At 39.8% G+C, this 72,089-nt stretch overlaps 1 protein-coding gene and 1 pseudogene across 3 annotated transcripts; one reads left to right on the forward strand and one right to left on the reverse strand.

Moving 5' to 3' along the window:
* Positions 1–4,704: 4,704 nt before the first annotated feature.
* Positions 4,705–56,316, forward strand: POLD3 (DNA polymerase delta 3, accessory subunit). 3 transcript variants are annotated; one of them, XM_019449807.2, is made up of 12 exons: positions 4,712–4,881; positions 6,182–6,237; positions 16,278–16,380; positions 24,714–24,753; positions 25,993–26,125; positions 31,604–31,859; positions 33,172–33,244; positions 37,977–38,142; positions 40,734–40,840; positions 48,051–48,160; positions 49,314–49,389; positions 53,915–56,316. In XM_019449807.2, the coding sequence occupies exons 1-12, from the start codon at positions 4,822–4,824 to the stop codon at positions 54,115–54,117; spliced, it is 1,383 nt and encodes a 460-aa protein (XP_019305352.2). In that variant the 5' UTR covers positions 4,712–4,821; the 3' UTR covers positions 54,118–56,316. The 3 variants fall into 3 exon arrangements, with proteins under 3 accessions (XP_053756061.1, XP_019305352.2, XP_019305353.2); XM_053900086.1 differs by lacking the exons at positions 49,314–49,389; positions 53,915–56,316 and having other exon boundaries at positions 4,705–4,881; positions 48,051–48,575; XM_019449808.2 differs by lacking the exons at positions 4,712–4,881; positions 49,314–49,389; positions 53,915–56,316 and adding an exon at positions 5,188–5,614 and having other exon boundaries at positions 48,051–48,576.
* On the reverse strand, positions 23,711–24,482 carry LOC109267191 (GTP:AMP phosphotransferase AK3, mitochondrial-like; annotated as a pseudogene).
* Positions 56,317–72,089: the final 15,773 nt, after the last annotated feature.

Consider the following 72,089-nt stretch of genomic DNA (forward strand, 5'->3'; position numbering starts at 1 on the left):
TACACAGTATTGCCACGAATCTACACTATATATTTTGAATGCATTCAAATACTTTGTATTTTGCCATAGTGTCTTTTTAATTTTGTTATTCATTCTTCAGTATGTCCTTTTTAATGAATGTCCCTCTTTTATTTTTTGTGATCTTATCTTTTATGGAAAAACTGCTTTTGGCCAATTATGTGGCTAAAATGCTTACAACAAAAATGCTAACAGCGAAAATAGGGACACACACTCCTCCAAAGCACCCTTCCAGCCTCCAAAGGGATTGAGAAAGGAAAACAATATACAAAGTAATTGCAAGATGGGACCGGGGTGAGATCTTCCTGCTCTTTTTCTGTGTGACTGAGGCAACAAAGGTAGCAAAGTGAAACTGTTGGTGATTGAGTTGAGAAATAAACAGGCTGAGGTGTAAGTTTGGGTTGGGGATATGGTGGGGTGGCAGTGGGTATAAAACAGGGGAACCAGTGTCTGATTGCCCTCTTGGCTCACCCACTTTGTTTTGGTAACAGAGGGGTTTTACATTGATTTTTATAGAACTGATAAGGTGTGTTAGAACAGCATGTTATTTTACCCTTCCCTGGGCTCCTGCCTCACCAGCTGTCAAGAAGGTTGATGTGCCCTGGCCTTGATAGCTGTACATTCCACAAGACAGCCTGCACAAGGTACACATGTTCTCATAAAATACCTTTTATTATATTGGCTTGTTGTATGTGTTAATAACAGTGACAGCACTCTGATTTCCTATATATTTCACCTAAAGTGAAAGGAGGGATTACATGCTATCTAGTCCTGGATACCTAAATCCAGTTTTCTCCACATTTCTTCTGAGCTCCAGGCTGGGTTAGTTGCCTCTGCCAGGTTCCCATGGCACCCTGTGCTTTCCCCACATTGTATTGCTATTTACTCCCCACAGACTAAACTCTCAGAGAGGAAGACCATACTCTGTTTCCAGTAGTCACACAGGGCCTGGTAGACAGGAGGCCTTGAGTAATATTTGATGAATGAATGTATGAATGATCTAATGCTAATAGCATGGTATTGATAAGTTCTGGGTCCCTGGGATCTGGAACAACCCTTGGACAGTTATGTGGCCCCTAAATTATAGCTCTTAATCTTGTATTCCTTGGTTCTGACCTGTTCTTCTGCCTGGAATGCTATCTCCCAGAAATCTGCAGGAGCCCTGTAGCCCAGTTCTCTGGTGGGACTCCTGAGAAGCTCCCACAGGCCCCATTTCCTGGTCAGGGGCCTGGTGTCCCTCCCCTACTCTGAGTCTGGGGTCCTGCCTGCATATAGGTTGACCACTCCTTATTCTCTTCCCGATATTGATTGAGTCCAGTCTAGATTCACCATCCCATGCCTCGTCACAATCATTAGCCTCTCTGATGCTAATCATTTCTGGGATGAAAAGGAGGAAAAAGAAGGATTAGTCTTCTGTTTCTAATATCAACCTCTTTTGAAACATGAAGGCTGAAGAGTCTTGATCCTATGGCTCCCACTTCTGGTATCAGCTGACACTGCCATCCCCAAGTTTTGTCTGGCCTCATTTGTTTAGAAATACTTTGGTTGGTTGGTTGTTCAGATTCCTGGAGAACTGCTAATGTTTTTGACGTTTTTATTAAGCTTCATCTATAAGGAACAGGGACTGAATATTTTTTTTTTTTAAGAAGCAGCATTTAAGGTAGAAATGGTGGTACTTTTCCTTTTTGGAGGTTTGCCCGTTACATTTCAAATAGGGAAAATGTTACAGATGCCTAGAATAAGAAGATGAGTTAATTTTACATTGCTAAACGCCCCAGGCACAGAACCTGCCCAGTTGGGTCTGCAATTGACAAGGAGTGGTAGGGCTTGAGAGCTCCCCCTGCTGGCCTCCCAACTCCATTCTAAACTAGGTTTCCTTTTATTATCTTTTCACAAGAGCCATTACTAAAAATTAAATTATATAAATTACAACTAAATAAATAATAGTAAAAACAAAGACAATATATATTCGAATATCATCACTTCCTAATTACCTTACTGCCATATATGCTCTTGAGGTTGTTTGTTTATTCTATGTGTATTGAGGAAATAATGGTGTGATCTCATGATCTTGTGTGTCTCCACGTACTTTGCATTCAGTGACATCAATATCACTAGCTTGAAATCTGCCACGATGGGAGTATTCACACCACATAAGTTTTCAACTCAGGGCTATTTATTTATTTTTGAGAGAGAGAGACAGAGAGAGAGAGAGAGAGAGAGAGAGAGAGAGAGAGAGAGAGAGGCTGCATGTGTGCACACAAGCAGGAGAGGGGCAGAAGGAGAGAGAGAATCTCAGGCAGGTTGCATGCCCAGTGCAGAGCCCAATGGACAGTTCAATCTTACCACCATGAAATCATGACTTGAGCTGAAATTAAGAGTTGCGTGCTTAACTGACAGAGTCACCCAGGAGCCCCAAATCAGGGCTTTTTAAATTTGGTTGTTATACATTTATTAGTACACCAGTTTATTGCTCCTTCTTTTAAAGATCAGGAAACGGAGGGCTAGAGAAGTTAAGTTGATTTGCCTAAGTCCACGCAGCTAGGAAGTGGTTAAACTGGGATTCAAGCCCAGGATTTTGTTTGCTTGCTTTAAAGAAAAAAAATTTTTTTCACCAAAGCCTGCATGCATTCCATTCAGTCCCTCACCCCTGAGGTAGGATTGTTCAAACTGGATAGGCCTCCCAAGGCTAACTACTAATCTGGCTTCTAAAAGTCACACAACTCTTTTAACATTGATATATCTAGGGCCATGTTGTTTCAGGTATATTATCACCTGCTCCCTTAGGTGTGGGGGTAGTGGCAAGACTCTGGTCAATCATCTTACTTCCCATCCCTGTGGAACAATGACAAGAAGCTTGAATTCCAAACCTAGTACTACTACTCAATACTGTGACCTGGAAAATTCATCTCTCCTCTCTTAAACCTCAGCAATCTAATCTATAAAATATGGACAGACACAATTCATTTGCAGGGTTGCTATGGGGATTAAATGAAATCTCACTCTCATTACTATACACCAGGCATAGTATATAAGTATATAGTAATGTAATCCACTGTTCATTGATTTTATTGTGTGTAGGTATGGTGTGAGGGATATATATATACACACATATATATGTTTATATGTATATATATATATGTATATATATGTGTATATATATATGTATATATATATATGTGTGTATATATAACTGTGACTAAATAGAATTCTTTGATATTCTTTGATATTCTCATCTGCCCTTTCTCTCAGTCTCCCACAGCCAGTAGTCAAAAGCATCACCATTTACCTAAATATTTAGATTCCAAATCTAGGTACTTTCCTTCATTCCTGCCTTTCCCACACTCTATTCATCTACTCATCAGCAGGTTTTGCTGACTCTAAAAAGAAAACCCAAGTCATTCAGTTCTTTCAATTTCCCACTATCCTATTTTAAGCCCTTGCCATCCCTCACATATCTTTATGAGAATGTAAGCTACATGTGAACAGGCTCTGTGTATTGCTGACCCCAGCTGACCCCAGCACCCAGAACAGTGCCTGGCCCTTAGTAGGCTGTTGCTATGTCTTGAATCAGTACTTGTTGCAACAAAACTTTGAAGGGGATGCTATTATTATTTCTATATTATAGATGGGGTAAAAGGCTTGTAGTGGTTAAATAACTTACTTATTGGGGCGCCTGGGTGGCGCAGTCGGTTAAGCGTCCGACTTCAGCCAGGTCACGATCTCACGGTCCGTGAGTTCGAGCCCCGCGTCAGGCTCTGGGCTGATGGCTCAGAGCCTGGAGCCTGTTTCCGATTCTGTGTCTCCCTCTCTCTCTGTCCCTCCCCCGTTCATGCTCTGTCTCTCTCTGTCCCAAAAATAAATAAACGTTGAAAAAAAAAATTTAAATAACTTACTTAGGGTCACATGACAATTATCAACACCAGGATTCAAATCCAGGGTCTAACTCTAGAGCTTGCTCCATTTTCCACCATGCTGCCCTCTTGAACTACACTGGCTTATGTGGAAGTCAGTTATTAAGGGTTCTTTAGCTGATGTAAGGAGAAATTTTAGTTGAAATCTCCCAACCTGAAACCTTTTCCTGAGAATCAAGTTCATGTGCCCCTTCACATAGCCTTGTACGTGCAGCATGATTTGCCTTTTCCCAAGTCTCATCTCTCCTCATTGCCCTCTTCTCCCAACATTCCAGCTGCAACAAACTCTTTTTTTCTTCCCAGCAAATGTTCCTGCCTCTTTCTGAAACATTTCTCTTCCCATCCCTTCTTGAAAACTATCTCTAATTTCTCAATTTTGAGGGATTATAATCAGCAGTACTTTATCCCAGCTGGCATCATTCTACTAAAATTACTGGTTTATTTCTGTCTTTATCATTCACTCCTGTGTCCTCAGTGCCTAAGAAGTGCCTGGAATAGGTACTTGATAAGTATCTGTTGAATAAAGGTTTGAAAAGGCAAGGATTATTTTATCAATTTACAAAGTGGAAAGGCTGTGATTCCCAGAGGTGAGGTATTTTGCCCTGGGTTAGTCATTAAACTGCAGATGAGAGATTTGAAACCACAGCTCCAAGAACAGCCCTTCCACCTCACGCGCACGCTCTCAGCTCTACACTTCCGCCTGCTCCAACTTACTAGCTCCGCCTACTTGAGCCTGCGCCGTCTCGGAGACTAGTTTGACCCTCGGGCGGCCGCCGTAGCGCGTCGGATTCGTTGCTGTGGGAAACGACCCGGGACCTGGGAGGGTGGAAAGACGTTTCCCGCCGGCGGGAGCTGCGGTTGTGGCGGCGGGGCTCAGCGCCGCAGCACCATGGCGGACCAGCTTTATCTGGAAAATATAGACGAGTTCGTCACGGACCAGAACAAGATCGTGAGGAGCTAGGACTGGGGAATGTGGGCATGCGATTGGAGTCTTGGGCCAGGCCAGGGTTGCTGGGGGCCTTGACCCCTCTGCGCGTGGCCTGGTGGGGACTGGCGGAGGGGAGACAAGTCCCCACGCCTCGTGCCCCTGGGCGAGCGAGGACTCGCAGGGGAATTTCTCTGCCGCGCGCAAGTCCGCGTCCCTTGGGTGGGCGTGTTGGGGACTTTGCTAGGAGCCAGGGCTTAGAGGACAGGCGCGGAGGGAGGGGCACTGGTAGATAATAATTGTAAGGCGTTTCTTCACCTGTCTGATAAGGTGGCTGGCGTTTAAAGTCCCAAGTTTACTGTTGAGGAAATTGTGCCTTAATTGGGTTAGGTGACGAATTGTTTAGCCTTTCAACAGTCGATTTCCTCCTCTAGGAAATTTGGTATTAATACTTCATAGGGTTTGAGTAAAAGATCAAGTGAGCCGATGAATGTGAATGGACTTTGCAAACCGTGATAATTGAGTGCCTACTGTGAGCTTGGGATATACATGACTGCATTTGATCTTTACAGGACCCACCCAAAGGGCGGTGGAAGTAACCCTAAAAAAAGGAAGTTGAAGCAGACGAGCCAAATAACTGCTTGGTAGTTAGTAAGGGATAGGCAGTTTTCCAACCTACGTCTGTCTCTTTTGCTATTGCTTTCGTCTATGTCTTAATTATTGGAAACTCAGCATTTAGAATTGAAGACTTTGAGAGGTGAGGAGCATACAAGGAAGTGACAAATGACGGGAAGTTCGAGGAAGGGTGGAAGGAAAAACAAGGCTTAATGCCTGTAGTTTCCAGTCTAACCCCAGATACAGTATTCATCCACTTTTTTCATTCCTACCCCTACACCATCTGTGCCTGTTAACGTTTGTATGGCTGCAACTTTCCTTAGAAGTTTACGGTATACACTTCAAAGTAATCTAGCTCCTGGATGAGTTTTAGATATTTATCAGTGGCGGCCACACAAAAGGATGGAATGTGAATAAAGGGCACTAGTAAAACAGAATGTAAGGAAAATGAGAGCTTTTTCTTTGTATATTCAGCCCTTCTTTTTAGACTCTTGCATTAATTAGCCTGTGAAGCAAACTTTTTAATATTTGTAAGATAAATATCTCAGTCCTACCTGCCCAGATGGATCGTTCTTGCCAAAACTAGGGTGGCAGCTACTGTAATTTATAAGGCATAATCATCAAAGAGTAGGAATCTCTAGGAGCCCTTGTGACTGACTTGCACTCTGGAGTTATCTAATAAAATGTTAAAAAAAATTTCTTCTTGTAGGTGACATACAAATGGCTGAGCTATACACTAGGAGTTCATGTTAACCAGGCTAAACAGTAAGTCCAATTTACTAATTTTATTCACTTTGGAATTTTTTGTTTTGTTTGTTTTGCTTCACTTTTATTTTATTTAAAAAAATTTTTTTAATGTTTGTTTTTGAGAGAGAGAGCATTCATGCAAGTGAGCATGAGCGGGGGAGGGGCAGAGAGAGAAGGAGACACAGAACCCAAAAGCAGGCTCCAGACTCAGCTGTTAGCACAGAGCCTGACACGGAGCTCAAACTCATGAACCATGAGATCATGACCTGAGCCGAAGTCGGATGCCTAACCCGCCTAGCCGACTGAGCCACCCAGGTGCCCCTGTTTTGCTTTGTTTTTAGCTTTACAGTTAGCCTTGAGGTAATTTTTTCTTCCCCTGGAAAATGGGAAAGAGAACTATTTTTTATACTTTTTACTAATTTTGCCCATTATTTAGGAGATAGGTGGACTTACCTACTTATATACAAATGTGTGGTGATACATTTACTGGATTTATTTGTAGTCTTGGCTTCTGATGAACATCACTTTGTCATTTCAAATTTATTAAATGAGCTAGCCAATTCTGTTTATGTCTCAAATTTATATGCCTGTTATATCTTTGTTACATTTCACACGCGTTCCTTAGGCCCACATCTGGCTGTTACTGAAGTACTTTCACAATGAGGTCAACAGGTGTTTGATACAGGCTGTGTAACAATATAAGCCTGGGGAGAACTATTTAAGTGACAGTAAAAAGGGAGTGTTCAGGATGGCACAGGGCATTGTCCTTGAATTTTGCTGTATCACCTTTGCTTGCTGAAACTTGTAGTCCAACTTGAGGCCAAAAGGGAAAAGGCAAGGTTTTGAATTAACTTCAAAATTTCTTAACTTGAAAATGTTGTCTCTGTCCCAAGGGGACGAATTGGTGAACAGGCTGAGAAAACGTATATTGAATTAAATGCCCATTTAGTTCAGTTTATTCCTAAAGATGGTCTGATTTTTTTCCCCATTCTTTGAGTCATAGAAGCTTTCTTTGAGTTAGGGAATATTCCATGAGTCTTAGAAAATTCCTGATACATAGAATGGGTCAGTTTGGCTTTATGTGCGCTGCTGTTGGACAGATCTAGAATCTGGTTTTGACTGTGATTTTTATGCCTCCAGGACCTGAAACTCTTGGCCTAGGGATTGATTTGGATTGATTTTGACTCTCTGAGATTTCTGTTGCTAATGCTAGTCAGGCCCAAACCCAAGAGTTTCAGGTAACTTTGAGAATGGACATATATAAGAGTAATTGTTATGGCTACAGATGTTTATGAAATAACTATTACGATATAAGCCTGTTGGGGCTTAAAGGTGCATATTGAGAGCTGGGGATGAAATAAAGTTGCCTGCCATTTTATTGTAGTTACCTTGATGATCTGTAATTTTTATAGAATCAGCATACTGTTTAGCCCCTGTCTCTCAAACAACTTCATCCCATGCTACTGTCTACCTCACTTGTTCCTCAAATATGCTGGGCTCATTTCCACCTTTGGACATTTGCACCATTCCTTCTATCTGGAATGCTCTTCTCCCAGCTGTCCTCATCCTTCAAGTTGTAGCTCAAATGTCACATGTTACTTTTTGCAACAACCCTTTATAATGCTCTATTTCAGGTATCCCCACCCTTTCCTAACTTCCTGTCGTATCAATATGTTAGTTCTTTTCTTCAAAAGAAGAAAGAGATATAAAGAGATATGCTTTATTGAGATATAATTCACATACCATGTAATTCACCCATTGAAAATGTACAACTCGGTAGGTTTTAGTATATTCACAAAGTTATACAGCCATCACTATAATTAATTTTAAAACATTTTCATCACCCTAAAAAGAAACCCTGTATCCATTAGCAGTCACTTACCACTTTCTCTCCACTCCTTTCTCATCCCCCCACCCTCTTCTTCCCAGTATTAGGCAACCACTAATATACTCTCTGTCTATAGATTTACTTATTCTGGTAATTTCGTATGAATGGAATCCTGTAATATGTATTCTTGTGTGTCTGGTTTCTTTCACTTAGCACCATGTTTTCAAGGTTTGTCCCTGCATGTATCACTAGTTAAGTCCTTCTTAGGGCTGAATAATATTTCATTATATGGCAAGTTAGTTTCCTAAGGCTGACATAACAGAATGCTATGAACTAGGTGGCTTAAAACAACAGAAATTTCTCTTGCAGAAGCTAAAAGTCCAAAATTAAGGTGTCAGCAGATGCTCTCTCTGAAATCTTATGTAAAGAATCCTTCATTCCTTCCTAGATTCTGGCGGTTTGCTGGCAGTCTTTGGCATTCTTTAGCTTATAGCTCCATAACCCCAGTGTCTGCCTTTGTTGTCACATGGCATACTTCTTGTGTGTTTATGTCTTCACATGGCCATTGTATAAGGATACCAGTCATACTGAATTGGGAGCCCACCCTACTCCAGTATGACCTCATCTTAACTAATTACATCTGTAAAGATCCTCTTTCCAAAGAAGGTCACATTCTGAGGTACTGGTAGTTAGGACTTCAACATACCTTTTTTTGGGTGAGGGGGGACACAATTCAACCCATAATATTGAAAAAAATTTTTTTTTAATTTTTAGAGAGAATGAGCTTGAGAGCTGTGAAGAGGGGCAGAGGGAGAGAGAGAGAGATGGAGAGACAGAGACACTCTCAAGCAGGCTCCATGCTCAGTGCAGAGCCTGATGTGGGGACTTGATCCCACGACCCTAGGGTCACATGACCTGAGTCGAAATCAAGAGTCAGATTCTTAACCGACTGAGCCACCCAGGTGCCCCAACCCATAACATACTTAAATAATACATTTTATCTGTCATCGTCAATTGATGGACATTTGGGTTGTTTCCATATTTTGAGTATTATGAATAATGCTACTATGAACATTTGTGTACAGATTTTTGTGTGGACATGTGTATTCAGTTTTTTTGGATATATATACCTATTTCTGGGTCATGTGTAACATTTTGAGGAACTGACAAGCTGTTTTTTAAAGTGGCTACACTAATTTAAAATCCCACCAGCAAGGTATGGGAGTTCCCAATTTCTCCACATTCTTGCCAACTCTTTTTATCATTTGTCTTTTTTGTTTTAGCCATCCTAGGGTGTGTGAAGTGGCATTATCATGGTTTGATTTGCATTTCCATAATAACTAATAATGTTGATCATCTTCTCGCGTGCTTATTAGCCATTTGTGCATCTTCTTAGGAGAAAGATCCTTTCCCCATTTTTTCACTGGGTTGTTTTCTAATCTTTGAGTTATGAAGATTATTTTATATATTCTGGATACAAGACCCTGATCAGATATATGACTTGCAAAAATTTTCTCTCATTTTGTGGGCAGTCTTTGCACTTTTTTGATGGTACTTTTAGAAGCACAGAAGTTTTTGTTGTTGATGAAGCCCAATTTATTTTATCTTTTTAAAAATATTACTTTAAAGTTCTGTGCCCAACGTGGGCCTTGAACTCATGACCCCCCCCCCGCCCCCCCCTTAAGAAGTCCCATGTTCTACTGACTGAGCCAGCCAAACACCCTTTTTTTTTTTTTTTTTTATCTTTTATTGCTTGTGCTTTTTGCCCAACCCAAGGTCATGAAGATTTACTTCTATGTTGTATTCTAAGAGTTTTGTAATTTTAGCTCTTACATCAATAATTATCACATATTCAAGGTTTCTACATATGCTTGTTAACATATTAAAAATGCTTCAGTCCTCATAATACGAATACACTGTAGTTTTCAAATTAGGTGTTGGCTCAAGCTAATTTTAAATTCCTTTTTTTAAAAATGTTTATTTATTTATTTTGAGAGAGAGAATCCCAAGCAGCCTCCACGCTGTCAGCTTGGAGCCCAACGTGGGGCTCGATCTCATGAACTGTGAGGTCATGACCTGAGCCAAAATCAAGAGTCAAATGCTTAACCAGCTGAGCCACCCAGGTGCCCCAGCTCAAGCTAATTTTAAATGAAGCACTAAAATGTGTAAATAGGCACTTTTTCTTCCAGGAATCATTTTGTATATGGTGTAAGGAAAGGGTCTAATTTCATTTGTTTGCATGTGAATGTCCAGTTGATCCAGAATTTTACAATTCTTATTACTATCTGACATTTTCTAGGGTGCTCGCCCCAACTATCATATGAACTCCATGAAGGTAGAGAACTTGTTTACCACATTGATCACTTTTCCAATTACTATTGCTGTATAACAAATTATCCCAAAATTTAGCAGCTTGAAACAACCATTTTATTATGTTCATAGATTCTTTTGGCTTAGAATTTGGGCAGGACACAGAATGGTTTATCTCTGCTCCATCACATTTGGTGTTTCAGCTTGGAAGCCTCAGTGGTGGGGGCCTTATCATGTGTGGGCATCTTTATGCACGTGTGGCAGTTGATGTTGGCCATCTGCTGGGACTTCAGCTGGGGCTGTTGATCAGACATTGCATGTGTCTTTCTATGTGGGCTGGGCTTCCTCAGAGCATAGTGTCTCCAGGTGACTGGACTTCTTTTTTTTTTTTTAATTAAAAAAAATTTTTTTAATGTTCATTTTTGAGAGACAGACAGGGAAGGAGTGGAGTGGGGGACAGGGAGAGGGGGAGAGGAGAGAGAGAATGAGCAAGGAAGGAGCAGAGATAGAGGAGACACAGAATCCAAAGCAGGCTCCGGACTCTGAGCTGTCAGCACAGAGTCCGGTGCTAGGCGCAAACTCCCAAACCATGAGATCATGATGTGAGCTGAAGTCAGGCACTTAACGGATTGAGCCACCCAGGCATGCCCAGGTGGTTGGGCTTCTTACATAGCAGCTCAGGACTCCAAAAGCTAGTGTTCCAGCACAAGGCAAAAGCTGATTGCCTTTTCCAACTAACCTCAGAAGTCAGGCAGTGTCATGTGTGCTTTATTCTTTGCGTTAAAATGAATCACTAGCCCTCATATTCAAGGCATGGGGATGGACTCCGCCTCTCTATGGGAGGGTGTAGAAGAACATGTGGGGTGGGAGATGTTGTTGTAGCCATCTTTGGAAAATACAGGATGCCACAATCAGCGTCTGGCTCATAATATGTGCCAATAAATATTTGTTGAGTGAGTATTAAGCACTATGGTAGATATTTTCACATACATTTATCTCACATAATGTTGTCACAGTCCAATGTGATGGGTGTTATCAACCTCTTATAACAGTTGAAAAAATTGAGACTTAAGTGTCCTGTCATATTTTAAAATTTTATCTATAGGGGAAGCATTTTAAGTATTGGCGAGGGGCCCCTGTGTGGCTCAGTTGGTTAAGCATCTGACTGCCGCTCAGGTCATGATCTCACAGTTTGTGAGTTCTAGCCCTGCATTGGGCTTTTTGCTGACAGCTCAGAGCCCACTTTGGATCCTCTCTCTGGTCCCCCTCTATCTGCCGCTCCCCTGCTTGGTGTGTGTGCTCACTCTCTCTCTCAAAAATGAATAAAATATTTTTAAAAAGTATCATTTGTGGTACTAAGGGCAGTGACTAGGCGTGGATGTTATTGATTTGCTTGGATTTGTTAAAAAATTTTTTAGATGTTTATTCATCTCAGACAGAGCACGAGTGGGGGAGGGGCAGAGAGAGAGGAAGACACAGAAACGGAAGCAGGCTCCAGGCTCTGAGCCATCAGCACAGAGCCTACCTCAGGCCTGGAACCCACGAACTGTGAGATCATGACCTGAGCTGAAGTCGGATGCTTAACCTACTGAGTTGCCCAGGTGCCCCGGATTTCTTAAAGGAGTATTTTTTTCATTTCTTGTTAGCATTATTTTAGGCTGTGTCATAAAACCGTAAACCTAACAGATTAGCTCTTTCTCATCATTGATTTAAACAAGATAATTTCGGGGACACCTGCGTAGCTCAGTCGGTTGAGCATCTGATTCTTGATTTCAGCTCAAGTCATGATTGGCTCAGGGTTGTGGATTCAAGCCCTATGTTGGTGTCTGTGCTGAGCATGGAACCTGCTTAAGATTCTCTGTCTCTCAAATTAAAAAAAAACAAAACAACAAGATAATTTCAAGTTGTAAAAGTGCTGTAAAGAATAAAAATAGGTTTGAGGGGCAACTGGGTGGCTCAGTCAGTTAAGTGTCTAACTTCAGCTCAGGTCATAATCTCACAGTTCGTGGGTCCGAGCCCCGCATCGGGCTCTGTGCTGACAGCTCAGAGCCTGGACCCTGCTTTGGATTCTGTGTCTCCCTCTCGCTCTGCTCCTCCCCCACTCATGCTCTGTCTGTCTCTCTCAAAAATAAACATTGAAAAAAGTGGTTTTAAATTTAAAAAAAATAATTAAAATAGATTTGGGAAGGCATTATAGACTATATACTGTATTCATTCTAGGGAAAATTAAAATGGGAAAGTATAGTTAATCATGTGTAGGGAAGTGTATCGTTGATATTTAAGAATATTTTGCATATTTTGTCAGTAAAGGTAAAATGTTTGGTGTAATACAGTTAGATAAACATATCTTAGAGACTTAAAAGATACGCAGAAATTATTGTATTTGTAAAGATTTTATTTTTAAGTAATCTCTATATCCAACTTGGGGCTCAAACTTACAACCCCAAGATCAAGAGTCACATGCTCTAGTGACTGAGCCAGCCAGGTGCCCCTGGAAATTATTCTTTAATTTTTTTTAAAGTTTATTTCTTTTATTTTGAGAGAGAGACAGTGTGAGTGGGAGACAGGCAGAGAGAGAAGGGGAGAGAATCCATGCTGTCAGCACAGAGCCCAACTTGGGGCTCGATTTCACGAACTGTGAGATCTTGATCTGAGCCGACATCAAGAGTCAGACACTTGACTGACTGAGCCACCCAGGCACCCCTGAATAGGGCACATTTTTGTCCTCGGGGAGCTTATAGTCTAGTGGGGATGGCAGATATATAATGAAGTAGTTAGAATATAGTGTGATAAGTGCTCTAATAGGTATGGCATAGGTTCTGTTAGAACTTAGAAGGCAGGGATACCCTGCTAGCCTAGGTGGTATTAGGGAAGGCTTCATACAGGAGATGATAACTGAGCTGCTGTCTTTTTTTTTTTTTTTTTAATTTTTTTTTTTTTTAACGTTTATTTTTGAGACAGAGAGAGACAGAGCATGAACGGGGGAGGGTCAGAGAGAGGGAGACACAGAATCCGAAACAGGCTCCAGGCTCCGAGCTGTCAACACAGAGCCCGACGCGGGGCTCGAACTCACGGACCGCGAGATCATGACCTGAGCCGAAGTCGGCCGCTCAACCAACTGAGCCACCCAGGCGCCCCTGAGCTGCTGTCTTGATGAGGAGTTAGGTAGATGAGGTCTGAGAAGAGCATTCTAGGCAGAGGGAGGGCATACCAAAGAGCAAGGGGGAACTGCAGAATGTTTCCTAAGGTTGAAAATAGTGAGTGTGGGAGAATGGTGAGAGATACAGGGGCCAGAACAAGAAGGGTCTTACCTGTCATTGCTAGAGTGTTGGAGTCAATCCTTAGGGGCTAGGAAAAGACTGAGAACTTTGGAACAAGGAGTAAGATTTCAGACAGGAGTATCCAATTACCTTTCAACATCACTTATTGACTAATAGGCATTTCAGATTTAACATGCCTCTAAACCCAGCTCCTAATTTCTCCCCCAACACCTGTTTTTCCCCATCTCAGTGAATGACAACTTCATTCTTTGAGCTGCTTAGTCCAATCATCTTTGACTCCTTTCTCTCATACCCCACAGTCAATCCACCAGCAAATTCTGTTGTTTCTTCCTTTAAAATGTACCCAGAATTCACCCATTAATCACTACCTCCATTGCTAACGTCCTGGTCTGAGCCCACCATCACCTCTAGCCGGGATTACTGCAGTAGCCTCCTCACTAGTCTCTCTGCTTCCTCCCTTTCCCCTCAACAGTATATTCTCCACACAGCAGTGAGGAATCCTTCTAAAAGGTGAGATCCTGTTATTTCTGTTCTAAAGCTTCTAATGACTTCCGTGCTTAAAGTCCTACGTAGGGTCATAAAGCCCTGCAAGTCTGGCACCACTCTTCTTCCTCCACACTTGCCTCTTTTCTGTTCTTGAACTTTGCTTACTTATATTCTTGCCTCAGAGCCTTTACATTTTTAGTCTGTCTGCCTGGAACATTTTTCCCCAAGATATCCACATTGGTGGCTCCCTTACTTTCACGAAGGTTTCTGCTATGAGGTCTTCCCTAATCATCTTATATAAAATCACAGAACTTCTCAGGCTAGTTATATTCTCCTTACCTTTATTTATTTTTTTTCTTTCATAGATTCACTACTGCCTGACATATATTTACTTGTTAGTTTATTGTTTGTCTTTCTTTTCTACAGCGTAAGGGTAGGGATTTGGACTCCTCTGTTCACTGCTCTATACTCTAGAAATAGAACATAAAGTAAAATTTTGTTGACCAGATGATTTGCATTTTTAAAGCTTCACCATGGTGGCCTTGTGGATAATGAATGGGAAAGGGGCAGGGCAGAATTAACACTTGAAATAGTCCAGTTAAGAGATTTGGGGCCTAGAGTCAAGAATTACTTAGGAGGAAGACCTAATGAGATCTGGTAACTCACTAGACCGGGAGAAGTGAAGGATGATGATTCCAGATTTCTGGTTTGGGTGGTTTGAGTGGATGATGTTGTTAGGAATAAATGAAACCATGGGGGTGAATGAAATAGACCAAAATGAGAATATGTAGTTAGGTGACCAACCATCCTGGTGTGCCCAGGACTGTCTGTCTGTTTTAACACTAAAAGTTCATGTCTCAGGAAACCCCTCAGATCCAGGCACACCCAGATCATTGGTCACTCTAATTTTTAGAGGGAAAAGATAGCTGACGACAGAACTCCAGCAGCATGGAATAGGAGGAGGTGGTCAAGTCTGTGCAGGAAATGGGGCAGAGGCAGTTAAAGGGGTAGCAGGAGACTCAATGGGACATGGGATCATGGAAGCTAAGAGAGCAGATGCTTCAAGAAGAGTGGTCAACAGTATAGGTTGAGTTTCCCTTGGAATTTTTGAGTATTTAGCTGTCTTTGGCAGAAGTGTGACATATCAGAGGCACAGTAAATGTTTCTTAAAATAAAAGACAAATGCTATGCCTCTATTGTTGTTTTTGTTAAATTATTTTGTTAAACTAAGTTAGGGGGAGTCAACTTCGGATACTTGCTGGGAATAAAGATAAAAATTAGTTTAGGGATACTACTAAAAGCAACATTGGGGCGTCTGGGTGGCTCAGTTTGTTAAGCATCTGACTTCAATTCAGGTCATGATTTCATGGTTCATGAGTTTGAGCCCCGCACCAGTCTCTGTGCTGACAGCTCAGAGCCTGCAGCCTGCTTAGGATTCTGTGTCTCGCTTTCTCTCTTCCCCTCCCCCATTCATGCTCTGTGTCTCTCTAAAAAATAAATAAACATTAAAAAAATTAAAAAACATTAAAAGCGATTTTATTTCTACATTGAGTGTCAATTTCAGGTTGATGAATATTCTGAATACTGGGCAGTGTGAGTAAGCTGTTACATTCTGCAGTTCTGAAACAGCATTGCGTCTGAGCGAACATAAAATTTGAATTTCAGAATGAGACACTTATGATCATCTACATAGTGGTTCTTACTGTTTTAGAGTAATTCCTTTGAGAATCTATTAACCCTGAACTGTCTCCTTCCAAAAACACATGTGTATCTTGCTTTCAGTTTAGGGAGTGGAGGGTTAGAGATGGCCACAAGAATCCCAGGCTAAGAGTCACTGATTCCCCTCGTTTTATATCTTAGGGTTAAGAGGCCTAGAAAAATTAACTTATCCAGGATAGTTAGTGACTGAACTTTTTCTTGATTCATTGTTGTATCCACTGTGTGTTGTTGTTACTGTGCCAACTCCATACAAGTTGACCCAAACCTGTATGTCCTGTTTAAAGTCCATTTTTTTTTAACTCTCTGTCTATGGGATGGATCAAAATATTCTGTAAAAATTTGATGGACCGTCAGATTTTATATATTTTAAGTCATGAATTAAGAGTTGATGGGGTAAAAACTTAATAATGACTGGTGCCTTTTGTTTGGAACAGGATGCTGTATGATTATGTTGAAAGGAAGCGAAAGGAGAATTCAGGAGCCCAACTGCATGTCACCTATTTAGTGTCTGGCAGTCTCATTCAGAATGGACATTCTGTAAGTTGTCAGAATCTTATGAGCTGGAGTATGTTTGAGTTATAAACCATGTTACATAACATAACACAAGGGAAAACAGGATTCAGTATTAAGGAAATTTTAAAGGGAAACTTCAAGATGCTGATTATTTTGGATTTTTAGACTGAACCTAAAACTCTAAGTTTGGGTAATATCTTGGCTGTGATGCAGAGAGAGTATCATGATTATTCAGTTTTCCTAGGCAACAAGATTAGAACACTGCTCTGTTATTCTTTTCTTCCTCTTCAAAGTATACTGGGGACAGTGATGGTTAATTTTCATCCTGTTCAGATGTCCAGCCACAACTTGGGTGTTCAGAAAGTCCAATTTTATTTATTTTTAAACTGAGTTTGATTTCAATTTAAAATTTTGAAAAATTTCATCTTGGTAGGCTTATGTCTGAGTGGCTGAGGGACAGAGGTGTTAGTAGGGGACTGAGCTAATGCAGTGCAGAAGCATAGGCCAGGAACACCTTTATTCTTCTGTATCTATTTATAGTCCCATCTGGTATCTGGTCATTCATCAGCACAGGTCACTGCTGTGTTTTTATCATCCAGAGCACAAAGCTTTTTCAGGTCTGCTGACTTCTCTTAGCTACTTCCCTGTCCCTCTTGAGGGCTCAAGGATCATTCTATTACTGTCATGCCTGGATGAGGGCATCAGAAGCTCTGCTGAGATAACTCGTTCCTTCTTCTTCACTAGACTGATCCTTGGGAACTTTGATAATTTCTCCTCTCTGTCTTCCTCCCAAAAGTAAGGGACACCTTTTCTGTTCTCACTTCCCCAAATCTCTAATCTGAAAGTTCTTTTGCTTCCACCACCACCACCATCAGCTCCATAGAACTTAGCCCAAGGATTAGATTTCCTGCTCAGATATCCACTAATGTATGAGTTTTTCTCTTTCTTTTGACTTTCCCTTAGAGCCCTCCGCTCAGAAAAGCCTGATTTATCAATATATTGACTGGGGTCATCTTGTAGCAAGAGTCCCAAGCATGTGAAATTTAAAACTTGGGGCGCCTAGGTGGCTCAGTCGGTTGAACATCCGACTTTGGCTCAGGTCATGATCTCACGGTCTGTGAGTTCAAGCCCCGTGTTGGGCTCTGTACTGACAGCTCGGAGCCTGGAGCCTGCTTCGAATTCTGTGTCTCCCTCTCTCTCTGCCTCTCCCCAACTCATGCTCGCTTGCTCTCGCTCTCGCTCTCTCTCTCTGTCAAAAATAAACAAACATTAAAACTAGATTGGCAATTTAGTAATTTATAAGGAGAAACAACTGCTGTGGGATCAGATCCTTATATTCTGTGACCAGCATATTCTTTCCTCATTGGTAAGCTATTTGGCAAGCCAGGTGATAACAAGGTATTTATAAGTGTAAACAGAATCAGATGCCATTATATATCAGAAACACAAAATTAAGCAGACCTGATTTATTTGCTTTCAGAAATAAACCTGCCACCAGAATCCTTTCCACACATAGCTTTAGAGTGAATACTGCCCAAGTTTGCATCTGAATGTCTTCTTTCCTTTTTTTCTAGGTTTAACTAACCCCCCTCTTTCTTTTCTTTTGTTTTTTCTATAAGGCAAAGCCCTTTTATTTATTTATTATTTTTTTAAATGTTTATTTTTTGAGAGACAGAGACAGAGTGCAAGCAGGGGAGGGGCACACAGAATCTGAAGCAGGCTCCAGCCTCTGAGGTGTCAGCACAGAGTCTGATGTGGGGCTCGAACCCACGAATTGCAAGAATATGACCTGAGCCAAAGTCAGACACTCAACTGACTGAGCCACCCAGGCACCCTGCCCCCCTCTCTTTCTTTAATTAGTTGTTGCCTTCAATCTAGTCATGTCAATTTTATTTATTTATTTATTTATTTTAGAGAGCATGAGCGGGGGAGAAGGGCAGAGAGAATCTTAAGCAGGCTCCATGCCCAGCACGGAGCCCAACATGGGGCTAGATCCCATGACCCTGGGATCATGATGTAAGCCAAAGAGTCGGATACTCAACTGACTGAGCCACCCAGGTGCCCCTAGTCTTACCAGTTCTTTACCTTAGAATAATTGTGTTCCTTTTTTTTATTATTACTATTTTAATGTTTATTTATTTGTGAGAGAGAGACAGAGAGAGACAGAGTGTGAGCAGGGGAGGGGCAGAAAGAGAGGGAGACACAGAATCGGAAACAGGCTCCAGCCTCTGAGCTGTCAGCACAGACACCAATGCAGGGCTCAAACTCACAGACCATGAGATCATGACCTGAGCTGAAGTCGGATGTTTAACCGACTGTGCCACTCAGTCACCCCTTGTGTTCCTTTAAAGCAGTGGTTTTTATTCTTTTTTTTTGATCACTGATTCCTTTAAGAATCTGAAAGAAAAATATGTATGTTGACATATTCATAAAATTTTGAGTGAGATCATGACCTGAGCTGAAGTCAGATGCTTAACCTACTGAGCCACCCAGGCACCCCACCCCCGTGTCCATCTTAAGAGGAACCCACTGAGTGGGACGAGGTGGCCGAGTGGTTAAGGCGATGGACTGCTAAGAGGAACCCACTGAATCAGACCTCTACCCTGGTATGCATTGTTTAGCATAAGCAAGTTGGCATTTCAACTGCCAGTATCCCCTCAGACAGCATTTAGCCACACTGAACTCTCTAGGCCGTCCGTATTTTCTCCTGAAGGTACCCATTTTTGTTTGTAGGGCCTTACTTAGAAAGTTACATAAGTTTGAGTGGTTAATTCCTAATGCTGCTTTTCTAATTAGCTCTATAATTTTTTTGGTACAGTTTTACAGAACCTAACATTTTTCAGAATGACTTTTTTTTTTTTTTTTAAATGTTTGTTTATTTTTGAGAGAGTGAGCGAGAGAACAAGTTGGGGAGGGGCAGAGAGAGGGAGACACAGAATCTGAAGCAGGCTTCAGGCTCTGAGCTGTCAGCACAGAGCCCAACATGCGTCTCGAACCCAAGATCATGACCTGAGCCGAAGTTGGACACTTAACCAACTGAGCCACCCAGGCACCCTGACCTTTGTTTTTTTAAGGAGAAAATGCATTATGGAAACATACTAATATACCCAGTTTATAAAAATCACACTTTTGAAAAAAAATTTAGTTGATTTTATACTGCTTTTTTCTCTTATGTTATATGAGTTTTGGTAGTTCCTAACATTCATAAATATGTTAAAATACTGAAAAATATTTGCTTTAGTAAAGCAAAACTATCTTTAATATGATTACCAAAAACAGGTTAAGATTTCTTTGCAGTTCCTTTTGTCTGTAGGATATATCTTACTAGGGATGCACAATCAGCTAGTATTTTATTTTTTTATTTTTTATTTTTATTAAAAGCTTATTTGTTTTGAGAGAGAGAGTGTGTGAACAGGGGAGGGGTGGAGAGAGAGAATCCAAAGCAGGCTCTGCACTTTTAGTGTAGAGCCCGAGGTGGGGCTTGATCTCACAAACTGAGATTATGACCTGAGCCAAACTCAAGAGTCAGATGCTTAACCAGCTGAGCCACCCAGGCACCCCAATCAGCCTGTGTTTTAGAGTCACTTGCAATAACTCCTCTCTGTGGATAAGCCACCAATTAAGTATCTAGTTAAATTCAAATTTTTTTCCACTTTCAATTTTTAGGTTCCCTACTTTTCCTTACAGGTAATTATTTTAATAGATTCTGCTTCTATTCCGTTGTTGTTGTATATATTTTTATTTTTATTTTTATTTTTATTTTTTTTAACGTTTATTTATTTTTGAGACAGAGACAGAGCATGAACGGGGGAGGGGCAGAGAGAGAGGGAGGCACAGAATCGGAAGCAGGCTCCAGTCTCTGAGCCATCAGCCCAGAGCCCGACATGGGGCTTGAACTCGCGGACCGCGAGATCATGACCTGAGCTGAAGTCAGACACTTAACCGACTGAGCCACCCAGGCGCCCCTATTTTTAATATATGCAAATATATATTCTATTACTCCTCCCTCCCTTTTTTTTTAAGAGAGAGAGTGCAAGTGTGGGGGAGAGGGGCAGAGGGAGAGAGAATCTTAAGCAGGCTCCACGTTCAGTGCGGAGCCTGACATGGAGCTTGATCCCACAACTTTGGAATCACAGCCTGAGCTGAAATCGAGTTGGATGCTCAACTGACTGAGTCACTTAGGTGCCCCTTTATTACTCCCTTTCTTAGATAAAAGTTTTCTATACTCCCTATTTTACATTTGAACTCATGACCTGGAGACCCAGAGTCACATGCTCTTTCAACTGAGCCAGTCAGGCCCCCCAAAATATTCCTCATTCCTTATTACAGCCACCTGATGCTACATTGATAATACTTTAGGTTTTTCAACAGTCCCTTATTGATAGTTTTTGGAGTTATTTACAATACATGGCCTTTACAAATTGTGCTATAGTTAACCTGTATTTTTTTTTTTTTTTAATATTTTTGCCACTTTTAAGGTTGCGTTTCCTAGGATTGTTAGGATGCGTATGTACTTTTGTTAGGTAATTGCCAAATACTTCTCCATTTTTCATTCCTACCAGTAATGTATGAGAGTCCCTTTTCTATATAATGCATGTTGTCATATGTTTCGGGGTCATTTGTGTTTCTTTTCCTATGAATTGTCTTCATACCTCTTGCCTATTTTTTCTAAAGGAGTTTATTTCCTCTATTTTAGAAGCTATATATTAACCCTTTGTGATATGAGTTGCAGGTATTTTTCCCACTTTATCATTTCTCTTTGTACTTTGGCTTAAAGTTTATTTTTGTCATCTAAAAATTGTACATTTGTTAGTTTTTATAGATTATTTAAATTCTTCTTATTGTTTATAGTTAGGAAACTTTCCTCATTCTCATATCACTTTATAGTAGAATTTATCTGTTTACAGAAGAATTCACCCATATTTTCTACTAGTGTATGTATGGTTTTATTCTTTACACTTAAATCTCTGCTTGGTTTAGAATTTGTTCTAATCTGTGAGAGACAGATCCAATTTTTATTTGGTTCCATATGATTATATATTAATTCTCTTTACAAAACTTACTAAGAGGTTCTTTTACTCACACTATTTGAGATGCTGTGTTCATTTTCTTGTGTTTATTTTTCACTGTTTTAAAATTTAGTTTTATTCAAAGGGGCACCTGGGTGGCTCGGTTGGTTAAGCGTCCAACTCTTGATTTTGACTGAGGTCATGATCTCACAGTTCATGAGATTGAGCCCCACATCAGGGTCTGTGCTGACATCATGAAGCCTGCTTGGGATTCTCTCTCTCCCCTGTCTCTGTCCCTCCCTGGTTCGTACTGTCTCTATCTCAAAAATAAATATACTTAAAAAAAATGGAGTTTTATTCTAATACTAATATTCTAATACTTAATAATTAATACTAGTATTTATTCTAATATAAATTTATATATAAATATAAATATTCTAATAATAAATACTAGTATTTATTCTAATACTAATGCATGCCTGATAACCTAGTGATAATTCATAAGTTTAAGAGTTCACAACATTTTTAGAAAGCACATAATGTTAACATTCAAATAAGGCGTTATAGAAAATTTTGTGAAGAATGAAATGTTTACTATAATCCTTAAAAGCCTTGGTCCATTTTGAAAGATCAACATTGAAGTTTTAAAAATCAGAAGAAAGGAAAGTAAGTTTTTTTCCTCCACAAAATACATAAGAACCACTTGCTGGCATTTGTATTTTGAGTGCCTGGAATAAAATGGGCTACATTTTCAAAGGCAGTTAGTAACAGCTTGTACAAGGACTTGTTTCATTTGATTTAGCACCAAGTACATACATTAAGAGTAAATACACCATTCAAGAGTCATGTTTCTCCTCTAGCTCTCATATGCCCCACAGGACGTAAGCATCCTTGTTACCCCACTAAGGGATCAAATCATTTTCATTTTAATATGGCAACTCAGATTATACTCACCGGTAGAGTTTCTTCCTGCCAAATAACAGTGGCCATAACTATGGCAGTGAATGCTAGCAGGTATCAACTTCTTTGATTAGGAATAAAGAACTCAGTCAGCAAACTCAGTTATTTTTTGGTCTTTTTCAGCCTGTCATGTAAATGCTTTTAATTGCTATAGCTGTTTACTAATTATGATTGTTATATATATCAAGGGAATTTTCCTCTAGCATACATGATCTCTTTCTGTTTCCTTGTGCCATGGGTTTTCTTTTATTCTTCTTTTTGTAATTAATTTATTAATTACAAGGCAGATCTTACATTTTGATTACAAAGCAAACTAGCAAGTAGATCCTAAAGCACAAATTTTTAAACTCCATAACATTTGAAAACATAAGACTTTACTTACATTTTCTGTTGAATATTCAGCTTTGGTGTTTTTGTAAGAACTTCTGTCTGTTTCTGATGTAAATCATCCCTCAGTGCACATGTATTTTCAAAAGAACAGTCTTAGGAAAATGAACTTTCTTATGTGCTAATTAATACTTTTTTTAGTAAATTGAAAATTTGAGTAAACTAAAGGTATGTTTAATGACAAAATAAATACAGCATATGTGACTAGTTTATAAGTGTCTTAGTGTATAGGTAGCAGTGAATTTGCATCCTGCAACTAATCTGTAAATCCAGTTTTTTTTTTCCTTGGAATTTTATAGACATAATATCTCACAAAGCCATATACCACAGTGCTGAAGATGCTTTTTCTTTTTTGGATCAGTCTATGCAAAAGCCCCTTATAAGATACTTTCCCCAAATAACATGGAATTTTTTTGTTTCTTTTCCATAAAGTAAGGAAACTTTATCAACCACTTATTCTTCTGAACAAATGTTAGGTTACTACCAATTGCTTTTTTAATTTGCTCTAAAAGATTTTTTTTAGGGCCGCCTCGATGGCTCAATCAGTTAAGCATCCGACTCTTGATTTTGGCTCAGGTCTTGATCTCATGGTTTGTGGGTTCAAGCCCCACTTCTGGCTCCGTGTTGACAATGTGGAGCCTGCCTGGTATCCTCTCTCTCTGCCCTTCCCCACCTCATGCATGGGTGCTTTGTCTCTCTCTCTCAAAAAGAAATAAACTTAAAAAAACATTAAAAACGTTTTTTTTTTTTAAGTTTAGACATTTCTGATGTTTTTCAATTGCACACCCACAGATTATTGGATAAAACACTAGATAATTTCAAAAGATGAATCTTCATATTTCACTCATTTGACACATCCTTAATTTCCAGATAAAATCAGTAGAAATGAAACTAATAGAATTCTCAAAGAATTCATACATGCCAGTCTTAGGATAAGGAGCTTCTAAATGCATGGATGAGGAGCTTCTGCTCATCTTACTAGGTAAATGCGATTTGCCTCATGAAGTAACTGATGCTTTCTGGTTCATTTGTGGAACTTTTGTTTGTAGGGAATCATATACATAGGGCCAGATCTTATCAGTTTCTGTTGTGGAGAATGTATCCTACACCCCTTTTGTCTGGTAGGTAATATTCCAGGACCAGTTCTATTTGGGTTTTGTAAGCCTTCCATCTCTTGAGAACCATTTCTGGTCTGTTATTCTCACACTGGATGATAGGTGCTCCAGTCAGATCATCACGGTTTTGGGAGGGATGAATTTGATGTTGTAGACCGGGTGGCTAGGTGGATGAATTTAGCAAGGAGTGAGGTGTTGTTTAATGACCTCAAAGGGCATGTTCAGATTAATCACCATGTCTATCTGATAAACGATCCAGGGCTTCTGCTTGTGGAAGTGTCCTTGGAAAACTATCTAATACCCAGCTATGTTGGGTGAGATTTTTCAGCTCACGAAGAGCCAAGCTGAGTCATGACATTGTCTGAAATGAGCTTCCCTTGTTTAGTGAAAGTCTTGGCTAACCAATTTCTGTGTCCCAAGCCCATTGTCTCAGAGTGGGTCCCTGTGGGAGAGGGGCTTCAGCTCAAAGTATTTTGTGATGTGCGATGACACACCTTGCCCGAGCTCGGTGCCACCATGATCACTGCGTTCAGGAGGCCCGGGCTGCACAGAAAGGGGGCTTTGGCCTGGTTGCACGCTCACCCTGTTCTGTGGTTTGGGACCTGTGGGCTGGCAGCACTGTGAGCTGAGGGCTGCCATTTGTTTGGTTTTTCATTGTATTGTTGATATGTATATTCTATCACTTTCCTTAACCTGATGAAGTTTTAAAGTAAACAGCTTAAGTTAAAAAATAAGCCTGACTTTATGAAACTGTAATACAGATTTTTATGGGTACCTAATGTTCGTAATTTCACATCAAGGTGCAATTGAATTATCAGCAAAGAAACTTTCAAATTGGAAGTTGTACTACTACTTTAAACACTAATGAGATGTTATTTCCTTACAGTGCCACAAGGTTGCAGTAGTGAGAGAAGATAAATTGGAAGGTAAGTGTTTTAGCAACTTAGCAAGATTTTCCTCTTTTGGGATCAATGTAGGTACAGAAAAAATCTGCCCCTAGCATCTGCATACAATTATATTTAGCTGTTTAACTGAAGAGCTGAATATTCCTTTTATTAGTAGTTTCTGAAACATGTTAAAATAGGATACCACATCTGCCTAACTTCCCATTTTTAAGACCAGTAGCTGCTGACATTTATAAAGCACTTTTATCACAGGATTTCAAAGCTCATGTGATTCTTGCAAAAAAACTATCATGAATAACATGTGGAACACCTCATCAACTGTAAAAAGACAGTAGTCTCTAAATACTGTTTTGTGTTCCAGGACAGTTTTTTAGGAAGAAAATTAAAGGTTGCTTTTCCAAGGTCAGAAAGATTTAATAGAACTTCTAAATTAAATTTATCTTCCCATTTCAAAATTATTAATGCTATGGTTCTATTTAAAAATCCAGTTCAAAGGAATTTTATGACAGGGTCCACATGATCTGGACCTTTGTCTCAAGACAAAACTTGTACTGTTGTACTTCCTATATAAAGACTCCCACCAGTGGTGTCATTTTCTTACAAAAGAACTCTGAGGTATTTAGGGTGGTGGAGATGTCCACTTTTTTCTTTGTGAATTCCCACAGTGGTAGGCAAAGTGAGATTTATTCATTCAGTAGATACACCATGAGTATTTATACTCTGTCAGGCTCTGTGCTACGTGCTGGAGACTCAAGCACATTCCCTTTCTTCGTGGAATCTAACATTTGTTCTTGTGATGTTCTTCTGTGTTTCTCCTCTGCAGACTTATCTGGTTAGTATTTTTGTTATAGAGTTGCTTTGTCTGCACAAAAATTGAATTACATAATTGAGTCTTCTCAGGTAGAAATTATTCTTCAGTTATATGCTAAAGATTCTTCCCTGACTGAAAAAAAAAAAAAACCCTAAAACATCATAGTCATCATCAATCATTCATTAATGTTTACCGAATGTCCACTGGATGAGTGATACCCTCACAGGTGTGGTACTTAGGACTGACTCACCACTACCTACCTTGTCATTATGTCCCCGTTATAGAAAAAAGAGTTGATGTTATACTGTGTATGTGACTCTTTGGCCTTTTAGGGGTTTTTGGACCACCACAGATTGCAAATGGTTTTAATGCAGAAGGGTTTCTTGTTAAAGTCCCCACATGCTATGAAGTTTGTGTATTAACAGACTGCTTTTCCTGTTGACTTGTAGCAGTGAAGTCCAAGCTAGCTGTGACTGCCAGCATCCATGTGTACAGCATCCAGAAAGCCATGCTAAAGGACAGTGGGCCTCTGTTCAATACCGACTATGACATCCTTAAAAGCAACTTGCAGAACTGCAGCAAGTGAGCTCCTTAATGTTCCTTGTGGGCTTCTTTACGAATTGATTTTGTAAGATGTTTACACAGTGGCTGCCTCTTAAGAGTGAATGCCAAGTCTAGTAAAACCCCATTTATCTTGCAGTAAGACACATGCCTGGTTTTATTAGTACATCATAAGGTGAAAAATAGCAGCCACAACCCATATTGAAAACCCCAGTGGACTCCCCATAAATCTATTTCTCATGTATTTATCCTGTCACCGCCACCAGAAATGTTTGTTGTGCCCCCTCATTACTCCCTTACCCCAGTCTCTGCTTGTCTGAATCCTACCCATTTTTCAGGAACCAGTGTAAACGTCCTTCAAAAACTATTTCTAATTTGTTATCCCTCTACCTTCCATCCAAAAGCAGTTGATCTTCCACAGCCAGGATCACATCTTGTTTGTTTTTGTACTTTATATCGTTTTCAGTGAGGTGATGGACCATAATGCACAGGCTTGTGTTGTGGCTTTGCTGCTTAATAGCCTGGTGGTTTTGGGCCAATTACTTAAACTCTTTGAGTTTTGGCTTTTTCATTTTTAAATTAAATTCATTTTAAAATTTTTAAATAGTAATACCTACTTTGTGGGGTTGTATTAAGAGTTCAAATCAGTTCCCCAGACATATTAAGCACCTACTACTTTGATAGGTACTAAGTGAGATCATTTGAATTCATTCCACAAAGTTCTGATGAGTACCTATGACATGCCACACACTGTAGAGTGAATATGGCCCAGTACCTGCTTATGGAACTAATGGTCCTATGGTAAACACTTACATTATAGCGTGACAGTGCTATAATAGGAGTAATACTGAGGGAGGCTATTTGGGGGGCATTTGTGGGAAATCAAATAGCTAGGGCCTGTGTTAGGAGATTATAGGGAACACATTGCAAAGCAGAACACTGCTTTCTGGCCTGCTCTTCTCATAGCCCTCTGAGTGATCTCCACCGTAGTGGCCTCCTCAAGACGTCATGAACAATGACTGATTACCCTCCTCAACTCCCATGAGCAAGAAGATTCTTCAAACAAAAAAGGGGGATAGGTGGGAAATCAAATAGCTATGTCCTGGGTTAGGAGAATGCATGCTTTCCTTATAATCGCCTAACCCAGGACATAGCTATTTGATTTCCCACAGACACTCATCCCTCACTTTTGGGTGGGGTGGAGTGATGAGGCAAAAGAGAGAAGGCTTCCTAGAGGGTGTGACATTTAAGTCAAGGCCTTAAGGCCCAAGTAGAAGTAGCCAGTAAAAGGAGAAGTAGAAGAGTGAGGACAGAACTGTGAGGAAACATGGTGCTTGTGTGGAACCAAAGTCATTTTCTATGGCTGGACTTAGACTGAGAGGTAGGAAATAATGAAATATAAGACTAAAGTAGGACTCACAGTGTACACTTTGACTAGTAGGTTAAAGAGTTTCGACTTTATTCTGAGGGCACTGGGGAGCCACTGAAGATTTTGAAGCAGATGGGTGAAATGATCAGAGCTGCATTTATAGAAAGATCACTTGGGGCACCCAGGTGGCTCAGTCAATTAAGTGTCCAACTCTTGATTTTGGCTCAGGTCATGATCTCATGGTTTGTAGGATCAAGCCCCACATCAGGCTCTGTGCTGAAAGCGCAGAGCCTGCTTGGGATTCTCTTTCTCCCTCTCTCTCTGTTCCTCTCCTGCTTGTGCTTGTTTTCTTCCTCTCATTCAAAAATAAATATTAAAAAAAAAAAAAAGATCACTTGGCTGCAATAAGATGGTGAACATCGATCAGAAGGGAATAATCGGGAGACAAAGCCATCAGTGAAGAGAGATATTGCAGTGATTCAGGGTGGAGATGACAGTTATCTGAAGTATAGTAGTTGTATTGAGGGTGAAGAGGTATGAAGGTTAAAGAGTCATGCTGTCAAAACCTGGATGTTGTCACGCTTGGAGACCAGGTGTGTGTATGTGGCTGGGTGGGAGTGTTCATGATGTTAAGGATGATAACCGTGTATCTGACTTGGTGGCTGAATTGGGTGATGGTGTTATCAGTAAGAAAGGGAATATGTGGGGAGGAGTAAGCTTGTGGGGAGAAGGAAAATGGTGAATTGGGTTTGGACATGTTGAGTTTGAGAAGCCTGTGGGGAGTCCAAGTGAAGATGTCCATGCAATAGATAGATGAGTCTAGAGCTAAGGAGAGAAATCTGGCATGAAGATAGAGATTTTGGAATCAGAGAAAATAGGTAATTAATTGGGACACAGCAGTAGATACAGTCATTCACAGAGAATGCGTAGAATGAAGGAGGGCAGAAAGTAAAACTCGAGGCCATGGTTACTAGCTGTATAACCTTAAGCAAATTATTGAACCTCTCTGTGCCTCCGTCTCCTCATCAGTAAAATGAAGCTAACAATGGTACAAAGCTCAACAGGTTATTGAGGAGTGAATGAATGAATATATATAAAACACTTAGAATAGTGTTTGGTACGTAGTAAGCGCTATTTAAAGATAGCCACTTTTCAAGGGATGGGCAAGAGAAGAGGAGCCTAAATGGGAGCAACCAGAGATGAGAGGAAAATCACGAGAATATAGGGGGCTCTAAAAGCAAGGAAAGAGTTTTAAGAGGTAGGGACTGATTGGCAATATCATATCTTACTGAGAAGCAAAGTAGAATAGGAACTGAAAAGTGTCCATTGGATTTAGTGATGGCCTTGGTGAGAGGCTTTTCCATGGAGTGGCCAGAATCTGGTGAACTGAGTAAATGGGAGCATGATAAAGTGGGACAGCAAAAATGGACAAGTCTTTTCAGGAAATTGGACTGTAAAATGGAGAAAGAGAGAGGTAGCTAAAGAGGATTTGAGACTGAGAGAGAATATATACATTGTTGAGAATGCCCTGAATTTGTACTATTCAGAAAGAGCCATAAGAGAAGAAATGATTGAAGCTACTGGGGGAGATGGGGTAACTGATACAGCCAGGTCCTTGAGGAGAAATAGAGACTTGCCAAACATAGTTTCTGTAAGTTCCATGAGAACAGGGATTGTGTCTATTTTGTGACCAAAAAATGGTGCCTGGCAAATGGTAAGCATTTAGTAAGTAACTGTTGAGTGAATTGATGATAGACATTAGTTCTTTTACTCTACTGCTCAAACCTTAATAGGCACACAAATATTTATTAAATAAATAAATATAATTCTATAGCTAGAGTAATAAGTGGTGGGGTTTTTAAAATTTTTTTAGTGTTTATTTTTGAAAGAGAGACAGAGCATGAGTGGGGGAGGGGCAGAGAGAGAGGGAGACACAGAATCCGAAGCAGGCTCCAGGCTCTGAGCTGTCAGCACAGAGCCTGATGCAGGGCCTGAAGCCACAAATTGTGAGATCATGACCTGAGTCATGATCCGAAGTTGGATGCTTAACCAACTGAGCCACCCAGGCACCCTGATAAGTGGTGTTTCTTAGGGAAGGACTGCAAGAAAAGATGAATATCCTGATAGGTTTATGTAAATTGTACTATTAGATTTCAAAAATAATCTGTATTAAAATCTAGTTGTGGCATGTCAAGCTCTAAAAATCAGTTCTTCTATTGTATCTGAGTAGACAAACAGGAGTAAAGGGGACTCAGAAGTTCAAAATGATATTTACTCAGGGACCACTAAAGTAAACATGGCAAAGTAGAAATGTGGTAATAGGAAGCACTTTAATGAAACCTTACTTAAATACTTAAAGTATAATGGGTAGAAATGTGAAGAATTTATCTCCAATAAAGAAGTTTGTAATTGCCCTTGAGAATTATGGGCCAACTGAAATCTGACTCATTGTTTCGTGTGTTTTAAGAAGTGCTGTGACAGGAAGAAAGTTGAAATTTTAGGACTGAGCAGATTCTTCTCTCTTCGGACATGTTCCCAGCCTAACTTGGTCTCTTCCTTATTGCCAGTTCTGGTCCTGACCCTAAGGTGTGGAATGTAGACCAAATGGAGAAAGAGTTGTTTCAGGGCCAACTTCAGATGTTGACAATGAAATAAACCATTGCTTTTTTCTGTGTACATGGAAGCACTGCAAGGCCAGAGAGGAAGACTAGTGGGTACAAGGAAATGATTTCCGTCTGTTCTTAATTCTGATGCACAAAATATTTGTGTTAGTGTGGGGTTTTCTGAAGTGGACTCTAATAAATCAGGGGAAGATTTTGGAGCTATAGACTCAGCTTTAGGGCTGCTCAGTCTAAGGTTACTTCTGAAATTAAATGATGTATCAGGGACTTTTTTCTTAGGCCAGTTAATCTAGAAGTTGTGCCTGGTTGATCTCTCGAATGATTACTATTACCACATAGTTTCTTTCTTAACTTTTCCCACCTCAAGTGGAGGTGATACATTAAAGAAGGGAGAGAAACCAGAAGCCTCACTTCTAGGGACTTCAGTTCTCTCATTCTTTCACACGTATTTCTATGTGCCAGGCCTTGTACTGGGTACCTAAAATACAAAAGATGAATAGTACCCTTCCCTACCTCCAAGGAGCTCTCACCTACTCCCAGTAAGCTAAAGACTGGGGGAAATAAAATGTTTTTCTTTGTCAGAAAAGTTGAGGAACTTTGCTTTAAGCACAACTGGGATTTGTGTGAACAAGGCACATCTACGATGATTATAGAAGAGATGAATGCTCCCTTTAATATGCCATGCGTACTGTTCCACATTTCTTCACTTGGCTTTGGGCATACTTGTCTGGTGCTGTTAGTGGGTGTTATTAGAAATTTTTAACAAATGACAATAAAGGACCACAGGTCATAGGAGCCAGTGGCTCTGTTCCCAGCTTCTTCCTTATTTTAAAGCATGACCCACTCTGGCCAGGAGAGTTGCCAGGAATTTTATTAATATTTAAAGCTCGTAATTTTGGTTCAGTCAATATTTATTGCATACGTAGCTCTGTAAGGTGAAGGTCTTTAAACACGAGATAACCATTTGATTTCCCAAGGATGTTGACATTACTAATCTTTTGTTATTTTTTGGTATATTCTTACTGTTTTGAATTGGGGTGCTTTCTTCAAAAAAGTAAGATGTTCAATATGGTATGGTAGAAGACCTCAGATTCCAGTCCTGGTTCTGTTACTGACTAGATGTATAATCTAGGACAAGTCTCTCAACATCTCTCCAATACTTTTTTCTCTATCTAAATTAGAGTTTTTATTTATTTTTGAGAGAGAGCAAGCAAGGGAAGGACAGAGAGAGAGGGAGACAGGAGACAGAATCCCAGGCAGGCTCCACACTGCCAGCACAGAGCCCGTGGCCAGGCTCAAACTCACGAACAGTGAGATCATGACCTGAGCTGAAATCAAGAGTCAGACGCTTAACCGACCGAGCCACCCAGCCACCCAGCCACCCCTGCACAAAATAATTTCTAAAATCCATTTTAGTTCTAAACTTTTCTAATTTAATAGTGTTAGAGGTAGAAAGTATTGTGTGGAAGAAGCAAGACTTTGAAATTAATGTAACATTTCCAACTTCAGGTTTAGTGCCATACAATGTGCAGCTGCAGTTCCCAGAGCTCCTGCTGAATCCTCATCTTCCGAAAAGTTTGAGCAGTCAGATCTTCAAGTATCAAGTGAGACACAAGCCAATAATGAGTTGACAACCAATGGTCATAGTCCACCTACCTCCAAACAGATTTTACAACAGCCCAAGGGAATAATGGGAATGTTTGCCTCTAAAGCTGCTTCTAAAACCCAAGAAGCCAACAAGGAAACCAAAACAGAGGCTAAAGAGGTAACAAACATAAGTTTAAAGATGTCTTTATAGCTCAGAATGGGTAACTAGAAGAGCATTGTAGTTTAATCACATAAGGTTCCAATATATAATAATATAGTCTAGTTTTTCCATTGTGGTCTGAATCCTTTAATTCTTGATATTCTCGTCTGAAATTGTCCTTTTTCTTTTGAAAATGCTTCTCACCAAGCTTTGGATTCTTCTGTAAAATGGTCCTGTGCACATCACAAGATTGTTTTGCAAGCCAATTGAAATCATGCATGTGAGAACACTTGAAAACCATAAAGTGCCAGGAATTGTATATTAGCAATATGTCATTTTGGGAACATCTTATATTCTGAGCTTTGCCATGTATGCCTTTCTTCCTAGTGTATTTAACATTCTCATTCTGTTTTATGAATTTTTCTTGTTTTTTTCCTCATCTGCTTCCCTTATTTATTGTTCATACATCTGAACTAACTTAAGTGCATTGACTTAAGAAAAGTCTCATTAAAAACTATTAAAAAATACTCCAGAAAAGCATAATTATTGTTATTTTTTAAGGTTTAGTTATTTTTGAGAGAGAAAATGAGTCAGGGAGGGGCAGAGAGAGGGGGACAGAGGATCAGAAGTGGGCTCAGCAGAGACCCTGATGCGGGGCTCGAAGTCACGAACCAGGAGATCGTGACCTGAGCTAAAGTCAGACGCTTAACCAACTGAGCCACCCAGGCACCCCATAATTATCATTATTATTGTTATTACCATCATTGTGATTTTTGGCCTCTGCTTTGGAAAAGGAGAGGGGAGTGGAGGGAAAACCCCTAACATTTATAGAACTACTGTGTGCCAGTAGTTTGGATCTTTGCTTAAATCCTCCTAACTATTCTGTGAGGAAGAGATCTCCATTTTGTAGGTGGTGAAACTAAGGGCTAATTGCCTGGATATCAGATTGCTATTACATGGCACAACCAGAATTCAAATCCACTTCTGATAATAACAAATGTAACATTTTGGAGGTTCCCTTGTTGTATCATACTGCCTCTGATCTGTTTTAATTCTATCAAACTAAGCAGTTTTTCAATATACTCAAAGTTTAGACACATTCATGGGTAATAATTCTGTAAGAACTATGAGTAACTAAGCTTTGGAGATTAACATCAGATACTCTGGTGTGGATTGGTTCTTAAATCTCACGCTGACACATTTTGGCATGATTATATAGGGACTGTGCCATTGTGACAATGTGCCCTGCAATTGAAGAGATTGTTTGAGACTCCGACTTGAAGAACAGCCTAGACGCTAAAAAAAAATCATATGTGTTTTCTGCTTCTAGGTATCTTCTGCAGGCAACAAGGCACCAGGGAAAGGGAATGTGATGAACAATTTTTTTGGAAAAGCTGCTATGAGTAAGCATGTTTTTACCTTCCTTTGATTAATACATGAATGGTAATATAATAACATATTTGAGGGGAAAGCCACCTTACCCAGTTTTTACCCATCTGGTGTACCATGTAGACTTGCTGCATCCTAACATAAATTTGCAGTCTACTGACCAATATATTGAATGGAAGTAACCCAACTGGAACAGTGGATTTTAATGGGTGAGCTGAGTTCAGTTTACCTTGGGGGGGGTAGTTTACTATTCCTGTTTTTACTTCCTGCCTTGAAAAGACAATTTTTTGTTTCATAGGGCTCTTGAAAATGGGTGATAAAATAGAAGGGAGGTTGCTTGGTTAAACAGCATAGTGTTGAGGTTAATATCCTAGATGCTGGGGTCAGTTTGCCTGGTGTGACCATTATTAATTATTACCTCTGTCTCCCAAGGGGTTGCAAAAACAAATCTTTTTGACATTCTATAGTTATTTTTTACAGATTATGCATGTTAATGAACTAGACCTCAGTATGAATTAGAAGGGCACAGGTGATTGTAGCCATTTAAAAATAATACTTTTTGAGAAAGCAAAATTTCCTTTATTTAAAAAATTTTTTTTAATATTTTTATTTTTGCGAGAGAGAGAAAACCAGCAGCAGGCTCCAGGCTCCAAGCCGTCAGCACAGAGCCTGATGTGAGACTCAAACTCATGAACAAGATCATGACCTGAGCCAAAGTCAGAAGCTTAACAGACTGAGCCATCCAGATGCCCTTAAAAATTTTGTTTTAATTAGAATTCTTTCATATGGAAAGAACCAGTAGTCACGTATTTTCATACTTCTCATACCAAGTACACCTCCCCTAAGGGTTATGTGGCATAATACCAGAAAGCATTCAGGAGCCACAGGACAATTATGGCACACTTTCTTGGAGCATCAGTTTTACAAAGATCTTGTGGGAAGGTGTTTTGTTACATGCTTGTGCAAGAAAAATTAGTCAGAATTCTGCTTTCCTGTGATGGTCGGATTAGTGGTTGGAGGAGGCGTTGGGGTAGATAGTGTTTATTTGCCATAAAATCCATCAGAGAAGGTTTTTGTCTTTTGAAAGTATGTAGAAAATTTGATACTTCAGGTTATTGGGAAGCGTGTTGTATTGTTGCAGGCAGAATGCACAAGGAGGGCTCCCTACTTCGGTGAAAATAGATAGTGCTAATGTCACTGGCCTGCATGGCTGGTACTGGTCCACTGAACCCAATCAGAGTGTGTGTGGTTCCTTGGTGACTTTTAGGTCCACGTTTTTATTTTTGTTTTGTTTTCTTATGCATTTGTAACCAGTGAATTTAAAAAATTTTATTATTTCTAAAATATATAAGCTGTGAATATTCGCTAGTTGTAAAAAAAAAATCAAGCTATACAGAAGTATATACTTATTTATTCATGTGTTTATTTCAGAAATATTTATTGAGCAAGTACTGTGTACTTGCAGCTATTATACATGGTGATACAGTGGAGGAAATGTAGACAAGCAAGGTCTCAGCCTTCATGGTCCTTATATTCTACTGTGAGAGACAGACAAATCAATAAAGAATAAAACAGTTAATTATTTTAATTGCTAGGCAGACAGTGATAGAAGGAGTAGGGAAACTGGATAAAATAAAAGAATTAAATACTTACCTACTAAAAAGAATGGCTTCTAAAGTTGATTTATCTAACATTTTTTTCAAGGATGAATGTTTAGAGTAAAATGATGAATGTTTTATTGGATGAATGGTTTAGTGGGTTAAGTGTCTGACTTGGCTCAGGTCATGATCTCATGGTTTATGGGTTCAAGCTCCACGAGGGGCTCTGTGCTATCAGTGCTGAGCCTGCTTCAGATCTCCTGTCCCCCTCTCTCTTTCTCTCTCTCAAAAATAAACATTAAAGAAAAAAGTAAAATGATAAATATTTTTATTGTATTTGAGACATGACAAGATCATTGTGATAAAAGTGAAGAGAGTTGGATGAAAAGAGTTGAGGAGACTTGAAACATTTAAAATTTAATGCTGGGCAATAACAAGTGTTGGCAAGGATGTGGAGAAGTCAAGCCCTCATATACTGCTGTGGGGAATATAAAATAATGTGGTTGCTCTGAAAAACAGTATAGTAGTATTTCAAAAAGTTAAGTAATTATCCAGTGCTTCCACTCCTACATATCTACTCGAGTGAATTAAAACTGTATGTCCACATAAAAAATTGTACACAAATGTTCATAGCAACATTATTCATAATAGCCAAAAAGGTGAAACAACCCAAGGGTCCATTGTCTGATGAATGGATAAACACAATGTGATATAACCACACAATAGGATATTATTGAGCCAAAAAAGGAATGAGTCCTTGAACTATAACATGGATGAATCTTGAAATATGTGAAATGAAAAAAGCTGGACAGAAAAGGCCACCTGTTATATAAATTTATTTATACAAAATGTCTAGAATAGGCAAATCTAGAGACAATGTAGATTAGTAGACTAGTGTTACAGGCTAGGTTGGGATTGGGGAGTGACTGCTCATGGATACAGGGTTTATTTTGGGGTGATGGAAATGTTCTAAAATTGGATAGTGTTGATATTTGCACAATTACAAAGCACTGAATTTTATACTTTAAAAGGATAAATTTTCTGGCATATGAATTATCTCATTAACAAGAACCGTAATGCTCCATATGTGAAAAAAATTACAGCATTGGTGACAAAATTAAAAAGTCATCATCTGTATCTTGCTTCTAAAGGTGTTTCATATTTTGAGTATAAAAAGGAGATGCTTTTAATTAGTCAGTGATACAAATGATTTGATCATTCAGAAAAAAAGAAAATGTAGTTAAATTTTCCTTAACAGTAGTCTGAAAGTGTTGCAATGAGCTGCCTCTTTACCAGCTAATTGGCCATTTGTAGCTGCATATGTAAATAATTTGGAGTTCCCCAAATACTGTGAAACCACGACAGAGTGAAAACTCTGGATGCTGAATCTCTTTGGTCACTGGTATTTTAATTAAGATCAGTTTCCTGAAATTGGTAGACTGTATGCAATAGCCTTGCTTTCCTTACCCCAAGAGTGAGGTAGGAAGTACTTGGAGGTTTTTCCTCCTAATTATTTTATTTATTTTACTTATTTTATTTTATTTTATTTTATTTTATTTTATTTTATTTTATTTTATTTTATTTTATTTTATTCTACTTTGTTGAGAGAGTGGGGGAGGGGCAGAGGGAAAGGGAGAGAGAGAGAGAGCATCTCAAGCAGACTTCCCACCCAGTGCATAGCCTGACGTGGGGCTCGATCGATGGATAGATCTCATGACTGTGAGATCATGACCTGGTCAAAATCAAGAGTTGGACACTTAACCAAGTGAACTACCCAGGCGCCCCTATTATATAATTTTAAAACAGTTGCTGTCAATATGATATAAATTCTGTAACAATGCAAATTTTGCATAAACTTTAAGGATATACATGCAGCTTCAGAGAACTGGTTTTTTGGGAATCAGTTACTGACTCTGGACCCCCTAGAGATACATGTTTACTCTTCTGTACTATTTGGTGGAAAAACTTGAGAAGTACTGATACTTGAGAACAACAGTTTTGAAAAGGCAAGAGAAAATGCCTCCATTCTCTGGTGGATTCCACCAGATTTCTCAGTCAAGTCTTCAAAAAATAAAGTATAAACAAGCTGCATGTTATACTTTTATCCATCATCTATTCTTTCAAAGAATATACTTTGTTTATAAATTATACTAAGCCGTGTGTAATGGCCAAGGCTAAGCTATCAATTGGTCTTTTTCCTACCCTGTAGCTGGTTTTAGCCATTTTACATATAACCAAAGCTACTTATTGAAGAGCCTCATGCTGTTCACAGCTAAGAGTATTTTATGACTTTTCTTGAAAAAAACTGTCACTGAATATAGCACGAAGGCTATTCTTCTATGATTTCTCAGATGGCTAGGCCCATCCTGCTTGCATTTTTTAATCCTCTGCATGGCATAGTAGTTGCAGCTTGGTGTAGGGAAAGAGGTAGGGATTTTGAGGAGTTAAACTGACCTAGGTTCAAATCCTGTCTCTCAACCTTTTCTGTCAGTGTTACCTTGGGTAAGCCATACAACCTCACATACTAATCCCTTTTAATCCTTACAGTAATCTCATAAATATTCAGTTTTTACAGAGAAGATTGACTTTTAGGTAACTTATCCTGAGTGAAAAAGTTTGCATCAAACTTTTCTCATTCCAAAGTAGTCTTTTAATTATATAATTAAGATAATACTGAGATGATAAGAGTATCCAGGTTTAAGAAGATAGAATGGAATAGGAAGTAAGATTTTGGTACGAATTTCTGTTGTCACTATTTGTAAACTGTATACTCGGGAAACGTCTTTTATCTCTCAGACTCTTAATTTTCTCATCTAATAAGTGATATATAAATGAGAATGATGATACCTCATATAGTTGTATTTGCTTTTTCTAAGCCCTGCTTTTACTATTATTTGGCCTGGGAGTTGTGATATAATGAAGGATTAGCAAGAGGCAGAAATGAAAACAGTTACTGCTAGAGTGGTAGTTGGAAAGGAGAAATGTTCTCTGACTAGACCATGAGTTCTGTTAGGACAGGGACTGTTTTTTTTATCCCTTTAGCCCCCTGCTCCTAACCAATTACCTGGCACTTAGTCGACTATCAGAGGAATAATAGATTGACATTGCACGATGAGGTTATATATCATCTATTATACTATATTTGTAGATAAACTTAAAGTCAATTTGGATTCAGAACAAGCAGTGAAAGAAGAGAAAATAGTGGAGCAACCTCCAGTGTCTGTCACTGAACCAAAGCTGGCAGCCCCTACAGGCCTGAAGAAACCCGGCAAAAAAGCAGAGCCTGTTAAGATGCAGCAGAAGGAAAAAAAAAGGTAGGAAAATTTTGTTGCCTGTGAGGGAAGAGTGTCTCTGCTGGGGGTGAGAAGGTCTGTTTGGGCTTATTGACAGTGGGCAGTTTTCAGTTGAGTACTAAATCCTACTTAATGCCGTAGGGATACAGCTGTATAACCAAAATGAAGAGAGAAGCTCAGTAGCTTATCTAGGGAAGTAGAACTGTGGAACAGCCAGTGTAGATGGTTTAGAGCCCAAATCCAGTTTTTTGGGCCCCATTGAACTAAATCGATTATCCTTTTTTTTCTTTATTACTTCATTTTAAATTTGTGGACATGGCATAAGTGTGCCTGATTGTGTCTGTGTCTGTTTTTCACTTTAGATTGCCAAGTGAGGGGTTACTATTTCCAGTCAAATTTAAGAGAAAAAGTTCTTTGTTTTCTTTTTATATCAATGAGTTTATTTTTCAAGTGGTAAAATGTAATTAGAAAAGAAAATAAAAAGCACACAAGCTGTTAAAAATGGATCCAGGAATTTGAGACACTACCTCATAGTTGGTAGGAATTAGTCTGTTGAAAGAAATTCTAAAGACACTGTCAGCACTGATAGGCCCAGAAATACTTGACTTTTGTAGCAAGGCTGGGGCTACTCTAGTAGAAAACATCAACAAAATGCTCAAGTTTCAGAGGGTCAAGGCTCTGTCCAGTGGGCCTTACCTCCTAGGAATATGTGAGATTGGTATGTTAAAATGTCCCCAGCCCATGGGCATAACACTCATTGTTGACAGTTATAGTCAGGAATGCGTTCAGTATTTCATTACCGAGTGTGATGTTAACTGTATGTTTTAAGTAGATGCCCTTTACCAGATGGAGGCTGTCCTTTTCTGTTTTTTTATGGATGGGTGCTGAATCTTGACTGATGCTTTTTCTGCATTTATTGAGATGATCTTTTGGGATTTCTGTTAGTGTGGTGAATTACCTTGATCGGCTTTTAAGTGTTAAACCAACCTTGCATTCTTGGGATAAACCTAATTTTTTGTCATGATACATTATCCTTTCTATAAGTTGTTGGATTTTATTTGCTAATATTGTAAGGATATTTTGCCACTGCATCTGTGAGGCTGATAGACCAGTTATTTACTTTTCTGATAATGTCTTTATATTTCAGTACCAAAGTTACGTAACTTCATAGAATTAGTAGAAAACTGTGTTTTCTGAGTTTGTGCAAGATATGTATTATTTTTTTTCTTAAAAGTTTGATAAAATTCAGTGAACCTGAGCCCAAAGTTTTCTTTGTGGGGAAGTTTATTTTATTAATTTGATTTCTTTAAATAGAGTCATCCAAATTTTCTTGTTCTTGTTGGGTCAGTTTTGGTTGTGTTTTTAAAGGAATTTATTTCATCTAAGTTGTTGAGTTCATTGGCATAAAGCTCCTACTATAGCCTTATTCTTTGAGGATCTGTAAAATCTGTACTTATCATTACAGATTATTCTTTTATTCCTCGTGTTGGTAATATGTTGTTTTGTCTTATTTTTTTAAATTTTCTTTTTAATGTTTATTTTTGAGAGAGAGAGGGAGACACAGAATCCAAAGCAGGCTCCAGCCTCCGAGTGGTCAGCACGGAATCGCGAGATTGTGACCTGAGTCGGAGTTGGACACTTAACTGATTGAGCCACCCAGGCACCCCTGTTTTGTCTTTTTTTAATCAGTCTTGTAGAAGGGTTTATCAATTTCATTAATGTTTTGCCCCAAAATAACAATTTTTAACCTTGTTAGTTTTTTTCTGTTTTATTTCATTAATTTCTGCTCTTTATCTTTTTTTGTTGTTTTTTGTTTGTTTGTTTGTTTGTTTTTACCTATTTGGGGTTTGTCTTTTACTAGCTTGAGGTAGAAAAATAAGTTATAAAGTTACATAAGGAATAAGTTACTTGAAGATAAAAACCACATTTTATACATATCTGAATAGTGTGATAGAGTATCCAGAGGAGCTAACTACGTTAAGATGGAGTCTAGGTTTTTTTTATTATGTCATTAGAATCACCTTAAGATCTTATGTCTATGCCTTTGCACATTTTTTTTCTTCTCTTTAAAGTATTTGTCTCCCTTTTTTTACCTGATGAATTTCCACTTAGTTTTTAGTTTTCGTACAAGAGTCTTGTCCCATAACATTTTATTTGTCCAGTAGTATTTATCACATTGTCTTACATTTGGTGGTGTTTATATCTATTTCTCCCACCAGAGCTTCTTGATAACAGTATTTTCTTCATCTTTGCATCCTCGGTGTTTAGTAAAAAGCCTGTGTATGTAGTAGCTGCTTATTTAAAGCTTGTTGAATGATTGAAAGGTCAGTAGGAAAAGTAAGAAGGAATTTGTAATGATAATTGATGAGCTGGTAAGTAGTTTCCAGTGAGCTATATAGAGAGCTAGAAAAATGTTTCATTCTGGTCACCCCACGAAATGACTTAGTTGTGGTCAGCAGAGTATCCTTAAAAAGAATCCTTATTGGTCTACTTTGACTCTTCTATCCTCTGGAATTAAGACCAGGAGTTATGAAGCAAGACCCATAGTAGCATATGCATACTTATATTTTTATTTTGTGTAACATGATTAAATTATTCCTGGATGGCAACAGGGGGAAGCGAATGGAGTTATCTGATGATGAGACAAAAGAAACTGAAAGTATGAAGAAAAAGAGGAGAAGAATCAAACTTCCTGAGTCTGATAGCAGTGAAGATGAAGGTGGGCTATGAAAGGTTGCTATTAATTTTTGGCTAGTGTCATTGTCTCCGTTACTTGGGTTATAGCAAAAGTACCATAGACTGGATGGCTTAAGCAGGACAAATTTGTCCTGTTCACAGTTCTAAAGGGTGAGAATTCCAAAATCAAGGCACTGCCTGATTGTAGTTCCTGGTGAGAGCTCTCAGCTCTCTTCCTAGTTTGTAGGATATCTCCTTGCCATATTTTCACATGGCAGAGAGAGAAAGTGTTTCTCTTGTATCTTTTATAAGGGTGGTAATCTGATTCCATTAATTACCTCCCAAAGACCCCACCTCCAGATACCATCACGTTAGGGGTTAGAGCTTCAAATATGAATTTTGGGGGAACACAAATATTTAGTTGATAGCAGGGGTCAATTCTTACTTTGACGCTCACGGAGTTAAAAAGTAATTTATTACAGGTCACAATGACAATAGTAATTCTAGTATTGAGAGATAAACAATAGCACCATTAGAGTCTGCTTTCGCTTTTTGATCAGAACCATTGTTTTTTGGTAATTTAGCAAAGTAACTAACATAAAAGGAAAGAGAATAAGGATTATTATTATGTATATTATCAAAGAGCTTTTCTTTTTCTAATTTATTTTTTACTTTTTAATTTTTTTAATTTTTTTAATTTTTTAATGTTATTTTTGAGAGAGAGAGAGAGTGTGAGCGGGGAGAGGCAGAAAGAGAGAGGACAGAGGATCTGAAGCAGGCTCCACACTGACAGCAGAGAGCCTGACACAGGGCTCAAACCCATGAACCATGAGATCACGACTGAGCCAAAGTCAGAAGCTTAACTGACTGAGCTGCCTAGGTGCCCTGAAGAGCTTTTCTTTTTAAAAAATGAAATGGAGATATTCCTTTGGCTACCTTCATGTGAATCTTTTAAAACAGGTAATATTGTAGGTATCAAGGGTGTTGGTGATATGGTGTTCCACGCCACATAAATAAAAACATGCTAAGTTTGAGAATCTATAGTATCATTGTTGAAAGGGAATGATACTATGGACCCTTCTAGTTTTATGCTGTGGGCTCTATTGTAAGATAAACAGAATAAGGGTAAGATTCTTACCTGGAAAATTCATATGCCTTTTCAAGGAATATCAGGTGTTCGAAGAGCCAAGATCTCTTCCCAAATTGTGTAAATGAAGGTATATAGAAAGAGGATGAGGCTGGGGCACCTGGATGGCTCAGTTGGTTAAGCGTCCGACTTCAGCTTAGGTCATGATCTCGAGGTCCGTGAATTTGAGCCCTGCGTCAGGCTCTGGGCTGACAGCTCAGAGCCTGGAGCCTGTTTCCGATTCTGTGTCTCCCTCTCTCTCTGCCCCTCCCCTGCTCATGCTCTGTCTGTCTCAAAAATAAATATAAAACATTAAAAAAAAAAAAAGAGGATGAGGCTAACAAGAAAGATGCCTTGGTCAAACTGCTATGCCAGATGACTTCTACCCTGCTTTGAGAACGGTGGTGAGAAGCTTGAGTTTCTATAATCCATTCTCTATGAATTTATGCCATAATGGGTATAAAACATTTTGAGGGGTCAGGCAAATCTACTCCAAAGGAATTCAGCATCAGATGAAGGTAGAATGACAAAACAAACAAACAGATGCTAAAAGAAATTAAAGAAGAATAATGAATGCAGGAAAAGGAACCTGTTCTGCTGGTAAAGGACAAAATAAACTTGTTAGGCTCTACTCTTACCAGAAATTTCTGTAAGAATTGAAAATGACAACAGAGGCACCCCGAAAGCAACTCAGTGACTGTACATGTACAAATGAGTGAGAAAGCCATTTATATATACAGATGACAGTAATACAAAAGAAATGAACAGACCTAAGAAATTGTACAAGGAAGTTAAATCTATGATGTAGGTATATCTTTGACTCTTCCATAGGTTTAGATCCTACCAGTCATGCTTGCATGTAGGAGTTTATAAGCTCTGATATCCTGTAGAGGTATTGTGCCCACCAGAGCTGTGGTTTTTTTTTTTTCATGACTCTTTGGAATAGGTAGGGATAGGGCATTGTGAGCATCCTAGAGGAGCTGTCATTATATACTCATTCCATGTCATTTATCAAAATGCTTTGACTAAGACACCTGAAAGGAAGATACCCAAGTGTGTGGCTGAAACAAGAGCCATCAAGTTAAGAATTAAGGAAATAGAAGCGACTCCATGAAGATACATGGGAAAGTAATTAGGAAGTAACAGGAATATTACTGTGCTATTGAAATTGTCTTCCCTATTTCCAACCAGGAAAAGGATTTGGGGAAGAATCTGGAAAAGGCTTTCAAGCCATCAACCTAATGTACTTTGAAAAGGTAAACTAGATACTCCAGCGAAGGAGTCAGCTCTAAGTCAGGGAATTACTGTGGTTGATTAAACACTCATTACATATTTCTGAAATATTCTCTGGAGTTCTGATCATTAGTGCACAAAAATAATACCTGTGGGTGATTAGAAATATGAGTGGGGTTATTAGTTTAGAAAGAAGTGAGAAGAAATGTGATAGAGGTGAACAACCTATAATAATAGATAATATAAATGAGAGGTTCTCAGATTTTTTATCTGGCAGAATAATTTTTAGCATCTGACTAAATTTGCAAACCTTTGCCATTTTATTCCTGAATTTCTTCTTCATCTCAAAGCTAGAGGGCCTTTATTTTAAACCTTTACACAGTCTCTAATCTATTACCATTTTATTCCTGTCACACTGAATATATGCTTATTCAATATGCTGTCTTCAGCTGGAAATTAGCAAATGAGCAGCAAAAGTGGAAGAAATGACAGGGACTTTGGAGTAAAACAGACCTGGGTTTAAATCTTACTTCTGCCACTTAACTGGGTACATGGCACCCCAATGTTTATAGCAGCAGTATCAACAATAGCCAAAGTATGGAAAGAGCCCAAGTGTCCATCGATGGATGAATGGATAAAGAAGATGTGGTATATCTGTACAAAGGAGTATTACTCAGCAATAAAAAAGAATGAAATCTTGCCATTTGTAACTACGCAGATGGAGCTAGAAGGTATTATGCTAAGTGAAATTAGTCAGAGAAAGACAAATATATGACTTCACTCATATGAGGACTTTAAGATACAAAACAGATGAACATAAGGGAAGGGAAGCAAAAAGAATATAAAAATAGGGAGGGGGACAAAACAAGAGACTCTTAAATAGAGAGAACCAACAGAGAGTTGCTGGAGGGGTTGTGGGTGGGGGGATGAGCTAAATGGGTGAGGGGCATTAAGGAATCTACTTCTGAAATCATTATTGCACTATATGCTAACTTGGATGTAAATTAAAAAATCTTTTTAAAAATAAAAAACCTTACTTCTGCCACTTATTGTGCAACTGGAGACAGATTATTTAACTTCTTCAATTCCTTGTTTCCTCATCTCTAATGGGGATGTTATCACACTGTGTAGACTTTTTATGAACATCAAATAAGATACGTCAGCAATGCCAGGACACTGCTTGACATAGCAGGTTTTCTTCTTACTCACCCCACTTTTTCTATTGACGTGTTCCATAAGTATTTAACAGCAGTCTCTTCTCTCAGAAAATTCCCTTCAACTTCATATCTTTAACTCTCCACCCAAAAGACTTTTCCTTTATTTCTCTTCTTGGCAGAGTCATAAGCACCATTAGCAGTTCTACATACTCTCTTTGTAAAGCAAGAAAAAGCCAGACCCAGATAGAAATCCCATTAAGAGTAATGTTTTCATTGCTAGGAAGAGGGGCGCCTGGGTGGCTCAGTCAGTTGAATGCCCAGCTCTTGATTTTGGCTCAGGTCATGATCCCAGGGTAGTGGGATCAAGCCCCACGTTGGGCCCTGTGCTGAGTGTGGAGCCTACTTAAGATTCTCTCCCTCTTCCCCACTCGTGCTCTGTCTCTAAGATAGAATTTAAAAATATATATTGATAGGAAGAAATAGTTTTAGCTGATTAAGTTTTTGCTAACATTTTCAGTTTTTGCAAATTACTTATGAAGAATGTTAAGCAAATGACCCCCCCCCCACCCTTTTTAGGTTAAGATAGGTAGTTTATAAATTTTCCTAGGAAGCTATGAGTGATTTCCAAAATGACCCATCTCTGCCATAGCACTCTGGTAAACAGTGGTTACTCTGCTAGTAACTAGTTTTGCTACAGTTCTTATTCTGCTGTCCTGGGGTAATTGTTAAATTGCACTTCTTGAGTACCTTTCATCTGAAAAGCTGTAAATTCATTATAAATATATTTAAAATACACCAATGTATGAAACCCTCCTTATGCTTATGTCACTAAAAGTATGTCGAGGATATATTTACCTTGATGGAAAATCAGACACATACGGATTCTAGCATATGAATGTGGCCAAATTTTTTTTAGTCTCTTTGAACCTCAGTTATATAAAACAGAAATAATAGTAACAGTGATTTTGTGGGGGATATTATGTGAATGAATGATTAATGTTTGTAAAGCCCAGAAAATTCTAGTTGTTTTCTGTATCCTTCCTTCCTTCCCTTTTTTTTCTTTTAAAAGTTTATTTATTTTGAGACAGAACAAGCAAGGGAAGGGTAGAGAGAAAGGGAAAGAGAGAATCCCAAGCAGGCTCTGTGCTGTCAGCACAGAGCCCCATGTGGGGTCCAGTCCCACAGTTTGTGGATTGAAGCTGAGCTGAAAACAAGGACTGGATGCTTAACTGACTGGGCCACCCTGACACGCACCTCCATCCTTCCTTTCTTAAAAAAAATTTCTTTGTGGGGCGTCCGGGTGGCTCAGTTGGTTAAGTGACTGACTTTGGCTCAGGTCATGATCTCGCAGTTTGTGAGTTCAAGCCCCACGTCAGGCTCTATGCTGGCAGCTCGGAGCCTGGAGCCTGCTTCGGATTCTGTGTCTCCGTCTCCTCTTCTCTCTCTCTCTCTCTCTCTCAAAAATAAATAAACGTTAAAAAAAAAAAATTTTAAAAACTTCTTTGAGAGAGAGAGAGAGTGTGCATGCACGGGAGGGGCAGAGGGAGAGAGAGAGAATCTTAAGCAGGCTCCATGCCCAGCTCAGAGCTTGACGTGGGGCTCGATCTCACAACTGTGAGGTCATGACCTGAGCCGAAGTCAAGAGTCAGATGCTTACCCGACTGAGCCACCCAGGTGCCCCAAAATGCTTTATTTAAAAAAATTTAAAGTGATACACAACTTGAAAAATCAGATAAAATAGAAGTTTTGTGATAGATTGTAAGCTCTCCTATTGGACTCAATGTAATTGATGCTTCTCCTGTCACCTTTCTCCCATCTGCCTTCCATCTTCTGGGGATTTGTTGAAAATTCTTATTCATTACAAGTTCTTGGCTCCCTCTTCTACTCTCTTCCCTGTTATGGCAGGGATAGGAGTGGCAGGCAGGTTTACAGCATTTCATTCCTTAGTCATCACTGTAATGTGTCTCTTTGGGTGGATGTGGAAGGGAGGGGGAGGTATATGCTGATTCTTCCTTGACCTAGAAGCCCCTCATCCCAAATTCCAAAAATGATTGTTTTCCTTTATTAAAAGTATCGTTACTGTTTGTTCAGTGCCAGGGAAATTGTCGTGTCTCTGCCTCCATGGAGGTTAGAGTCAGAGGAGGATCTAGATAAACACTTGTATACAGTGCAGTGACAGGGGTCTTAGAGGGTGCCACTAGGATTAAGTGTCTTCATGGTTACAGAAGTGGAAATAGAATGAAAACTCCTAAATTTATTGTGAGGACTCAAAATTCCTTTTCTTTGGCTTCCTCACTGTGTAAACTTTCCTCCTGCCCCTGTAACGCATGTGACACAGCTTTCCTAATTGCTATACCTTCAAAGAAATGGGAGCTTGGCTCTGTGGTTTAACTTTTCTCTTGCTTACTTGAGCTCCCATCATGTTCTATTCTCCTAGAGCTGGGTTACTAGCTGGACCACTTTCCTCATATGTTTCTGACTCTTGTTTCCCAGAGCTTATAAAGTTTTGGGGCCCGTTTCATACTTGAAGTGTATAATTTATTGTTTCGTTCTGGCTCTTGTTTTGCTTCACCTCTTTAGGTCATTTGGCCTTGAACCCTCCACTGTCATAATTTTTAACACTGACCTAATCAGTTGGGAGAATTTCAGATCCAAGACTTGTGCTAAGAATTTGAATACAGCCAGGAGATTCAGGGAGCAGGTGAGGCTAAGCAACTACCCAGTCTTTTTACCAGCAGTTTCTCTGTGGTGATTAAGCCGTAGGTTAGCTGAGGATTTTCACTTCCCCCTCTCATGGGCCTTATACCAAGACCACTATTTCTGGAACTGTTCGGGAATGATGGAATCCCTCTGGAGATGCTCTCTTCTCGGGTGATACCACTTCCAGAGCAATATTGCTTTCCCAAAAGTGTTTTTTCCGGTTACTCTCACTACAACAAAACAAGCCTCATCAGTGAGCAATCACTAGAAATAATTCCCATACAAAATAGTAATCCAGTCTTAGTTGTAAGAGCTATAATTGTGACTGTTTCAAAGGTGATTTTTCCTCCAAAGTTTATGCTCTTAACATCAGCTGGAATATTTCAGTCTAATAAACATCTCAGGTGGTTGCAGATAATCCTTGGATCATAGTCATGAAGACTCTGGCATGGAACATTTGATATAATCTGAGAATTATATCTGTTTGTTTAATCTTAAAAGAAAATGTCTGGCCCTGAATGGTAAGGCAGCACAGAATAGTTGGAATGGTAAGGCTGTGGCATCAGACTGACTTGGGTTTAAAACCTCCTGCCTCATTTGTAAGCCCTGTGACCTTGACAAGTTAATTAACCTCTTTGAGCCTCTTTTTACCCAACTGTAATGTGTGAATAATATTTGTCTCTTAGGGTTGTTATGAGGATAAATGAAACAATTGTAAGTGGAATACATGACACATGTTAGATGATCAGTGGATATTTATAAAACAACTTTAGACTTTCCTACAAAATAAAAGGTTTAGCTAAGATAATCTCTAAGGTTTATTCCAGCTTTAATAACTCTTAATTCTCTGGTTTTCTTTGTATAAAATTAGTAAAATGTATATTTTAAAGATCTATAACTGCAAAGTCCTTGGTTGTCATGAATTACTGCTTGCAAAATGTCCTTTCCTGGATACAGACGTTTAAAAAGTCACCAGAGAAGGCGTTGTACCAGATAGTGCCACAGTTCTCTTAGCTAAGCTTGTTTCATTATTTCAGTCATACCAGACTCTCCTGGGGATTATGAAGCTGAGTCACCATCCCCACCTCCTCCTGCTTCTCCACCTCCTGAACCAGTGCCTAAGACTGAACCAGAGCCTCCTGTCAAGGTAAAACTTTACTGGGATGGTTGCCTTTCCATGTGTCTGACCTCCCAAGGACCTGAAACTATGCTGAACCGGCCACTGCTGTATAGTCCAGGGACACCAGTAGATGGTTCTTTTCTCATTCCACTCTCTGTAGGTACTACAGGATGGACATTCCCTCTCCTCACCTGCGGTGAGAGCTCAGCTATAGGGCACATCTCAGGAAGGTTGCAGAGGTCAGGCCTGGGAGTGGTTTTGTTTTTCATGACCTCCAGCATCAGGGCTGCTGTGTTACCCAACTCCTGTTGGAATTTTGCAAAGTAAGGTCTTGCCTGCATCAGAGCAAAGTTTGGGAAATAGAGTGAACAAACAACTTATGCACATTTGTTGTTCTTCAGAAACTCTTCTGGAAAAGGGCAGGGTGAGAAAAGCTGGCAATAAATGGGGGAATATAGTTTTCAATGGTCTTCAGCTGCATTTTGTCTATTAGTGTAGATAATGAAGAGTTGAGAAGAAAGGTGCTAACAAGGTTTTTTTTCCTTTACAACTATTAGTTTTCCTTTAATTCATTGTATTAAGACTGTCATTTAAATTTTGCACTAATTTCCTCATTAGCTGACAAGAAAATGGGATGAAAGACCACTGAACATAAAAGGAAATTGGTATTAGTAGTATCTGTGTGAGACTAAATTAGACAAGGGTAATGTTGCAGCATCAAGGCTAAAATAGCAAGTTATCTACAGCAAGGGTACATGCCACGGACCTTTCATCTGATTTAGCTTTCCTGTGTGCTTCCATAATGTCTGCCACAGCCCTCCATTAAAGCCCTTACCACAGTGGATTGCAGTGGTCTGTCTTCCTCGCTTCTCTCATCCGCTAAGGTCCTTGTCCTATTGGTCTTTTTAACCATGGTGCACTGCTTACCAAAAGTTTGTTGCCTGAATGATCACAGTTATCTTACAAGCATTAAACATCAAGCTTCTATATGTAGGAACGTAACTTGTCTGTATAGTAGGACTGGTCCGTAAAAGGAAATGGATAGAGTTTCACATTCAACTTTTTATCATCATGGAATATTGGAGGGTGATTATTGTAGATTAAAAAGCTCTTGTTCTTTTTCTCTATAGTCATTGATCAACTGAATGTTGTAACCTCTGATCTTCCTGTGATCTTTTAGAGTTCAAATGGAGAAAAAAGAAAACGAAAACGGGTGCTGAAGTCTAAGACCTTTGTGGATGAGGAAGGCTGCATAGGTAAGAAGAGTTTCTGGCTCCGTGATCTCTTACAGAGCAGTGTGCTTCAAACTTGAATGTGCACATGACTCACACCAAATATGGCACACACCCTGAGTAGCAGAGTAGAGAACACTACAACGAAAGACAGAACATGGGTTCTTGTTTGGACCACATCCTGTAGAAATAAGCTTTGAGGTCTTGGATAAAAGTCCTGTCACCTCTGGTAGGGAGTTTCTTGATGTATGGAATGGAGGTAAAATATCCATTTTGCCTATATGCGGGATTGTTGTGAAAATTCAGGTGAGGTAACATTTAAAGGCACTTTCGATACGGAAACCATAATACCAACATAAAATGTTGTTAGACATTGAGAAACTTTTTTTTTCTAGAATGGTTGTTTTATACATTTGAACAGTGGAAAGGAAGCCCCCACTGATGATTAGACTCTGAAGAGAGTGTCAGGAGTCTTCTTGGTATTTTGTCCCATCTCTCCAGAGGGGTTTGACTCTTCCAAATCACTTCATGTTTCCCGTTTGTAAGTCATGTTAGATAAAAACGTGTGCTTTTTATGGTGACCTAGAGGGGAATTAGAATTTAGCTTTTCAGTTAGTTATAGGTTGAATTCTTCAGCCATGTTTAAGCTTGTTCTACCCTTCCACAGTTGACTCAAACTTCTGTGGGGCTTTCACACTTGCAGGCCAATAGGATGCTCTGATCCTGGTACTTTTTGTGTTTACAGAGACTTGTGGGCTTAGTCTTGGAAACCTCTTGTTAGTTGGATAGCCTATAATTGTAGTTTCTCCCTTCCTGTGGCACCTACTCTCCTAAAGAAGTATCTTTTCCCTTTCTTGACTCTCCTTTTCTGGTTCAAACTTTCATCTTAAAAAGATTGATCAATTCTGAAGAATCTACTTTTCCTAGGTTGTGTGGTTGTTAGAATAAGTGCAAACCCTGTCCCATTGTTCCCTACCTTCCACTCCTCTGAAAAGGCCTCTGCCATTTTTTTTAAAGATTTTTTTTTCAATGTTTATTTTTAGGAGAGAGCATGCAGGTGGGGGAGGGGCAGAGAGAGAGGAAGACACAGAATCCAAAGCAGGCTCCGCACTGCCAGCACAAAGCCGTATGTGGGGCCCGAACCCAGAAACCAGGAGATCATGACCTGAGCTAGAGTTCAGTGCTCAGCCAGCTGAGCCACCCAGGCACCTCAGGCCTGTGCCATTTTAATTGTAGCATATTATCGGGGAATAAAATTCCTTACACTGGAAATTGGTCTTTTCAGTGCCAAATTTTTTGTGAGCCTATGAATTCTGGACTTCGAGTTAGGGTTGTTTTTTTGTATTTTGTTTTGTTTGCTTTCAGTCTTCTAATAGTGTGTTTTCAAGCCTTTTGGTTTTAGTGGTGATAATATGTGCATTTACTATTGAAGTTCTTACTTTTTCTTTGTTTTAAATTTAAGAGGACAAAGGCATCAGTGCCAGTTTTTCCCTCCTTCTACCCCGAAAGAAAAATGTCAGATATATCATTGTGAACATTTACTGGGAGTTTGTGGCTAATTACCTGTTGCTTTGTTCAAAACACAGTACTCAAGTTTTGGCCAGGTATGGGATGTGGACTTTTTACACTCCTGTCTCCAGACAGGACCATTAAGAGCCTTGGATGCAACAATGAAAACCGTGCTCACATAGCACTTTTTTTTTTTTTTTAAAGGTTTGTAGTCCAAGCTCAACCTAATGAATCTTGGCTCCTGTTACCAACAAAGGAGTTGTGCTTTCCTTTCTGTTTGGACTGTTCCAAGTGTACCAGCACAGGGGGCTTGTCCTGTCCTGTGCTGGATGAGAGCTGGTCTGGGGGTTTTCAAAACTGATCTTTCCTTTTCTGTGACTTTGCTTCAGGGACTGGGGAGTTGGGCCCCTGAGATTAGTGTGGGGCCGACTTTTGGACAAGTTAGAATTCTAACAGCAAAACATTGAGTGGAGAATAATTCTGATGTTATCCATGTAAACTGGGCTCTTTTTTTTTTTTTTTTTTTTTTTAATGGCAGCCCAGAAAAGTTGCATGTTACTCAGTTAAAATAAAGGTTCTGTATCTTTAAGTTGAAATCTCCTTTGTCTTACAGTTTGAAGTAACTAAATCTTTGAATATAGAAATTCTTCTTTTAGCTCTTGAGGTATACTAAGTGTGCTGCTTAAGAAATTTTGTTGGTGTTGCCCTGACTGGTTTTAACTCCCCCAAGCAATGCATTGCACAGAATTGGCAATGAGACAACCAGTGGTTTCAGTAATAAGTAATGAAATAATGAGCTAATTGATGTTGGAGTTTTACATTATAGACCTGCTGCCATTTGAATACAAAGTATAGCTTATGAAGGAGCAAGTTTTATACCACCAACCAGTAGTAAGTTGTTTCTTTTCTATGTCTGCATATGGCTCTTCAGACTTCCCTAATTTGAGATATTGAGTAAATAGCAGCTCATAAGTTTGTTCCAATAATCCAGTTGCATAATGCGTTTCAAGTTGCCGATGAGATTGGGCTAGTGTTCAGGGATCATAATTGCTGAACTAATAGGTATGCCATGGGAATTCCCTAAGTACCTTAGAGCAGCATTTCTCAAACTTCACATTACTTGAAGATCTTGCTAAAATTCAAATTCTGATTCAGTAGGCCCTCAGGTAGGACCTGAAATTCTGCATTTCTAATAAAATCATGGGAGAGTCTAATGCCTCTGGTCTGTGGAGCACAGGTGAGTAGTAAGGCCTTTGAGAACACTTTATATATGTAAATATATATATCTACATATATATATTTAAAGCTTCTCAGTGATTTGTAGCCCCTAAGTTGATAGGAATCAGCAAAGTGAATTCTAGGCTCTTAAAAGTAATGACAAATCCTAGGAACTCTTAGTGAGGGAACCGTTAATTATGTACTCTTAATGGGATTAGATGGGTATGGTGAAGGAATGCTCTACCGGCAACAGACCTCCAGCATGGCTTTGCCATTGTGAAGGGAAAGACCAGCATTGATGGGTACTTGCTAATAAGATCACTAGGTGCATCCATACCTTCTGTGAGGCAGTGTTACTCCCATTTTACAGGGGAGGAGAGAACAATGATTCTCAAGGTATAGTCCCCAGACCAGCAGCATCAGCATTCCCTGGGAACATGTTAGAAAAGCAAATTCTCAGGTCCATCCCTCACCTACTGAATTTGAAGCTCTGGAATTAGAGTTCGGCAATCTGTTTTAATAGGCCCTGCAGGTGATCCTGATGCACATCAAAAGTTTGAGAATTTATAAATGGCAGACTACATATTAGTATGCAGATATAGTTGATTCCAAAGCCACTGCCTCTGGAGTAGTTCTTAATCGCTAATTAAGTGCTTAAAACTATTATTGTTCTTTAATAGGACAAAAATGTTCTTTAATTGTTTGAGCATTTATGATGCATATTAGGTTACTGTGTTCAGCCAAGAGGAGATGTTTTCCTTTACTCTTCATCTTCCTGCTGCAACCAGGAAAGCTGAGAAAGAATGTAGAAGATGTTGGTTATACAGCTGCTGCAGCTCTCTAAAGTCACAGGAAGGTGGCATTGTATTGTTTCTCATGATTGGTTTGTGTGCTGCAGTAATACTGAAGAGACCCTCATCAGTTCTGTGACATCATTGTTGGAAGTTATTGTCTGTGCCTATGCCCTTTTCAGCTTCCTTATACTGACTGCTCACTGGTAAAATTACTTTAAAAGGGGGAGGGGGTTAGTGAATTTTATTGGTATAAGAAAAGGCAAAAATATGCCTTTGGCTGATAGGGCATTAAGAGAATTGGTAACTTTGTTTCTCATTTTATCATTGTCTTAAAACAATCAAGTTTGTTATATGATTGAGTTTGCTTGGGGCAGTTATCTTCACAATGCAGACCACTAGTAAGTGTTGGGTCATTTAGAACTAAGAACTGAAAAATTGAGTAATCTGCAATTCTTGTATTTAGGATGTGCAGAGAGTGAGTGGGTGATGTCAGGATATAGCCAGCCAGGAGGGCCCCTGACTGTGAACCTGGTTAGACAAGATGAAGACTGGCGAATAGAGCAGAGATTAAGATCCAGAAAAGCAGCAGTGGAAGGAAATAGGCAGGCACTGTGGGTCAGGGAAGTGAGATTGAAGAAGTCAGTCAAAGCATGGAGGTAGAAGTGGGTATTTGAGATACAGACAGTTCAATGTAGAGTTCAGGAAGTTAGCTAGCATTGACCAGGACCCAAATGCAGAATTTGGGCAAAAGGCATGGGACATAGCAGCGAGACAGTAAGGGTAAATGTTGGCTCTGAGCCCCAACTAGAGACTGTATGAGTTTAAGATAAATAGTTCCTATTGGTGGCCTGATCCGATCTCCCAGTGGGAGAAGGCTCCAGTATTAGGTGAGCTGATCAGAGGGTCTCCCTTGATCAGAGGGTCTGAAGGAATTGGAGTGAACAAGACATCTCGTTCTCTTAATAACAGTGTTCTAAATGACTCGACCCACTCCTTTCCCTTTTTTTTTTTTTTTTTTATTCTGCCAGTGACTGAAAAAGTCTATGTGAGTGAATCCTGTACAGATAGTGAAGAGGAGCTTAAGATGAAGACTTCCTCCGTACATAGACCCTCCGCCATGACGGTGAAAAAAGAACCCAAAGAAGAACGAAAGGGCCCAAAGAAAGGGACTGCTGCTCTGGGCAAAGCCAACAGACAAGTATCCATTACTGGCTTCTTCCAGAGGAAGTGAACTGCCATCTCTGTTGGTTCAGAGACGTGGAGTGGTCAAGGGAGAAGACCAAGACAGACAGACTCTCACTTACTGTGTAAGTTCATCCTGTGCCTCACCTTGCCTGTATCAAAAGACTTATTCCATCCTGTGAGGTTTATACTGTTTCTGGTTTTTAACCAAAGGGAAATCACCTGGAAGCAAGAGGCAAAAGAATATTTAAGAAGCTGTTGTGTTTTAAGGACATTTTTTTAAGCACAATCTTGACCTGTTCTGGAGAAGAATCCACTCCAAACATAAATTGGAACAGGTTTCAGAATTATCACTGAAGCCATTTAGTTGCTAATTCACTGGTCCCTACCCAATCCTGTGTCCTGAGCACTTATGGCTCAAGAAGTATTCTTCTTTGTTCCTTTGTATTCTGTGGACTTGTGTGGGTCTTCATTTATCCCTGAATTTTACTGGCTGTGTTTACCACTCTCCCCATAATCCCTTCCCCACTACCATACTTCTATGTGAAGCCATTTTCTGTAAGTCTTTTAAATCTTTGTTGGACTAAAGGCTGAAACAAAAATCTCCCTATAATCCTCTAATCCTCTCTTCCTCCGTTATAAAGTACACTGACACCTGGCTACAGACCAGCACATTGCTTATGTTCTGCCCCTTTCACAAAAGCTCTCTCGACCTTCACTCGCAATTAGTAGGTAGGGAAAAGCCTCAGGCAGAGCACAAATAGAAATGTAATGATGTATTCATCTCCACCAGAAATTACTTAGTGTCAGCATTGACGATAGTAGAGGCCTTGCCATGTTGCTGACACAGGGCATGTTTTACGCTGCTCTTTGTGATTTTTGTCTCCTCCTCTCTCCCTTTCCCGCTGTTAGTACCTAGAGAGTGAAACCCAGGCAATGAAATGGAGGCTAAAAGAGAAAGCCTTTTCTGTATGCAGGGTACAACAGTTAAGAAAAAGTTCTCCTTCTCAAGGAACCTGAATGTTCAGAAACAGCAATTTTCCAGGAAGGTAACAAGGAAGAAATAAAGCACACATTTTTATACAGATGTTGCTCCTCTGTATTTTAACCCTCCCATTTGCCTAAAAGTATAGGCTGCCCAAGAAAGGTGGAGAGACTGAGTTGTTAGTAGGACTAAACGGCAAGTAACACATTCTCATTTGTTGCTTATGGAAAATCATCTATTCTATTGATAACTTTTAAGTGATTTTCATGATGGCTGGACAGTGACCTTGGTGGATCGAAGTGGTGAGGTAGTAATCTGGTACAGTGAGCTCTAGGGAAAGAACACAGGCTCATCTGCTGGCATGACTCACAACTGACAGACGAGGGACGTCTGACTTAGCCTGCGTATGTCATGATGCAGTCAGCATCCAGTAAACCTACTGTTTAAGGTTAGGATTCTAACTGACCTTGTATTCATACGAACATATTTAGCAGCCATCATCCAGGGCTCTCCAGCCAGGCACCCCATGGACTTGATTGAGACCAGAAGTTTGGGAGATGAGTCCTGGCATTACGTCTAGGACTTGAGAAGGCAGACGCTTTGTGTCATAAGCAGAGTAAAGGTTGACGTATTCCACAGCCCTCTTTCTTTTTAAAATGTAAAAGGGTGGAAAGCCTGGACTTACCTTTACAAAAAACCTCTGGAGAATGATCTTTAAAAAAATTTTTTAATGTTTATTTATTTTTGAGAGGGAGGGATACACAGAATCAGAAGCAGGATCCAGGCTCTGAGCTGTCAGCATGGAGCCCAACACGGGGCTCAAACCCACGAACCGTGAGATCATGACCTGAGCCAAAGTCGGATGCTTATCCAACTGAGCCACCCAGGCGCCCCTGGAGAGTGATCTTTTAAATGGTAATTTTTGTCATTGCCTCTAGTAATTTTTCTAAATAAGAATTGGAAAAATTAAAAAAGCAACAATCTAGTTTTTTGTGTTTTTTTTTTTTTTTTTTAATTCTGCTGGGCTCTCTAGTGAAACTGAATTTTGAATTGGAAAACTCCAGTGGTAGTTGGAGTTCCATCTTTGAAAGGATAATGCAAATCCTGTGATCACCACACCCAGTATGCTGCCTGAACTCAGCTGTCTGCAAGGCTTAGGAGGGAGGGAGTGGTGGCCTTTTTTTTCTTTTTATACAAAACTCTACCATGTTATCCACATGAGTTAAATAAATTTGAGAAGTTGTTTTAAAACAGTGCTTCAAACTGAATGTCTGATAAGTCTGTTATTTGACAGGACGGCAGCAGTGTGTGCAATTATTCAAACCCTGAACAGGAACAAGGCTGGTTTTCAGTTCATATTGTTAAAACTGCACACCCATAGTCTGAGATGAACAAGTCATTTGCTGCCTTCATCATTTTTTCAACCCAGTGGGAAACCTTAGTTTCAGCCAACATCATTTTTTAGTTCATTTAGGAGAAAATGTAGTCCTGATCTTGCACATTGTGTTAGTTTGGCTTCATCACTTGCTAGCCATGTGACCTTGGGCACATTTCTAAGCCTCAGGTTCTTTGTCAAAATAGAGCTAAAACGAGTTACCACAGATTGTCAAGACTGAAGAAGTGTATACATGCAGCCTAAATTTGGTGCACAGTTGTAGCACATAGGTGCTCTACAAATGGTGGCTTCCTTCCTGGTGTGAGAAATGCAGTCAGCCACCAACTTCCTGAAACGTTTTCAAGGATATGAGCCAGATTTCTACTTTGAAAGTCGTCATTCTGGCGGGAAATGTGATCAAAGGTGGAAGATACTTGTTCTATATTATGAAAAATTTTAGAGAGAGTAGATACTTTTCTATTGAAACAAGTGAGGTTTATTGATGGCTGTATTTACTATACATGAAAATACGTGTGTCTACTCATGTGTCAGGCCTCTGACCTGGACACAAGAGGATATAGGTAGCATCCTAGAATTTAGCACTTGTCTACAGGCTCTAATGGAAGAGACAAGCCAGTAAAATGAAATTATAACATGATATGGTGAGTGCAGTGACAAGTAAGCACAGGGTTCTCTGAGAGCTCATAGGAGTGTGGGCATTCTTCCTGGAAGAGAGAAAGCTAAGTGGGTATTTGAAGGGTGAGTAGGATTTTACCAAGCAAAGAGAAATGGAAAAGATTTTCCAGGCAGAGGAACATGGCTTTGGGGGGAAATGGACAGTAGACTTTGGGAAAAGAGATGAAATGTATTGAGAAATGAAGTTGGGTCTGGCTAAGGAGTTTGGATTTTAATGTAAAGACTATGAAGACCAACTGAAAAATTTTAAGAAGAATAATAACATTAGAAGTTGATTCTCATTTAAGAGGGCAGCTGGCATATTCTTTAATTTTATGTGCCATATAGTATTTCTACCCATGCATGTACATTGTATCCTACTTCTAGTGCTATTAAAGTTTTAATGGGATTAAAAAATGTCACAGCTAAAACAAGGCTGCTTCATTCTGGCAGCCAGCACAGACAGTTGCAGTATTTCCCTCGTCTTCCCCTATCGACACAGATTTCTCTTACAGAGGCTTTTCAGTTTTCTGAAATTGATTTCAAAAATGGGGTAGTTCTCAGACACTCTCAAAGATATGTGCCTCCACTCACCTCCCTGAAAAGAACTGAGGAGGGGAGGGAGGACGGGTGGAACAGTTCTATTTCTTTTCTATCTTTGTTTCTCTAAGAAGACATTAGTTATTTTACAGGAGAGAGCTGAAGAGACGGGCCATATAAGGAAACTAAATAGTTTCGCCAGGACATGAGTAGAATGAGTGCATAATAATGTATTTGCCAGAAACGTACTCTGTGTCAAGACTCGTTTTGGTAAACTTGTCTCCTTTCATTGGTTCCGGGATCTAGTATGCTGTAATGCAGCTTTTTACCACCATGAAACATTCTGGGGCTGCCTCGTTTTGTTGTGAGAAGGCAGTATTGCTTTCTGAGTTATTGCCCTGGCGGCTCTGTAAATTAGCCCATGCTGTCACCATGCCCTCTCTGAAGGGCACATTGTACCCAAATGACTGCATTTAGGATTGACTCTTGCCACTCCCTGCTTCATGACACTTCTCACCACTTGTATCTGTGTCCAGTTTTTTTCTGTGTGTTCTTAAGTGTGGGCCACCCACAGATTGCCACCCAGGCTCTTTAGCCAGAGAAACTTGGTAAGGCTTCTGATCCAAACCCACCTTAATTCTAGAATTGCCCTTTCATTTCAAGCTCTAAATATTGTCTGGCTCCCCCACACCATTCCCTCTCTTTTTTCTCATTTGCTCTTGCCAGACTCCTTGTTTCTTGAGGCTTCACTTTGGCTTCTACCCCTCTCTCTCTTTTTTTTTTTTTAATACTTAAAAGTTCCTCATTGCTAGTCCTACTTTAACTTCTTTCTTTTGGTCTTTCAGGCTTTCTTAAGGTTCTTCTTTCACATCTTTTACTAGACTGCTCTTGAAGAATGGAAAAACCATGTTGTTTAATATCTGCTTTGGATCATGCAAATCCAAAGTGTCAAGCAGTTGTTGAATGCTAGTTCTGTTCATTCCTGGATAAGATACTTTAGAGACTGCAAGAGCTCAGAGGTTACCATTTTGGAGTGGCAGGACATGCACCCTAAATAAATAGCATTATGTAGCAGTGGAGATGATGCTTAGATGAGGGGTAGATAGGAGCTTAATAATCAGAAAAGTACCAGGATAATCATAATGGGCAACATTTTATAGTCCTTTGTGAAAAACAACAGAGAATTTAATGCAAGAAAACAGGCTGAGGGACGGTTCACCATTTTAGTGGATTTTATTCAACTGTTTGAATGTCACTCATCATTTATACAGTCATGGTATAGGTAATCTATTAAGTGAACCTTTAGTGGAGTTATTTCTGTCCTATCTTAAGAATGAGAATACTGACAAGAAAGAAGCAGGTACCAAGGACTATTCCAAAAGGTACTTTGTGGGATATATATTGGATTAGCATGAATTCAGCTCCATTTTATGTGTGCTCAATTTTGGCACAATGGGGAAGCAGGATGCTTTGAAACAGCACAACTTGGGAGGCAGATGGCTCTGGATTCAAACTTTGTCTAAGGGCACTAACCTTAGGTGAGGAACTCCTCCTCTGAGAACTTGTTTCCTCATCTTTACGATGAGCTACCACGTACCTTAAAGGGTTGTTTTTGTTTGTTTGATTGATTGATTGCAAAAAGAGTACAAACTGGGGAGAGGGGGAGGGAGAGAGAATCCCAGGCAGGGATTTGACGATCCCACAACGCTGCGATCATGACCTGAGCCAAAATCAAGAGTCAGATGTTCAACCAGCTGAGCCACCCAAGTGCCCCAACTGTTGTTTAAGGCTTTTATGAAATGCTGCATGGGCAGCTCCTAGTATTTGGACATACAATAAACTCACACAAAACAGAGTAACTCCCATTTTTTGAGCACCCACTGTGTGTCAGGCACCGTTCAAGTACGTTAAGAAGTATTAACTCTTAATCCTCATAGTAACTCTATGAGATAGGCACGTTTATTCCCATTTTACACATGAGGAAATGGAGGCAGAAAAGTTGAGTAACTTGTTCAAAATCACAGAGTTAGCAAGTGACACAGAGCCAAGGTATAAATCTTGACAATTTGGCTTCAGTGCCTGTAGTCTTAGCCACTATGCGATCTTGCTCTTGGCTCTATATTAGTTCACACTTCGATACTGCCCAGTGATGATTGATGTTCGTTTTTATAAGTGAAAGTACAACTAGTTGTTCGGTTCCCAGATTGTGAGATGTGAAGGCAATCTTAATGTTTATCTAACTCAACCACTCATCTGCTGCTTGAGTCCTTTCTACAGCATCCCTGCCAAGTGGTCTTGAATCTATAAACAAAGATTCCATTATGCTCAGTATACTGTGCTTACTAAATTACCAAGTTAGATAAGTGGACTAATAAATGTGAAGAAGAATTTAAAGAGAGGCTGGAATAAAATAAAGTTTTCTGATTAATTTTAGATCACCAGGAAGCTCGTCTAAATAGAACCTGGTTCCCTAAGCAATGCATTTAATTGGTTTCAGTTTAAATCAAGAACACTGTTTTTCTTTGAAACAGATTGTCCAGTTCTTGGCCTTGCCTTTGACTTACCCATGTAAGAAAATCAAGAGGAAATTTGGTATTTCTTTATCCTATTTAAGCCATACTGCAGGTTCACAGGTAGAGAAGTAGCCCCTAAACTTTTGTTGCCCACTGATTGCTCTGGCTTAGGCCAAGGCAGTGTCTTCCATTTTGAATGTCAAAACCGGGTTTTTCTAAGAGATGTGTGAAGGTTATATAAACATAGCATAATCATGGTATTCTGTTTTATTCTATCCTGGAATAGGGCGTATAGGAAGCAGAACCATTTTCCTGCCGTAAAGCCTGATATGAAACTCTCAATTATAGTCTACCTTTATATGGTGCTTTACTTTATCTTATTTCATCCTTGTGATAACCTACAAAGTTTTTCTCTTCTCTGTTTTGTAGAAAACAAGCCTAGGTTGTTTAGCTAGTGTGCCCAACATCTCACAGTAAGGGGGAGTGAACCAGATGTTCTAGAACCTAGGTTCAGATTTCACATTGTGTGACTCTTCCACTATATAGCAACCTTTAATAAGAGGAAGCTGTTGGTCTGCCCATAAGTGTGCTTTGAAAATGCTTCCTGATTTGCCCAACAACCATGGTGGCTGCTGTGAAAAATAGAAAAGCACATGACAAGTTCTCTGCTTGCCTGGGACAGACCATCATTGGAAAGGCAAACATGTGCATGTTTGTGCATTTCACAGACTTTTGTTAAAAGGTTACTATGTGCCCAGCTCTGTTGTGCTAGATGCTGGGGATACAAAGATGAATTTCTTGCCCTTGAGGAATTTAGCTATCTAGTGCAGGGAGAGATGTAGACCAATACTTATAATGTGCTATAATGCTAATATAATACTTGAGTGCTTACCAAGGGCCAAAATTCATGCAAGATATCTAAATTTACTTTCTCTAATCCTCACAACACTTTCATTTACAAATGAAGGTGGGGAGGCTCAGAGAGTTTAAATGCTTTGCCCAATAAGATGTGTCTTTTTTTTTTTTTTTTTTTTTTTAAGATTTTCTTTTTAAGTGATCACTACACCCAAAGTGAGGCTTGAATGTATGACTCCACAATCAATAGTCGCATGCTCCACTGACTGAGTCGGCCAGGAGCCCTGAGATGTGTCTTTAATAATAAATTTATAGTGGAAAATTGGAGGAACTGGAATACTTGAATGATTATGATTAGCAAACCTGTATAGGAAGCTGACTTCCTGTCAGATAGGTGTGTGAGTGAACATGGAAGTTGGAACAAAAGAAATAAAATGAATTACACCTTTAAATTGTTGATCCCAGATAGGGATGATCTTGCCAGTGGTTCAAGTCACTGACTCTTTGCTGTGATGCCCTGCATCTATCTTTACCTAAGGAAAACCATGCCAGTGGGCATTAGGCTAGAGACTGAGGCTCGCTCTCCTCTGGTTGGCCTGGAGGGCCAGAATTTGAACTCTAGGCCTTCTGACTTGAAGCCTTTATTCCTTCCACTGTACCATGTCCTTCCTTCTCTGTGTAAGGGAGGTATGTGGCCACGAGTTGCTGTGAGCCCCGGGAAGGGTTGTCTGCTACTGCCTTAGAGATTAAGGTTTTGAGAATAGGAGTTTGCCAAATGAGAACGTGAAGCCATCCCAGGCAGAAAGGACAGGGCATGCAGCATAAGGGGTGCACAGGCACAAGAGAACGCTTGGAGTACTTAGAGATTATAAGCGGATTGAGGAGAGGTGGAACAGTGGGCTATGAGGGCAAATAAGTGATCAGGGGCCAGATCACAGTGAAGTTAGACTTCACTCTATGGACAATAGGAAACCACTGAAGAATTTTAACTTGTCTGGATTGTATGTTAGAAAAATCACCCTTTGTAGACTGAAGAGAGAATTACCTGGAGGTCATAAGTCAGAGCCAAGTTGCACCTGCATCTTGCAATAGAGCAAGCAGAGGAAAATAATATGAAATTAGGTTTAGTTCAGTTTTAGGCAAATGACTTCTTGATTTCCTTGGAAACTCATGACAGGAGAGAATTGGGAGTGGCTTCAAATCTAGAATGATTAGCCTTTTGCTGGGTCATCTCAAGCTTGGAAATCCTCTGGCTCTTGCCTGAGCCATGGTCCTAGTTAAACCATGGAGATGGGATTGGTTCCACAGTTCCACTAAGGATACATGTAGGCCATTCTCTGACGCACAAACACAAACTCTGATTTAGATCTGGAACTTACTGCATCTCCCTGGAATTCTTTGGGCCAAAATGACCCATAGTCCCAGAATGGTCAATTAAATTCATCCAAAGTCATATTTATTGTACACCTATTCCCCACCAAGTGCTTCCATATACTTTGTTATTTAATCCTAATAATTTTGTGAGGTGTAGATATCAGCCCAATTGTGTGAATTAGGAAATTGAGTATCAGAGAGGCTGCCCCGTTAGTTCATGATAGAGCTGGGATTTGACTGTGAGTGTCCTATCATTGTCCATTCTTGACAGGGGTTGTTTTCCAGGGGTACGGAGCACAGTAAGCAGTACTGCATATCATTAGGGTGCATATCAGCCACTCACTGAACAGCCATGATACCCAGGACCGTTCAGTGATAATACTTTTATCCCAGCAGTAAGTTTTTTGCTGCAAACCCCAGAGCTCACCCCTAAAGTATAACAGCCAACCTGAATAAAACTGCATGAAGCCCCCTTCCCCTTAGAATTGTGCATAGCTCACGATATGAGTTACATGGTTTCTCAGCCTATAGGAGCAGCAGAGCAGCTACAGGCAGTTGGTTTTTTGCTATCAGGTAGGTAAGTGGTTGTCACTTCTTGGGTTTGTAGAAAGTACCAGATTTTAAAATTGGTTGGACAGTTGGACAGACTGGGGGCACCTGGGTGGCTCAGTTGGTTAAGTGTCTGACTTCGGCTCAGGTCGATCTCACAGTTCGTGGGTTCGAGCTCCGCGTTGGGCTCTGCTGACAGCTCAGAGCCTGGAGCCTGCTTCAGATTCTGTGTCTCCCTCTCCCTCTATCCCTTACCCCCCTCACACTCTGTCTCTCTCTCTCTCTCTCTGTCTCCCAAAAATAATAAACATTAAAAAATTTTTTTTTAAGTTGGATAGACTGGTGCTGGGTGCCTGTTAACTACCCATGTGACTTCTAGAAAGGCATTTAACTTCTCTGAACCTCAGTTTGCTCATCTGTAAAATGAAGGTAATATCTACTTCAAGATTGTTGTCAGGACTAGAGATTATAAAAAAGTGCCTGGTTTATTGTGATTGGTCAGTAAATGATAACTTATTATTTTCAGAGCAGTGCTTTGGGCTTTAACCTATGTGGAAAAAAGTGAATTGTCATCATTTATTTTCTTTCCTTTTTTTAAATATTTATTTTTGAGACAGCATGAGTGGGGGAGGGGCAGAGAGAGAGAGAGAGAGAGAGAGAGAGAGAGACAGAATCCAAAGCAGGCTCTAGGCTCTGAGCCATCAGCACAGAGCCCAACGCAGGGCTCAAACTCAAGAGCCATGAGATCATGACTTGAGCTGAAGTTGGACGCTCAACCATCGAGCCACCCAGACGCCCCATCATCATTTATTTTCAACTGTCCTTTATTAGAATGTCTACTTTATGTTATAGACAACACATTAAACTATCAAAAATGATGTTATGATAAAGCAAGGAGGGAATGCTAATGGACCCAGTGTTTTGGTGGGCTTCCTTGTGATTCTGCCCACCTGTCCGAGCTCCCCTTTGATCTCCCAGCATGCCTGTCTTTCAGGTGAGCTGCCATGTCATGCTGTGCAACCTATACACTTGTTTCAGCCATGTTTCTACCTGAAGCAATTTAGAGAAAAACCAGCGGTCTGAGTGTGCATTCTGTTTCCCCAAGTATAGACATCAGGGGGCGCCTTTATAAATGAAAAGATAAACAGACCTCCAGCAGAGAAGAGACCTCCCCCAACCTCCCACAATGATGTATGGGGTGCTCAGGCAATAGTCATGCCTGCAGTTTGAGCCCATCTGTTTTCTCTGTTCACCTCCTGAGTACTGTCCCCTTGTGGTTTGCATCATTCCCAGAGACCAGCCAACTCCAACCCTCCTCAAGCCACTTGGTCAATAGCTGTCTTATTTAAACACACTCCCTCTCTCTTTAGGTGCCAGATGTGAAGTTTCAAGGCAGCAGAGGCCAGGCTGGCTAACACTGTGACACCTGCTTTAGCAGGCAAGCCAGTCAGCTGCTGCTTCTGATGATGTTGGCCCTTTTTCATGGACAGCATGAGGGCTTCACCCCACCAAGCACACACACAGGCAGCTGAGAGAGCCTCATAAATTATGGTTTTGTTTGTTTACTTAGGGCAAGCGGCGTGGTGTAGTGGAAAGAGCCCTGTACTTTGAAGCAGAAAACATGGGTTTGAGTCCTTACTGGTTATGTGATTTTGTCTTCAGAGCACCTCTTTCTTCGTAGATTTATAATGTATGAGATAGTGATAAGTGCTATTTGTTTATGTGCTTATTGGCCATCTCCTCCACCATGATGTAAATTCCAGGAAGTCAGGGGCTGTCTTGGCCATCATTCTAACTCCAGCACCTAGGACAGTGCCTAGAACATAGTAGGCTCTTAGAAAATATTTATGAATGAATGAATGAACTCTAAAACTACCTTGTCCACTTATTGGCCATATGATCCTGGAAAAGTCATTTATCTTCTCTGGGCCTAAGTTTTGTCGGCTGTAAAATGAAGGCATTAGATCTCTGTTCCTGGCACTCTAAGATTATAAGGATTCATTCATTTAACAAATTACCTCGGGTCTCTGTGCTAGGCATTCTGCCAAGCCCTGAAAATACAGTCATGAACAAGTCAGAAACAGAACCTGCCCTCATGGAGTTTTGAAAGGGAGAGGCAACCAAATAAATAATGGTGTAAACATGTATTTAAGGACCATTGTGATGAGCCTTACAAAGGATCTGCAGAGAGCACTGTGAGAGGATTAATAGGGAGAACCTACCCATGTTGGGGGTAGTCTGGGAAGATACCCTGATGAAAGTGACATTTAAGCTCAGATTTTACAGATAAGCAGGAGTTGGCCAGGAAAAGGGGTACAGGATTTCAGGCAGAGGGAAGAGCTTATGTGAAGGCCCTGGGGAAAAGTGTGGCTGGAACAGTAACCAACAGGGAGGTTGGCTGGCCCAGAGTATTGGGAACTTTGTGGCTGTGGTAAGGATTTTGTCATTCTAAAGGCAAAGAGGGGCCAGTAAAGACAATTCCTATCATTATGGAGAGCTCACTATTATATACAAAAGGGAAAGTTGGATTCCCTCCTTACATGCCTGTTCAGTGGAGATAGAACAGTTATTACCCCATTTTGTAGATGAAGAAAGGGAGGTTCGGTGCTCTTGCAAGTCAGAGGTGGAGCTTACCCTTTGGAATTTTATTCACTCCTCTCAATACTCTGCCACATTTACAGAATTGAGAGCTTCTTTTTCCTCTCAAATCCTCCAAATGGCTAAATTTTAGACCTAAATATTTTGTAATAACAACTCTCATCTGAAAATTGAATGTCTCGTAAGCAACCTTTAAGCAAATCTGATAGAGACAAATTTCTCCTGAGCATTATGCTTGCATTTTGAGTAACTACAACCAAATGTGTGATGCATTTTTTATCCTTAGGATGGATTCCTAGGAAGAGCATTACTGTGTCAAAGGATATAAAGTCTTAAGGTACTCTTGACACATATTGCCCAATTGCCCTGAGATTGTACCAGCTTTGATGCTCATTATCAATAGATGAGAATGACTTTTTCACTGCCTCAAGGTAATCTAATTTATTAAGCAAAACTGAGGAAAGCTGAGTTCCCAATCATACTAATTCATTTGGAGACAGGAAATACAACTAGGCTTTGGCAATATTAATTAGGGAAAGAAGATGAAGCTATAGAGATGGCAGTACCCAAGGGAAGCAGGAAACTCCCAAAGGCCTAGGAGGAAGCCAGAAAGTACCTCATGTGGGGTCTGTTCATTCACTGACAGGATGCACTCTCGTGTGTGCATCTGCTGCTGTTCAGAGCTTAGTGTGGTTCCTGCAGACTTAAGTAGGCTCTCTGAAACTGAAAGAACCCTTAACACAGAAAAGAAAACTCTTCTCCAGCAGAAGCTAAACTGGGGGGGGGGGGGGGGGTGTGGAGAGCAACGGTGAGTTCTCACTGCCAGCAGAATCAAAGGAATATCAGTATGTGCTTGTTAGCTTAGCAAGTGGGGACACAGGCCTAAGAGAGATCTTGGTGGTTGTTATCCGCACTTGGGCTGGTGTGATGGGCCCATATCTTCATCTTCTACAGTGCCTTGCATGGAGTAGATGCTCTGGGAATGTTTCAGAGCCAAGCTGAGTTTTCAGTTTTTAGCTAACAGTATTTTACTGTTGATTCAACACATATTTAATGTGCTAGGCAGTGGAAATGAAGATTAGGACAACATGGTTCATGTCTCCACAGATCTTACAATCTAGTGACAGTTAACTATAAGTTATAAGCAATTACAAAATACTAAGAGAAGGGCTATAAGAAGAGAAATACAGGGCATCATGAAAGTATATAGCAGCCCCCCTCCACCCCCCATGGCTAGCTTTGGTGGATATGGTAAAGCTACAGGGTAAATTCAATGAGGACAGAGATGTATACACCTTGTTCACTGCTGTATCCCAGTACCTGCTACATGATGGGTCTCCCATAAACATTTGATGAATGAATCAACAAAAGAATGAATGAATAAAGTGATGTCTAAATTGGTAAGCCAAGTGGAGGATGGGAATAATGTTTCATACAGAGATAAAAGCAATGTAAAGGACTGGATAGGTTAAGAAAGTAGTTCAGTGTGGCTGAAGTGAGAGTCAAAGAATCTCGGAGTATTAAGATTGAAGGCTGAAGAGGTCAAAGGAAGTCAGGCCATGGAGAGTCTTCTAAGGCATATTAGGGAGTTTGGATTTTTTCTTTTCTTTTCTTTTTTAGTTTTGAGAGACAGAGAGAGACAGAACCTGAGTGGAGAAGGGGCAGAGAGAGAGGTAGACAGAATCAGAAGCAGGCTCCAGGCTCCGAGCTGTCAGCACAGAGCCCGACACGGAGCTCAAACTCACGAACTGTGAGATCATGACCTGAGCCGAAGTTGGATGCTTAACCAACTGAGCAACCCAGGCACCCCGATTTTTTTTTTTAATGTCTATTTATATATTTTGACAGAGAGAGAGAACAGAGGAGGGGCAGAGAAAGAAGGAGAGAGACAGAATCCCAAGCAGGCTCCATGCTATTAGCACAGAGCTCAATGTGGGGCTCAAAATCACAAATGGTGAGATCATGACCTGAGCCAAAATCAAGAGTTGGATGCTTAACTGACTGAGCCACCTAGGCACCCCGGGAGTTTGGATTTTTTCTTAAGGGAAATAAGAAAACAAGGAAAGTTATTAAGCAAGAAAGTGATATAGCCAGGTGATAGAGATAATAGTAGTGATTACATGTCACCCAAATGCTGGAGACTTTACATATAGTATCTCTTATATTCAGAACAACCCTGCAAGGTATACATTATTCCCTATTTTATAGATGAGATTATGTTGCCTACCTAAAGTCGAATAACACATCTGGGACTGAAATTCGGGCCCGTTTGACTCCAAAGCCTGTGTATTCGTTCCACTAGATCACACTGCCGTCATTGTGCTTGATGTTCTCACTTTCATTTCTTATTGTGAACAATGGCCTTCGCCTGGTCCTTGGCTCCAAGGACACTGTCCTTTAGCTGAGCATGTCAGTAGCTGGTTAGGACACTCCAAAGCCTACAGGCTATGCCATTGCTGCTGAATTTTTGCTGCGTGTGATGGTGAGACCTGAGGCTTCAAGTATGATTTTTGACCCATCTGTGTTGCTTGCCTGTTAGCCTTTTCAATTACATCTGCCCAATACAGATTTTAACACATTATACCAAAACCACAGTAATAGATGGCAGTCATTTGTGGAGCTTCTGCAAATGCTCCAGGCACTATCAGGAATTCATATATATTATTTCTTTTTATCTTAATAATATTTTAAAGTGGCTATTAGCCTGATTTTGACAGGAAAAAAGAGGGTCATGCAGAGTAACTGATACTAAATCAGCCCTCCCACCACAAACAACTGTAAATTTGGATACCACACATGAAATAATTGTTTTCAGACATTGGACAACAGGCAGAGTAGGAGTTTGATCCTGAATAGAAAGAAAACAAATGTGGCGTGCTTCATTATGACCCAATTTGGAGGCATTTTCTAGATCCTGATGCAGGGAAGTGCAAGCCAAACAGAACATTTGCTAAGATGAGGAAATAGTTCAGGACTACCAAGGCAGCTGAAATTTGCAGGGCAGGGTTTCAGAAAGAATGGAGCTGTATAGAAAAGGAGGTCCAGAAATATACATAGGTGTCCTATACACATAGATAGGTAGATAATCCATAAGGCCAGGCAGAGAACAACTGCTGGAAAAGTGTAAGCTAAACTACCACTGCATACAGAGAACTGAGGTATGTTTAAATTATAACTAGCTAGAATATAGAGATCTCATTGAGCACTCCAAGCATCCAGTAGAGCTCTCAGAAATTCCAAGCCTTAAGCATAGGGAAAATCTAACCCTAGAGTAAATGCTACTCTAGATGTACAAGCTTTAAAACTAGCCTCAAAAGGATCAGATTCATCCTCAAGTAAGTTATCTGCCTGCCAGAACAAAACTCAACACCCTATTAAGGAAGACAACAAAATCCACACTCAACAATGTAGCATCCATAGTGTCCAGCACAAAATAAAGTATTAATAGACCTGCAAAGAAACAGAAAAATGTGACTCATAATCAGAAGAAAAATAATTTAGTAGAAACAGACCCATAAGTGACATTAATGTTTGGAGTTAGCAGATAATGAGCTTAAATTAGTTATAAACATGTTCGAGGCATTAGAGAAAAGTATAATGAGGAAAAATCTCAACAGGGAACCAGAAATTATAAAAAAGAAATTATAGAACTGAAGAATATAACAATTTTTTAATTCACTGCTTGATCTATAAATTTGATGCAATCCCAGTCCCAATCCAAGCAAGTTATTTATTTTGTAGACATGGACAAACCAGTTCTAAAGTTTATAAAGAGAAGTAGAAGGTCCAGAATAGCTAACACAATGTTGAAGAAGAACAAAGTTCAGAGTCACTACCTGATTCCAACACTTAACTATAAAGCTATAGTAATCAATACAGTGTGATGTTGGTGAAAAAATAGACAAATAGATCAGTGGAACAGCACACAGAGTCCCAAAGTAGACCCACATAAATGTAAATTTAATTTTAAATGTAAATAAGTTGATTATTGACAGAGGAGCAAATGCAGTATAATGGAGCACAGTCTTTTCAACAAATGGTGCTGGAACAAGTGGACATTCACATGCCAAACAAAAGAATCTAGACATACACCTTATACCCTTCACAAAAATAAACTCAAGATGGAAAGATGGATCATAGACATAAATAAAATACAGCACTGTAAAACTCCTAGAAGATAACATAGAAAACCTAGATGACCTTGGGTATGGCAATTACTTTTTAACATCAAAACATTAAAAGCACAATCAGTGAAAGAAAGACTTGATAAGATGGACTTCATTAAAAACTTCTGTTTCGTGAAAGATATTGTTAGGAGAATGAGAAAAAAAGGTCACAGGCTGAGAGAAAATATTTGCAATAGATAAATCTGATATAAGACTTACTCAAAATATATGAAGAACTTTTAAAACTCACCAATAAGAAAATCCAATTTAAAAAAATGGGCAAAAGACTTAGATGCCTCACCAAAGAAGATAATACACAAGACAAACATATGAAAAGATGTTCCACGTCATATATCATTAGGAACTTATAGATTAAAATAACAATGAGATACCACCATACGTCTATTAGAGTGGCCAAAATCCAAAATACTGACAACACCAAATGCTGGTGAACATGTGGAACATTAGGAACTCTCATTCACTGCTGGTGGGAATACAAAATGGTACAGCACTGCTTTTTGTTTGTTTTATTTTTTTTAAAGTTATTCCTTTATTTGAGGGGTGGGGAGGGGCAGAAAGAGAGGGTAAGAGAGAATCCCAAACAGGCTCCATGCTGTCAGCACAGAGCCTGATGTGGGGCTTGAACTCACAAACCGTGAGATCATGACTTGAGCAGAAAGTAAGAGTTGGACGCTCAACCATCTGAGCCACCCAGGCTCCCCAACAGTACAGCCATTTTTGAAGAAAGTTTCTTACAAAACTGAACAGTCTTACCAGATAATCCAGTAACTGTGCTCTTTGATGTTTACCCAAATGAAATGAAAACATGTCCACACAAATATCTTATGTCTGCACAAAAACATACACCTGGATGTTTAGGGCAGCTGTATTCATGCATGAATTAAAAACTAACAGAACTGAAAAAAGTAGTGGATAAATCCACAATTTAGATGGATATAGAATGATGGGGCAGGACTTCTGGAATGGCAGAGTAAGGAGCTCAAAAAATCCTCTTTAAAAAAACAAAAATCAAAAACCCAAAACATTAAAACTATATGAAATTGTCAAAAACAAAAGTGATCAAAGGCTTACAATAAATTTAGAAGCATTCATTCATGAAAAACTACTGAACCTTTGGGAAGAACAGTGGCAGTCTGTGATGTCTTAGCCGGTGGCTGCTCCTAACTAACCTTTTTCCCCCACACTACCACCCCAGCTCAAGGTTAACACAGTAATTGTTCTACATAGAGATGTAAGCCATGGAAAACTATGTCTTTATTTTGGGAAGGAGCTTACTTGATTTGAAAAACCCCATGCCCAGGGGCACTGAAAGAAACAATAGCAATCTCAGTGACAAAACAAACAGGGAAGGCCAACAACTCAGCTAGCTTGAGGTTGAGGTCCTGGTTGAGGCAAGCAAGGGACCAGAAATTTAATAGGGATACACAGGGAATGAGATAGCCATAGTCGGTCTTGATAAGTTCCCACATATCTATGGCAAAGCACATGAGCAGGACTGACCAGAGTGCCCTGGCTATCCACATATTGCTGGTAGAACTTGAGGGCATACAGACAGGTAGAGGAACATGATAGTGTCCACCAGAAAGTAAAAACTGTGGCAGACTTATAAACTGCCTGAATTTTGAATGTATTCTCTAACCCACACATTAGATTCATCACACAGCCACTGAAGAAGGTGTAAGTCTTATGGGCTCAGTGTATTTGAACAGAACCTCTCACCAGTCATTGGCCAGCTAATTAGCCATGCAGAATCAGAGGCAATCAAGACTTAAACATAAACACAAGAATTAAAGAAACAAGAAAGACATCAGTGACTGCACACTGCAGACTCCACAGATTTAGTCCAGGCAAGTTACCAAACAAGCAAAAGCAACAATAGCCCCTAGGGAGAAAATATCAGACTTCAGAATTGCTAGAATATATTACCTAACAAGATTTAAAAAGGAGATATGCAAAGAAATGGAAAGTATGACCCACATATGGGGGGCGGGGGGAAGCACTCAAAACGATAATATATGAGACTTTAGAAACCTTAACAAATTTGACCTGATTGACATTTGCAGAACAGAACCCTTGATAATTGCATAATGCTTGTTCTTTTTAAGTATGCATGGAAGATAACCATTTGTATTTTAACCCTTATTCTTTTTTAAAGTATATTTAAGTAATACCTACACCCAGCATGGGGCTTGAACACACAACCCAAGATCAAAAGCCACATGCTCTTCCAACTGAACCAGCAAGGCACCCCTTAACACCTATTCTTGATAAAAAAGAAAAAAAAAAACTTTCCAAAACATTGAAATAGAACAAAACACCCTCAATCTGTAAAGCAGGATCTATAAAAATTCTATGGCTAAATATGATACT

The sequence above is a fragment of the Panthera pardus genome, unplaced genomic scaffold, assembly GCF_024362965.1.
Source record: "Panthera pardus isolate Hobbes unplaced genomic scaffold, ASM2436296v1 HiC_scaffold_12, whole genome shotgun sequence".
NCBI lineage: Eukaryota > Metazoa > Chordata > Mammalia > Carnivora > Felidae > Panthera > Panthera pardus.

Coding starts and splice junctions, on each gene's coding strand:
- POLD3 (XM_053900086.1), top strand. CDS start 4,822: ATGGCGGACCAGCTTTATCTGGAAAATATAGACGAGTTCGTCACGGAC. Junction 6,238..16,277: donor CATGTTAACCAGGCTAAACA/GTAAGTCCAATT, acceptor TGTTTGGAACAG/GATGCTGTATGATTATGTTG. Junction 38,143..40,733: donor CAGCAGAAGGAAAAAAAAAG/GTAGGAAAATTT, acceptor GGATGGCAACAG/GGGGAAGCGAATGGAGTTAT.